Raw genomic sequence first — 72,089 nt, forward strand, 5'->3', positions numbered from 1 at the left:
ACTCAAATAACCACTCGTTACACCCAAGGTCTGCATGCGAGTATCACTGGTTGCCAGTCCTGTCAGCTCTGAGCAGGAAAGTGATGCTAAAACTCACAAACTCACCAAAACTGGACCAGAGATTAGAAAAATGTTGCGTGGTCTGATGAGTCTCAGTTTCTGCTGTGAATTTCAGATGGTAGAGTCACAATTTGGTGTAAACGTCCATCCTGCCTGCTATTAACAACTCAGGCTTCTGATGTTGGGTTACCGCTGTGGGGACTTTGGTGCGCTTGGTACCAAACATCATTTGAACACCACAGCCTGCCTCTACCAGCAAAGTGCACCTAATTATGTAGGCAGTGAATGTATGAACAGACGTACATTTAAACCTCTAGAAGTAGTTTCACAGCTTTTCGCATCATTTTTGATTTTTTCATCTTAAATCCAAATTTGTCCTGACAGAGACACTAATAAGTACTTTTGTAGTAGCCAAATTTTTACAAATTAAACTGCAAAATTGTAGTGGAAACTTAAAAGTATCTCCACATATTGTGCATTTTAAACGTTTTCTTGTCGTCCTGCAGTATGCCGTTAAGCAAGACACGGAGCTCGTTAGCCATGAATCCTTTAATGACAGAGATCACCTGGAAAATAAAGTGAAATAACTAACGTTAAACAAAAAGAAGTCGACAGCTCTGATTAGTTCAACGTGTGATTCTGAAGGGAACACGCAGCCGAGTTATATACATGCAACACATCGTCAAAACCTGAAGAACAGCCAAAACGAAACTGAACATACAACTCAACAGTGACCATCTGCACAATGTTTTGCATAATGTTATTGCACAGACATGCAATCTAAAGCACATAATACAATAATTAAGCATTTCTTGTAGTATAAATATTACACCTCTAGGCTTATTTTTCCTCAATACGTTACAGATGATGGATAAGGAAATTGGAAAAGCGTGGAGCGTGCTCACTTCACCCTTTCTTCTACTTGGCACACTGCCTGCTGAGCCATTTTGTTCTGACGATGGACCAACGAAGACAAAAAAAAAAATAAACAATAAAAAAATAACAATAAAAAAAAAAAATCATAGGATTGTTGTTCTGACTGAACCTGCGAGCTTTCCTCAAATTCAAACCAAAGCATCTGGAATCACAATACCAGAACCGGTCTGAACTCTCTTTATTGGGTCAACTGTGACTGTTCTCTTAACAAACTCCCTCTACCCACATATGACAAACAGATAAACAACTTATAATTACTTGAAAATGACAGACACCAACACAAATCTTGTATATCTGAATCAATCACGCGACGAGGAGAGAGGGAATAACGACACGTCAGCTGGTTGTGTTTCAGATGGTATCACAAAAACATTTGGATTACATCGTCACACTACTGTGTGTTTTACAAGGCCTTACACCAAGCGTCGGGAGTGAATCCAAAATGAAAAGCAATCTGAAGGAAACCAAAAAAAAGGCCAAAATATTTTTTCCATTTTGAAGATTCACTTGCATAAAACAGATGAGAAAGAAAAGTGTCATCATTCATGATCACTCAAGTAGGGGAAAAAAAAGAAGAAAAAGTCACGTTTAAAGTTTTTCATCTTAGAAAGGAGACAAGCAGCATTAGTTTATGGCTATTTTGCAGCCAGCATTTAAGTCATCGCCTGGAAATACACTCGCAACATATACAAGATGAATTTTATGTGATAAAGAAAGTAAAGAGAAACAGCTCCTCCCCGGCTGCTGCAGTGAAACCCTTCACATTCCGACTCGCCCTCGAGCTTTAAGGTCAGAATGATTACAACCTGTCCTACGCTAGTGTCATACGCTCTCTAAAGTGAGAAGTTACTCCAAGAAATGGCCAAGAGTCATTTCCCTCGCTAGAGGCCTACAGCTGACAGAGCACTCTAATTCTTATTGCCTTGGTCTTCCAGTTGCGCTTTTCAACAGGTTTACCAATATGGTCCAAACCCGCCAGAAAAAAATCCCCCACTGACAATCATGACATGGTGACAGAGTGGACAAAGAGTTAAAACACATTAAGCATGGTTCGTCTGCAGAGAACTAGCTTTAATGGCGGGACGGGGTTCGTGTAGCCGAGGCACTCACTCCCAGTTCTCCCAGTCTTCATCCAGCTGGTGAGAGGAAGAGGGGAAAAAAGTGAGCAGAATGTACACAACATGAATTATTCATATATTCCACCCATAAAAAAAAAAAAAACCCTCCACAAACCTCTCCAGATGCTTCGATTTTAGAGAGAGCCATCTGGACCTCTTCTTCCGTCATGTCCAGGTCAAAGTCTTTCTCCCAGTCCTCGCTCACATCGGTGCTCGAGCCTGGAGATGGAGGAGAGAGACACAACAAGTTGGGACTTTACGACCTTGACTCTGCGGCTTCTTCTAAGCCTATTAAGTGGAAAACTCATAAACACATCCCTGAACCTAATCCTGTTTCGATTCAACTGGAACAGTAAGACCAACTGCCTCAGGTCATCGCACCTTTCTTGCCGTTCTTGGAGGGCGTAGACTTCCCGCTGTCAGAGTTGAGCTCAAAAACTCTCAGGTCCTGTGGTCCATCTTCTTTTGAGTTTTCCGGTTTTGAGGCCGGGGCTCGCGCTGACACCCCGTCAGCTGTGACCTCGGGCTGGGTAACGGCCTCCACTTGAGCTTCAGGAGGTAAGTCACTGTTTCCGGGCCTCTGCTCGTCTTGCGTCTTGTTTACAACATCCTCCAAGCTGGCCTCTGTCAGTTTCTCTGTCAGTTTCTCTGCCAGCTCTGCGGTTACGGGCTCTGGCCGCACTTCTACCTGAGTTGGCAGACTGACGCTGTCGCTGCTGACCGAGTAGGTGGTTTCACGCTCTTCGCTCGGAGACAGGACGGGACTCGGCACAGCGGCCCCTGTAGGAACTGTTAGGTTGCTGCTGTCCAACGGAGGCGTGAGGTTGAGTTGCGATGACGACGTGGCACCAAGGAAGTCATCTGACAATAAACGCAGGAGCCAGTGTGAGTGAAATTGTTTCAAAGCAAAGCTGGCAGATAACCATTAAATCTCCCGAACATACCCTCCTCTTCTTCCTCCCAGCCCAGCGTCTCTGTGTGCGCACTTTGCTCTGCTCTCTGCTTCAGCGCCAACCTCCTCGCCTCCTCCTAGATAACACAGAAAAACAAAAGCTTCTATACTCTCAATATCTGTGAATCATAGACCCATTACAAATTCAACAAGTCTTTATATGTCTGTCCCAAGCAGCATCCATCCATCCCAAAAAACAGAGCCAGTGTCAACTGCCACCATCTACAGTTCTTCTAATCGCCATCTGAGGCTCCAAAAGTACATTGGCCCCCAAAGCGTCTCAGCTTTAGAGCATTAAAAAGCAGCATTTAGAAGCTGGCACAAAAAATGAATGTTCCCTTCATTTAAAAAAAAAAAAAGAAAAAAAAAAAAAGAGGAAAGCCTCTTTGATCGACAGCTAACCCTTAACCCTTTTCAGATCTTTTTAATGGACGTATCTGATTAATCTTACGGCTGTGCAGTTCAGACCATACAAGAAGTTTGTGCTTCAGGTGCTATTTGCTAAGTTAAATTCTAGTAATTACTTAGCGCTAATTAGCCGATATATGTCTGATGTGACCATTCAGTTTATTAATGCAGCGTAGCTAACTGATGAGCATCAGCTGAGTTTGGGGTTGTTCAGATGAGCAGATCTCATGTTTCACCATGAGTGACAAACCCCAACTCACATTGGCTCCAACATAATTAAATTTTTAATGTACTGATTGTATTTGCCTTCCTTTTGCAAATGTCTTTAAAACAGTTTGGATGTGCAATTTTTGAGAAAACTGCAATCAACAATCTGCTCTAATGTTAGCGACTCTCATAAATAAATTATTGTGTTTTATACATAAAAGTACTCTTTACTGCCGCAGCCTTTATTTCCATAATAATGTGTTGAATAACAACTTTAATGGGAAGAGGAGAACGTCTTCTCCTTTGGGGAAAAAAAAAAAAAAAGCCATCATAATAGAAATGCACACGGGGTAATTAGGCGTTAAAAGCATAATTCCTATTTCACACTGAGAGCAACGTGCAGAAAGAATACAAAGAGGCACCAACGGGAATGCTGCTGTTATTCAGCAAATCTCGTCTCCTGTGAGTTCGTGTCAGTGTGAAGAAATCATAATGACAAGAAAACACCACAAATATCCTCCCGCCCAAACACAGACCGTGTTACTGGATTAGCTTTCACATTTGGAAAAGAAAATTTCATTCAATAGTTCTTTGTGTACGTGGCTCATTTTAAGGTTGCTGTTTGAGCACGTTGGTAAACCTCCTAGAAAAGTCCAAAAACTGGCCAGCAGGTGGCACCCAAGACAAAATATTTAAGTTGCATGAAAGATGTGTATATAGAAAAAAGAAAATCATATGAAACGGCAGGTTTACCTGATCCAGCTGGAAGACTTTGTAGAAATATCTGTGCCAGAACTCAGAATGTGCTACGGCTGCTGGCACCTGCACAAAAGAGACAAAGTTCTTATCTTCTTTATTTATTCAAAAGGAGACGAGGAGCAAACGTTCGAAGAGAGCAACAAGTGATACCATTTTGGTATAAAGCGCTCGTATAGAGGGACTGTTGACCAAAAGCTCAGAGATTTCGCCTTTCTTATCTTCCAGGCTGAAGGTGGACAGCCAGCTCTCAAACTGTTCAGGGGGGCCTGACAAAGAAAAAAAAAACAACATTTCATTATTTAGATGATTTTAAGGAGGACTCCAGTAAATCTGATCAAAAGATTGCAATATATAGCCTAAAGATTTTATAGACCCCGCAAAAGGTAAATACAGGTCTCTCAGAGGTATAAGAGAAAACAAAACACACATTCAGAGTAACCAAAACACTACATCAATACGTCTGCCAACAAATAAAACACACTCAGCAGCCAATTTATTAGGCAAATCTGTTCAAATGCTTCTTACTACAAATATCTAATCAGCCAATGACGTGGATGGGGATCAAAGGGGACTTAAGTGACTTTAAATGTGGGATGTTTGTTGGTGCCAGATGGGCTGGTATAAATATTTCAGAATACGCTGATCTGCTGGGATTTTCCAATCCAACCATCTCTAAAGTTCACGGAGAATGGCCCAAAAAAAGGAGAAAATAACCAATAAGTGTAATTTCTCTGGGAGAGAACGTCCTGTTGATGCCAGGGGTCAGAGAAAAATGGTCAGACTGCTTTGAGCTGATAACTCATTACAAAAAAAAAAATATCGACAGAACAGCATCTCAGGATCACGCTGATGTGATGCTATTATGTCAATATGGACCAAAGTGTCCGAGGAATGTTTACAGCACTTGTTTGAATCTATGCTCCAAAGAGTTCTGAAGGCTAAAGAGGCTCCAACCCAATAGCAAGGTGTACCTAATGAAGTGTCGACTGTAAATGTCTGCAACAGAACACCGGTTGCAGACCTTCACAGATCAACCAGTTGATCGTGATTTTTCTTACCATCTGGCTCGTTGCAGTATGTTGCTGGGTCAGCCTGCAAACTGTAGAGACGTGCCTGCAGGAAACAACAAACGCTGAATGGAGATAGTTTCGTTTCCACATGCACATCATGTGCTCACTTTTGCAGTTTGATAACACAACAGAGACTAAAACTGGAGACAGACTCTGTACTTGATAAACGCAACGTGAAGCATTTTCCTTCAAAGATTTTCAGCAAAAAGGTTTTTGCTCTCTCTTCGTCTCACACAAAATTCTGTGCTCCAGCTTTAACAAGTTAATTTACCAGGTCTATCTGTATCATGCAACCTTAGTCTGTCTATATTCACCATATGTGGTAACTTCTATTTCCAAAACAGCCCTATGACAGTGGCCAAAACATTATCAGGAGCAAAGCTTGTTGAAAATGGGCAAAAGGCAGAGGAGAGGGTGGAGATGTAGATACATAGCAGGAATTGGAAAATGGCAAGAAAGAGGTCAATATTCAGAGGATCTCTCCCCTCCACAATCCCTTGAAGGGAACATTATCATGATAGTGTTCCAATCAATTTACGCCACTCTATGCAGCTCCAGTAATACTTGTGCCCGGAGCATTTAAGAACAGGATTTAGGGAGTCTCTCAGTGTTAATATAATTTAGTCTGAAGGAGAACAACTCAGTCTGTTAGTGATCCTCCATCCAGCTAGAGACCAAAATTAAAAATACTAAGTTCAGTCTCAGCAAAAATGATAGTGTAAACTCAACTGCACCCACTGCTTGTGGAGCTGGGCCTCCATAAGGATAATTAACAGCTGGGTGAGTCAGGTCAGGATGTTGTCCAAAGTCGTTCCTCTCATGTATCATGTCCTGTTCTCATTGTTAGATCTTCAAAACCTGTTGTTTTATTCTCAGAGCTAATGTCACAAAAAAAGTTTCCTTTGACTGTACTGTGAGCATCATATTTAGGAAACAATAATGGGGCCCTGTGAAGAACTGAAACTGCAGATTTCAACCAAAATCTCAACTGTTACCAAAACCATTAAACAGCCTTTGATGCCTAGACCTAAACAAGTGAGAAAAGGTGCAAACAGCATGATGCATTCGGACCTCATGTGTGTTTAGCCATTTTTAACTAATGAATTAATGGGCGTGCTAATACAAACACTTTAATACTCACCTTTGAACTGTCATAAACTTCTGTGGTTCCTGCTGGTGTTGCCACCAGCGTGATTACATCACAGTCAATAGTTTTATCAGGAGGTGGAGCAAGCGTGTCTGATATTACGCCTAAGAAACTAGAGAGGCTCTTCTTCACTTTTTCTGTAGTCTCAGAGGAACCTTCCACCTAAAAAGCAGAATAAATACACAATCGATCTGCATGTAAGCAGGCATTTGGGAGATATTCATAAAAGACACGACGCAGTTAAAGCCTAACACTTACTGCAAGTTTGTTTCTGACGGCAGTGGCAGTAGCAGCAATTGAGCAAGCTGTATCATGCTGCACCACAGTGGAGAACTCAGTCAGGTCTCGCTTTATGAATTCTAAGGCTTCAGATGACTGTAAAGAAAAGGACAAAGATCAAAATCCAGATTCAACCTTATCATATCTCTCAGGAAATTGCTGCTTCAGCCTATCAAAGTCATAAGCGGCGATACACCAAGACGGTGGCAAAATTCTTAAAAATATGAGTTGGTCTTTTGTTTAATTACTCTAAAGAAATCATTTATTTGGAACCATTTCATCTTTTTGTATCTGAGTTGATCTAAACTGAGTGGTGGTACAATGCTACGGAGTATGAAATCTAAAATAAAAGATCATGGTTTTTTTTCCTTCAGCTTTTACAGCAACATTTTTTATTAAGGAAAAAGGAGAAACTGTTGAAACTGTTGCAGTAAAGTGAGTTTTTAAACGTATACTGATATGACATTCAAATGCTGGCTGACACAACCCTGTTGCTTTATATAACTCATTTCTTCTATAAAACTGTGCCCGTCTTCATCTCTCCTCTCACATCCTGTCCAACAGGGAATGTTGACAACAGTTTGTTTTTTTTGTGAAGCACCATAATAAAAGTACTGCTGAGTGTCTCCTTGTCCACTTACAGTACAGGCGTTAGAAGGAGCCAAAATGGATGCTTACAGACTGAAAACATATTACATCCATTAGTGGTTCTGAAACTGTGGAGCACATAACTACAACTCGTAAAGGTGTGAACAACATCCACTCATGACAGGAATGAATGTCAAGGGTATTTGGGACTTTAATGATTTCTTTGAACTGTTCATTTTCCAGGGTGGAACGATTGTACACCATACAGCTTTAATGACTTTGAATTTATTTTGGGGCTTTCTCTAATCCACACAGGGCCAAAAGTATCCATATAGGCTAAAAGATTTAAGTGACTGTTTGTATACATTTAAATAAATGGTGCAGAAGGTTCTATAATATCTGACAAGTCCTATGCATGTTTAACTTCATTAGTCATCATTATTGTTTCTCTTTGCCTTCATAAGGAATGTTTGGCAGGTGTCACTGGAAAGGCCAATACTCAGAACAATGGGAAAGTCCAAAGAACTCAGTGAAGATCTAAGAAGAATTGTAGATTCACACAAATCAGGAAGATCTCTTGGAGACATTTCTAATCAACTGCAGACTCCAAGATCATCAGTTCAAACAACTGTACTTAAGTAAAAGTCATTCCTTTGTGTCCAGAAGACCCAAACTGTCATCTTCAGGTGAGTGAAAATTGATTAGCATATTCAAGAACAACCCAGAACCACCAAGGCTCAGATGCTCAAACCTGCCATGAACTGGGAACTGCTGGAACCTCAGTGTCACTGTCCATCGCAAAGCTAGTTTTACGTCGCCATAGACTGAGGTACCAAGAAAAGAGCCCCACCTCCAAAACCTATACCTTGAAGCGTGTCAAAACAAAGATTGAGCTGTTCGGTCACAATGACAAGAGGTACGTTTGGAGAAGTAACAATGAGGTATTCAACCGGAACAGCCTGTCAAGCGTGGTGGTAGCATTGCAGATGGAATAATGAAGACGTAGAACTAATTCCAAATTCTCCAAATCAGCAGCTTGACGGTTGAAGCTTGGACACAACTGGTTGTTCCAACAGAAAAAATGATCCAAAAACACAACAAAACAGCCTTTGAAACAGCCTAAAACAGACTAACTTTGAGCTTCCAAAATTCCTCACCATGTTGAAAATTTGTGGACTGTTATTAAAAGCCAGATCTACACCAAGAAACCAACCAATTTATACTAAATCCACCAAGAAGAGTGGTTAAATATCCACCTGCAATTATCAGAAGCTTGTCTATGTGTGCCAAAAGCATCTGGTCAAGGTGTAACTTTCTAAGTGACATTTAACCAAATATTATTGGGGGGTATACTTTTGATCCCATGTGGATTAGAGAAAATCCCAAATAAATTCAAACTTGTGCATCCAACACTTGTTTGCTGTACAATCACTCCACCCTGGGAAAAAGAACAGTTTAAAGAAGTCGTTATAAGCCTAAAATTACCAAAATATTCATGATAAATGGATGGAAATTCTGACCACAACTGTCTATTCTGCTAAAAACTCAACTTTGGTTATTTGTTATAAAAAAGGATTCAATCATTAAATTGTGAGGCATGAATTTGAATGGGTTTCTGGAGGAGAATATGCCAGAGAAAGTGCGAAAGCAACAGGTTTACATAATTCTTCTGAAAATTGCAGTAGTGCTAAGAAACCACATGCTTTGCCCAAAATCTGGTTTAGAGCAGATGCTTGTGACATGCGTATTTCTCTGCCACACAGTTCCACATTTATACCACTGAGATTTATTTTGTGGATCAGCATCCAACCTCAAAACACTTTAAGACTGTGCCCCTTGAAGGCACTAGGAAAAACTGAGAAACAGCCGGCACTATTACTCAGCAATGACTCTATGAAAATGTGTTGTCTGGTGTATTTTGGCTCTTCCTCTTTATTAAAACCTCAAAGTATTTCATAATATTCCTGAGCATTAACATAAACAAAGGCTTACTAACTGTCATAATGTGGAAGTCTTTTGGTTTGACATCATTACCTTGTCTTTGACGGCCTGGAAGCTCTGCTGCAGCCAGCCTCCCCACCAGCCTTCTCTGTGACCACGCACATAAATCCAGAAAGAGAAGAGGAAATATTAACAATCAGCACCAAAGCTTTTCATTTACAGTCTGTTCGTAGTCGATCAAAGGATCTGAGTTTGAGATTCTCAAGGATTCCAGAAACACACGCAGCTTTGACAGATAACGAGTAAGCTAACGTCAGCTCTGCTAGATTAAATATTCGAATAAGTCACGAAGTGATTTTCAACGCTAAATATGATCACTGAGCGTAAAAATGATGAGTCAACACAGCCCAGAGTTTCTCACTGCGTGATTTAAAAAGATAAACAGCAAAAGCTAACTAGCATATGCTAACGCTAGCCAGGCTGTGTTTTGGTAAACAAACGCACTTCCTGAAAAGATTCCGAGAGCTTTACACGCTAGAGTTAACGCAAAGTAAAGACACTATATCTGGTTAGATACACGACACAATGAGACATAAAACAAATGCATGACACCGTCGCTCTTTGTAAGATTAAAGTGTAAAAGTTAAAATAATTTGCGACTTCACTCTCACCCTTCAGCCATCTTCACACGATGACATCATCAGTATTTACTGAACTCTCACCCCGACAGCGTGGCTTTAAAAAAAAAAAAAAAAAAAAGAGTAGAAGAAAACACAGACTTTAATGACTTCTCATCTACAGTATACCAATGTCCACATCACATTCTCAATTAAATAAACCCATTAAAAACCAATGTTTGGTTTTATAAACAACTATTTTAGTTTCTGTGTCCTGTCTACGGTGGCTGCAGAGGACCAAACAGTTCGGGAGCGCGTATGATCAGTTTCTCTTCGCATGTATTTCGGCGTACCTGCAATAATGAGGTAAAAACAATAGCACAGAATCAAATCACAAGTTGACAGAAACTGTTTAACGTAAATGACCGTTACTATAAATGTTTTAAGCCGTGTTTTTACAGTAAAAAGCATCGTGAAATGTTAATTAAACAAAATTATTATTTTCAAAAGTGGAAAGTGCTAATATTGTTGCCAGCACCACGTTTGAAAAAAAAAAAAAAGGACTAGCACTTAAGAGTTTGGGATTTGAGTAATACAGTTATGTTTCATAAAGTTTGCTGCATTTTTTAAATTAGATTGTTTTTATTTGCTTCTATGATTTAGTGAAGAACAATCATAACAATTTCTTAAGTAACTTCTGAAATTCTTTGTGGCATCTTGGATAGCATAGTCTGGGCCAAACCCTGATTCATTGAAATCCATTCTTGCCCCATCATTTGATATCACTTCATCACGTGGGCTACTGTCATTGCTCTGGGTGTTTCCCAGCTTTTTGTGTTTAAGTTAATTTCCTGATTATTGGTTATTCATTGTTTTGTTCTCTCGATGTTATTTGTTGTTCTGGTTTCTAGTTTAAGTCACTATCTTCCTTGTGTCACATGTGTCATATTCTTTCAGTCTGTCTCTCAGTGTCTAGTCCGCATCTTTGTGAATCGTGTCTTGTTTCCTGTTTTATTTTTGATATTCCCAGTCCTACGTGCAGTGAGTTTCATTTTGCTTCCCCTTGTCTCGTTATGTATAATTTACCCCAGCTGTGTCTCCCTTGTGTTTCTCATTCCCTGATTGCTCCTGTGTGTATATAAGCCCCGTGTTTTCTCCTGCTTGTTACTGGTCCATCTGTGTTCCCCCATGCGCTGTTACGGCCCTGTATCACATCATGTTATTGCCCTGAGTTTCTCTCTCTTTGTGTCCTCCTGAGGATTCAGGTTTCAGTTTTGTTTCATTAGTTTTCCCAGTTTAGAGTCTTTCTTAGTTCTCTTTCTTGCTGCCCTCACTCTTGTTTGTATGTCACTCTCCATAATAAAGCTCATTCAGATCAGCAGTGCCTGTGTATTGGGTCCTTATCTTACCTCCACACAGCCTGCCACTGCAGCCGTGACAGCTTCTGCTTGTACACCTGCCTTTCTTTTTTGACGAAACTAAAAACATACTGAAAGATCAACTTCTTTCAGTTTGGTGACAATTTATGCATTATGAAACATGGTGGATTACCGTGGCACAGGGCAAAAGTAATAATTCGTGACAAGTACATTTTGAAACCATGGCCAGAAAACTTCCCTGATCTTAATCTGAATGGGAATCTATGCTCAGTCCTTTAAATGCAGGTGGGCAAGCAGAAGCCAATAAACTGATCAGCCAAGGCTCTTTTACCATGGGCCCACAATGCTTTGTATTGATGAAATATGCACTTTCCATTTATGGCAGCTCACTCAAACCTGTATGTAATGTTCAACGTTAATGTGAACAAATGCACCAAAACACCATCATGGATGCTGCTTTTAAACAGTCTTCAAGATTTATTATTCATGATGTACATTCCTGATTTCTGCAATTTAAGTTTGCTGAGAACACAGGACAGATTTCCACTTAATTCATCTTCACTGAGCTTTGGCTTGTACAAGTCTGCTTTGTTTCTGGATCTTTTTTTTTTTTTTTTTTTGGCCTTTTTAATATTTTTCCAGACATGGTAAAGTGTTGATGTGCTTTTTTGGATGCTGCAAAAACTTGTATGTTCTTATTGGTGTTCCTGAGCCTGTGGAGTGATTTCCAAGTCTGGCTGTCCTTAGTTCACCACCCAAAAGCCAACGCCATTCAGTAGTGGTTTTTGCCTTGCCCCTTGCATGCAGGCAAGCAAGAGTGCTTAGCTTTCCTCACCTTTACTTCTGGAAATCTCTGCTTTTCTTGGATGGTATTTTTTTTTAATAATAGCCTAATATCCTACTGACTAGTTTAAAGATGTTCCACCAGTTATTTTCCTAAGTATCACACAACCTTTCCATTTAAAAATTTCAGATTAAGGGAGGGTTTAATTGACCTACAAATAATTTTTTATTGACAGTTACACGGTCTCATCACTCATTTTTGGAAACAATAGTCTTGCTGTTGTGACCAAAAGCAGGCAACCAATCTTACAGCATAGTTTGGAGAAGTGCATCAGAGAGACAATGAGAAACTATAACCCAGATCTTTCATGGAGGAAAGTAATAATTTAAAAATATGCTGATTTTTCTCTTTTAATTAACACTAATTTAACCAATAAGCTGCTTATGAAACCCATCAAATCCAGACCGGTGCGTTCCTTCTTCAGACATTATGTTGACTAATCAGCATTAAGCAGTTCCAGCCTGAGTCCCCCCATCAATCTCCCTCCTCTGTACATCTGTGTGCATACATGTGAGCGTATGTGCACACCATACTGCATATGTGTGTTGACCCCCAGCAGCTGTGCTTTCCCCTCATCAGTATTCTGAGTGAAAAGGGGTGGTGGTGGGGAGCTTGGCTTTACTAAGCATAAAATGTAAAAAGAACAGGCATCAAGCTTCTGGAAGTGTGCTCTCCCTTAATTGAAGTTCTCTTTTATCTAGAGTCTGCACAATGTGTGCGTATGTCCTCCAATACAAGTCCCCCATCCGGCCCCTCATTCCTCTTAATTGGGTCTTTCAGTCCCCTAATTAACTCTGTCAGTGCAGGTTGGCCTGAGCCAAGTTGGGATAAGTACTCCACTATTGATCAGTATCTGAAGCGGTTAACTTATCCATCTGTCTACATTTCATCTACAAAAGGTCATGGTGTAATAACATCAGTGCATCCTTTGTGCTGTTAAAAGATATTTCTGTCTTTTTTGACTCCATATGTCTTTGCCAGATTATAAACTGTGTTTATAATCAAAATTTATATTCAGTTCAAGGCTTCCAAAATAGCTTCATGGCTAATATTATTTTTATATATATATATATATATATATATATATATATATATATATATATATATATATATATATATATAAAATCCAGGCACGAGAGTAACTGAATACAGTGACTCGTGTATTGTTCTTAAAAAGTTAATGACGTTTATAAGTCAATTTTTATTGCTCTGCCTCTCTGCATTCATCAGATACATTTAAATATTCTGTATTTTTCATATAAAATAAGGATCTTCTTAAAGCAGATGTGGAAAAAAATCACCCTATGATCACATTTTTTGCCTATAAATGAATCTTTTAAAGTACAAATAAAAAGAAAAGCTGGGTACTGACTGATTCTGTTTTTATTCACCTGTTTTCAGCGCAGTGAGTTTTCAGGGATTTACCTGCTGTGTTCATCTTAAGTGACACGTGCTGTATTTTTAACATTTTCAGTGCAGAGCAGAGTTTAAGGCTTCAATTATTGCTTGAAACATCCATTTAAACATTCATTTGGATCAACTACACCAAATAAAATGCATTAACTGGTGTAACAGTCTACAGCTACATCAAAGGATGATGTAATACTTTTGTGTGTTTATTTGTTATATATTTAACAGCTTCAAAATACAAATTAATATCAGTTAGAAGTCATTTAAGTGATGGCACTGAACTGAGAGGAAAAAGTGAAGAGAAATCATTTTATCTTTCTTTCAAAATAGATGATTATAATTTTTTCTTATCAGCAGTAATTATGAGTGTTGTTTTGCAAAATATATTATACAGTTTTGCATCCCTGGAGCAAATGACTTTCTATATCTTAACTTTTTATATTTCAGTCTACAAAAAGACAGCTGAGGTCAAATTAGTTGGGGTTGCCAGACTAACGGGGCTCTAATTAAACATTTAAAGGCTGTTGCTCTGAGCACCGTGCCTCGGTTAATTGTTGCTGTAACAGTAATGAAATTAGTGTTCTTGGGCTTATCCAGAGTGCATGAAAACAATGTTTTTAACCTGGTAGAATAAATAAATGCATGTCAAATACCTTCCTGCCAGTACCTTTTGCTTTCAGCCTCCTAAAATCGTGTCTTTTGGACATATTTGATGCAATATTTTAAGATAGCTATCTTTAAAGTTGCTTGGAATAAACCATGCCTTGGGCGATGCACATAAATCACCAAATGTATGTAAAATGAGAATTAATCTTATATTCTCAGATGTATTCTCAGAGGCATTCAGCAGAGCAGCTACTTTTGTTTAGGCGATATTTTAAATGCATAACTTTCACTCACTGTTTAGTATTATAAGTGCAGAAAATGGACACATAAAGGATTTGAATACTTGTTCCACCCTTGCTAATATAGACCAGCGTGTGTAATTTTCGGAGTTAATTGTGCACAACATTGTGACTGAAAGCAGTGCTGCCACTGCTGGTTAGCGTATGCTAAAGAGCACTGTGGTGACAGCAGCGGCTGACCATAATGGTGCACAGAGGACATGTCCATATTGTATGATTTAAGAGGTATATCCATTACGCACCGCAGTCATCACACCCACACTTGCGCGCACTCTGCAGACCGCCGATGCCGTACTGTGGGTTAACACCATCTGGTGCCAATCAGGAAACACCAGCTTTGCACAAGTCACTGTCTCTAATTATCTACCTAGAGCAAAGGGAGGCCGATCCCCACTAATCTCTACAATGTGTTCTGCTTCCCATTCCCACCTGTGTCCCAATAAAGGGGGGTCTTGTGGGAGGACCGGGGGTCTCTGTGTCAAGGGACTGGGGACCAGGTGACGCTGCAGCGCCAGTCCCCACGACAGAAGCTTCATCGCTTGGTTTGGCTGGCAGCTGCTTCCCCCCACTGAGACATCCCACAGCTGACAATCCCCCAGTACTGACAGGGGCTCTTTACAGTGTCAATAGCCTCATATATTAGAGCTAACCGCCTTTGTGGTGAGCGAGGGTGTCAGGCCTTTTGGCCCGACAGCGCTTGTTACCATGATGAAATGTAGATTGAATGGAGGGGGTCTGTGTCCCAGGCACGAGAGCTCGGACTCCCCCGGCCTTTGTGTCCCACGCATGGCTATTGTTCGAACCTATTCAGCACTTTCAAGAGCAGAAGGAGGGGTAAAAGTGAGAGGTGGGTGAGAATGATTTACATCTCTTCATCTCTCCCCTGGTCTCCAACTCATCTGTCAGCCGTGGGAGGATAAGCATGTATTTTACACGCCTGATTTGCTGCTAAGTGAAGGCTAGTCCTTGTTGAGCTGTTTGACTAAATCATGTTCATGGCAGTGTGCGTGTGTAAAGTGAACGTATGCTTGTTCAGTTTTTTATTTTTAGAAGAAAGCTGGAACTTGATTTGATGCCTTAATGTGCTGATAGAAATATTCATCCTGTATGAATTAAAATGACCTGTTTTTTTTTAATACAGACGCCATTATGTCCTTTGCTTAAAATCTGCCCTTTGTGTTCCTATATCCATGTTCTTATGAGACAGTGACAAATGGCTGGCCTAGAGCTGAGGACATGGCTATGTCCCTTGCCTGCGCCAGACAAAAGTGACGCGCCTTCCCGGCGCCTGTGTTGTCCTTTCATCTCCTACACCCTGTTGAGGTGAAGATGGATGGTCCCCAGGCTCAAGAACACCACATTCAGCTTCTGTTCTGGTGTATTGTCTCGCCCTTCTGTCCCTTTTTAGCTCTTCAGAGGTTAGGCTGTCTGAAACTGGTTAGCAACAAATGACAACCTTTTTTCCTGAATGTCAGCTTTAGCACTTCTAAGTTTGTCCTTTAAAGCACCAATAAATGCCCTTGTAGTATTGCTGTGATATTACTGTGTATTTGTCCAGAACTTTTCCAAAATAGTGACGCTGAGAAAGAAGAGACATTTTTTCACAAACTAAAAATCAACTGCACATTTAAAAGAAGACGCCCAGAAGTAGTTATTATCAAAACAACATTTTAATTTAGGAAAATAGCATTTGTGCCAGTCAGACACAACAGTTCCATTTTGACAGTGTTTCATCACCACTTATTTCACATAAGCTACTCTGATAAAAAAAATCCTCACAACATTTAGAATACTTCTGTAAAAAAAAAAGAAGAAAAGAAAAAGAGGCAATTAATAAAAAAAATAGCAGCAGTTTGTATCCCAAAAGATAGCTATATGTGAATATACAGTATGTACAAGGTTTTGCCCCAGCCATCATTTTATAATTTGTTTTTTCATCAGTCTCCTGTTTGTGGTCCAGACAGTCTATTTTAAGAGAGACCTGCTCACTTGCTCATAGACAGGCTGTGTAATGTGGAGGTAGTGGTGGGCAGAGGCTGGCAGAGTGAGCAAGGGCACGGCATGCCGGGGAAGTGTCTGTAGGAGCTGCTCAGGTGGAGAGGGTCCTTCAGGAGGCTCTGGACTGGAGCGTGAAAGCCCAGGAAGCCGGCTGATGGAGGGGAGTGTGGAGCTGGGGCTGAGGAGGCAGAAGATGAGTGATGCTGAAGAGCTGAAGGTGTGCTGCCCACCAGAGAGTGAAGGGACTGGGCCAGAGGATGCAGAGGGAGGTGGGCGGTCGTGGCCGCAGGGGTAATGGTGGGATGGGGAGCTGTGCGGCTCTGGACGGCGGCATTGCCACCATAAACGTCCCCAACCAGTTTCTTCATCTCCTCCAAAGAGCTGGAAAGCATGAGGATGTAATTGCGAGCCAAGAGCAAGGTGGAAATCTTTGACAGCTTGCGGACCGAGGGTCCATGTGCGTATGGCATGACCTCTCTGAGGCCATCCATCGCCTGGTTCAGATCATGCATCCTCTTCCTTTCTCGACTGTTAACTTTCAGCCTCTGATCTTGCATCTCTTCCTTGCTGAGCTCAGATCTGGATTTGCTCTTACCGCCCACGCTGCAGCAGTCCGTCCTGCCTTGGCCGGCCTCACTGTCTGCTCTGTTCTCGTGGCAGTACTTCTGGAACATCTTATTGGAGAAGAAGCTCCCCGCAGAGTCATCCACCACCAGGTCTGGAGACGAGGAGCGACTGCAGGTGGAGCCAGCATCGGAATCCATTTCAGCTGAGGGAGAAAATTCAGGAACAAAAACAAGGATCCAAAAAAACCCCCAAAACTCTTAAATCGTGACAGCTTGAGCTTAGGGCCTGAACTGTAGGTTTCCAAACTCTCTCAGTTCCCTGCAGTTTTTGTACAGCCTTACTTTTCCCTGAGTTTGTGCTGTTCGGCCTGATGCTCAGCCTCTCCCCAGGAGTGAGTGTGTCTAAACTGTCACCCCATGGGCCTGCTGGGGTGTATTTATACCACCGACACAACAAAGGAACAATACACCGCATAATGAGACACTTATGGCCCCAGCCAATTGCAGAGGGGACACACTTTTACCCCCCTCTCTTAACAACTCCTTCCTGCGTCCCCCAGTCCACCTCCCCACAACCACATTAATTCTCCCACTTGCTGATGAACCCCCCTGCACGTTAACCAAACAGAGGTATGATCCCATGTTGTGTAACGCTGAGTTAACCAGAGCTGTGTTAAAACTTTAATTAAAGACTGGCAGTATTTGCATATTTTTTTATGTTTCAGCACAGATTTTAAAGTAATCCTGGAACAGGGGAGAGGTAATCTAATAATAATAGAAAAAATCCAAGAAAAAAAGATGAATAAACATAAATTTATGATTTTATTATCTCAAATTTTAAAATTCTTCTCATATTAATCTACCTCTATAATCTGCAAAAGTTTCTTCCTCAGCTGTAAAAACATGTTTACTTTACTTTGAAAGTTCTCTACGCGGATGTTAAAGTGAAAGTGAGCAGGCCACCGTTTTTATTGCCCCCTTCCATAACACCAGATAGATGATGCCTTTAAGGCCTTATTTACATATGGTATCCATGAGATACTTTGGAGGAAGGTATGAGGCACCATATGAGGCTCTTAAACATGTAAAGGGCAGCGTTAATGGCAGACTAGATACAATTCAACCAGAAGCTCAAAACAAAAGGGGTCAGATAAATTTGACTTGGTTTCCCAAACAGTCTGTGAAATCACATCACTATCACTGGAAGGGGGTCTTTCAGTCCAGGGGGAGGTAGTTAAAAAGATACTAAATGAGTGGGCGCAGCATTGTTTCCCTATAATTCAACCATAAAGCTACTGGCACTTATTGTTCTTTGTTTTTTTACTTTATCTTGCTAGCTATCAGGAACACAAGGAAAACTTTCTTCCTCGTTTAAATTTATGGCATTAAAATTCCTTCCAGGCTTTGCATCCAACATATATCTGCTGCTTTAATGTTGTGGCGCTGTGACCAAGCCGAGTCCTCCACGTGGTGTTCAGAGGCTGGCTTTCACCACGCAGCTCAGGAATTTCCTGCCTCCCTTGTGCCAAGCAAAGCACCAAGTGAAGCAGTGCTGGAGGGCCGGGACTTTGAGAACATAACGCTTTTCTAAGGATGGCAAAAACCGCAGTTTTGTGAATTGATTCGTTGCATTGATTCTTGCCTGGAGCACAACAACTGAAAAGCCATCATAGAAAAGTATATTGTGTTCATTTCACAGGCATCAGGTCTGGATTTTTGTGTTCATCTGGTTGCTCGGCTAAGAAAATATTTGCCTTTCTCTGCGTTGTAAGCAGCGGGATGAATCTTTTGATGAATCTAAATCTTTTACTCGCTGTAGTATGAACCTACTGCAACATTTATGACATATATCTCATGCTCTTTGCTTTTAAATTTGTTTTTGTTCTTGCTTAATGCTCTCATGTTGAGTCTTTTGATATCCTGCTAATGCCACTGCTGATCCATATGCGTGCAAAGTTAGACTGATCTCACCAGTCCTCTGATTATCTGATGAGATGACAGACCAAAGTATGGTTTAATAAATATTTCAGCAGTCAGCAAGAGAGTGTGCGAGAGTCCCATTGAATTGTTCCAACCATTAAATTGTCTTTTGAAAGCAGTGCAAAATCACATCTCTTCTTTTACAAGAATATTTTTAAGTCAAACTAATTACAGAGTCAACCACATTGTCCTCATCAAAAACTTCTAACTGTTCTCAGATAACTAATGTGAGGGCAGTTAAAATCCAGTTGAGGTTCTCAGAAGAGTTTTGAATAATATAAATATATTTGAATTCCAAGTCAAGTCAAGTTGCTTTATTGTCATGTGCAGTGGTACAGTACACAGTGAAACGAGACAATGTGCAAGACCATGGTGATACATATAGCATATAACAGACCAGCAAACACAGGACTACATAAAGTGCAAAATGCAAAAATTGCAAAAACCCCCCAAAACTAAGACACCAGACAGAAAAGTGCAACAATGACAGCAGGTTGTGCAACAGACTGAGCATTGTGCAAAAAATAACTTGGTGTATGAAGGAGTGTTTGTGTGCGTGTGTGTGTGTAAGATTGTTTTTGCATTAGTGGGATTTTTGTATGAATAGAAAAAAGGCCCATGTAAAGGGCTGCAGCACAGCACTGCACCATCAGTATTTGATTTATTAAAGCTACATTTCCAATGTTTAATACGACTAAATACGCACGCTTTTGTGATCATGCAGCGATGCCAAGACGACCTTGTACTTTCATTTAACCTGGTTTTTCTCGTATGTTCCTCGGTGAGGGATTAGTGAGGAGGTCGTGTTCGTGTTCAAACAGATTTTCTTTGCTTTGTTTTGTGGTTGAATTGCTGCAGCATTTCAACCACAAAAAACAGTTTTCTTGATTTTTGTCTATTATTAATAATCTTAAAATTGGCCTCCCTCCGGCAGTGAACTTAACTGTGTTTGCTGCTTTTTGTGTTGGTGAGGTTTTATGGAAACTGACTGCAAAATGGTTTATTTAATTTTCTTTATTCTACTTATTATAGTGGATTTTTTCCCCAGAGTTGTGCATGACTCATATGCATCATTTAAAGTACCCCCCCATTTGAGAATAGACCACACAAAAATGTTTGAAAGGTTTAAGCCCATCAGGCTTGAGGTAATCAGGTTAGAAATTCAGACTGTTTCTCTCTGACGATGCGGTTCTTCTGATCATCTTCCTTTATCTGATAAAGTCAGGTCCCTTATAGTAAACGGACAACGTGGAATCAGTCATTTCCAGGTAAGTGTGCTTATTAGCTTCTAATAATCTGTGCCTAAATTCTCCTTCTTCCTACAGGGGCACACGGAGGAAACACAACTTCACTTGAGCTTGAATCTAAAGAACCACTAATTTTAAAATATGTGCAGATTTTGGTAAATCTATTGCTGGTCTCCATGTCAGTGGGCTTGTGATCCCTTACACTCACAAACCCACACAAAGTTAGAACCGAGAATCAAGAGGGCTCTCGATACCCCCCCACCACAGCTCCGTCGGGGGGCCCTGCAGGGTGCTTTGGCTCGGCCACCATTCAGTGATATTATAATTGGGGAACTTTGAGAGCCAGCATGGGCCAGATATTTGGAGCATATGGATTTTCCCATCGTTAGGCTTGGAGCCAACATGGCTGCTGGACTCTCCTTTGCTAATTGGGTCAGTTCCTAATTAACTGAGTTGAACACAATGCTCCAGATTTCATTCATTTTTTCCAGTCTTTCAGGCCCTTTAATGGCTGGTTCTGTGCCACAGTTTTCATTGTGTTTTACACACAAGGAAAGGAGAAAGGGATTTATAGTGGGTCATCAATAGTCTTAATAAATTATCTATAAATACAGGAAAATGTGCCAAGCTACTTATTAACCATACATGAAGTTAGATTAGCGAGAATGTCACTTATATGAAACGAATGAGGAACAGCACATCAGTGGAATAGAGCTGAAACCAGGAGCTGTGTATTAGTAAAAGTACAGAATGTATATCGGGATCACCGACAGGAACTTTATCCAAGTAACGAGTGTAATCAGTCCTCCTTTTACTCCATTATTTTATGCATGAGCCCGATAAATCCCATTCTTGGCCTCAATCTTATTCTTATTCATGTGTTTACAGAGGCAACGGGCCACACAGAGAGACTTAAGGATCTCTGCATTTTACAAATGAAAGCGTAGCCACCCTTCATGTGTCCACATAATCCTTCAATTTTTAACCCTGCACTAGAGTGTTTGACTTTCTTCTCTGGGTGCCACCTTTCAGGGCCCTTTATCCAATTCTGAGCTCTGCGACAGACTTTTTTTAGGCTTTAGAGACCCCCTCACTGCTGCCCTTTCTGGTGCACTCCAGTGAAAGTGCTCAGGTGACCAGAAAATGAGGGCATTATCACAGGCATATGCTTGTAGTGACAGAGGATCAGGCAAGATTAGGGCCTATCATGGCTCAATAAAGCGCTAAGCTGGAGAGCAAACCTGCGCTGTGTACCATAAGGCTTCCTTCACTCTCTGCTGGTCATTGTTCAACAGGATCAGTGGCTCGATCTTCTGTACACACACACACACACACTGGGGTTTAATCTGCCGCTTGAGAGCCTGTAGAGGACATACAGCTGCCTTTAGTTTCCACCGTTTGTCTCAGTGTTGCTTCCACATCAGGACTCTGAGATCACAGCGGGGCGAGTGTTCAGCAGAAGCTGATACGAGGAATCGGGTTGTTTTGATTCATCTGTGGATCTAAACATTTCCCTCTCAGTACCGGTGTCTGTGCAGAGAGATATAAAGTTGTTTCATGAAGTAACTGAACAGGCAGACAAGTGTTTCTGAGAACGGGGAGTGCTGCCCTTTGTTATCTCTCACCGCTGGGACAAACTGCTCGGTGATTTATTCATTTACACTGCCTGAAACAATTGCATTATCTCGGCCGCAACACAAAGACACAAAGGCACTATGAAAATCCCCTAGGATGTTTATGAGTCACTAAAGAGTCCAATAACTTTCCCCTTCATCTTTAAGCGGCCATGAAGGATTGCATGCTGAGGAGGGCTGCAGGGCGAGAGGAGTGAGGATGGGGATTCGGGCTGAGGGAGAGGTGCTGATTATGAGCAGGATGAAAGGAGTGCAGGCCCTCTCCTCTGGAGCTGAATGGAGCTCGGTCAGCAGGCTGTCCCATACACCGACCTGCTCCATGCTGCTAGAACTTCATAAATTACCCCACTATTACCCTGGGGGGACACCGAGGGAGGACAGACAGGCGAGAGGGGGAGAGAGTGAAAGGGGACAGAGCAGAACCGGTTGCTGAGCAGACCATCGTCAGGAGTTGTAGGCATCGGGTCCAGATGTTGGCCTTCAGGTTGCTGGGACTCAAATGATGGGGACCTCCTTTGACTTTTCAGAGTAGAAACCACAAATTATTCCTTTAAATTGAAAAAAGCTGTTGTTTTTTTTTAGTTAACAGGAGTTTGATGGCTCACAGTAGTTTTATTTTTACATTCTAGGTTATATTGCTGCCTTTATTGCTCTTTTCTACTAATGTACCTGTATATTTGTGTTTAACATGATCCTAGGGTTCCTCTTGGTGCTTCCTTCTCCACAGCGGTATTTTGGTAGGTGACGTCTGGTGAAAGAGGAAAATAGTGAAACACATTAAAAATGCTCATAACAGTATTTGTGGAGCATGTTGATAAACCGAGCAATGAAAGGAGAGACTGCTGCTGAGTCTTTTAAATTAAATTTTTGGTGTGTCGAGCACCTCAAGGCGCATGCCATCTGGTTCCGTTCTCTTAAAGAGAAGGCTGAATTTCTGTATTGATGTTGATATCTCCAAAACTGTGAAACTTGCAGTCGGGGTGTAAACACACTAGAGGAACTGCACTGTGCAAGAGCACTTTTGATCACAAAATTTCTGTTGGTTTAACTCCTATGATCACTGCATGCTGTGTGTTATTAGTTTATTTCATTTTGGGATTATAGAGTTATGAATCACCCACTCTTCTTCTAATTTTGAATATTCAGTTTCTGTTATATTCAGCCTATTTTTGCTGTATTCCCATCTTACCCAGTGACTCTTTCCTCCTGTTTGTCCTGAAATTTCATGCTGAATTTGGAAAAACTGTGCAGCCCTCGACTCGGGGAATCAGCTGTTAAATCTTAAGCAGCCGGTCTCACTGAATTAATTTAAGGTGATTTTTGGTTGTATTTTTTGTATTTTACACTTTATCTGATATACATAGTATACTTGTTCTGTGTATTTGTACTAATCTGTGCAGCTAGTAGTGATTGTACTGTTGTCTGTCTTGGCCTAAAAACTCTTGCAAACAACATTTTATATATTTTAAGAATCATGAATAAAAAATAAAGTAATTGCACTGGGTTTAATGTTTTGTCTCTTCTTTATTACTAAGGCTGACAGGTCTCAGGATTCGCAGTGAAGGACTTGGACATGTGTCATTAGGATTTTCTGCAAGCGTTTACATTCTATGTAATATGTGAATGTAAATATTTATGATAAATATGCTGATGTTTCAGGTCTCTGCTGCAGAAATCAGGTCAAATGTGTATTTCTCTATTTAATAATACATTTTATTACCTGGCCAGGTGGTGCAGCAAATATAGGTGAGGCTTAATAGGCAGAAGGTATTCTTTAAGAGGGGGTGACAGCTTTCTGCAAGTCTTCCTTTTTGCACCCATTTTCACTTTAACATACATACATACATACATACATACATACATACATACATACATACATACATACATACATAAAAATTTCTGGTTCCCAAAGAAATGGTCCTTTACAAGGTAACTAAACAACAGATTTAACAAATAAATAAATAAATAAACTTTTTATTGTTTAAAGCAGAAGGCACCTCTACGTTCCCTCTGCTTTAAAGGGTTGATCCAAAAATTATATTTATTAATTCAAATTATGATTTAATGTCTCAGAAAACTTTTCTGCAGCAAGCCCCACAAGTGAAACTGAACCTGGGTAGCTTAATTATGTTTTTTCCTTTCTGTTCCTCTAAGCTTTGATAACATGTCATGGCTCAAAAGGACATAAAATTAAGTAAACGTGAAAATTGGCTTCAAGTAGTCCGAATGAGCTTAAAACATTTAAATACATTCCAATCAGTCAAAAAAGTCACACGCATGCTTACAAGCCTATACAGATGCTCACAAAGTGTATCTGTTTGCCATTGTGTTGGTCACACTTTCGAACAGTTGGCCGCTCACTGATGCATGGGGGTGGCTTTGTGTCAGCGGTCTGCGCCCCCCCCCCCCTCCCGTCCTGTCTCCTCCATCCCCCTCATCTCTGCGTTATCCATCTTGATAAAACTGGGGACCTGCTTTCCCAATAATCTCCCTCCCCGAAGCCCAGGCACGACTCCTGCCTTTCATCAGCACCATTGTTTTAGTGCGTTACCGCCGCTTGTGCTCCCTCACCACGGTAACACACTCACGCACCCCCTCTTCATCGTCATCCCATCTGTGGATAGGCCTGCCATGTGTCTATTCATAAGGCTGCCGGCGGCAACGCCACTGTATGCGGAGAGTACATGATGCCGTCCTTTTGTGTGGGTCTCAGTCCTCAGCTACTTACCGCTGACCTCAGGGTCACTGCACACAATAACCTGAGTGTTGGTGGCCACTGGCTATCCTCATTGGCCAGTGATTGACGAGCCAATCAATGGGGTGTGAGTGTGCGTTGTGTGTCTGCGCGTGCACATGTGTGTAGTTGCTATACAGCCTCTGTAGGTCAGCTGAATGAAGCGTGTCTGTTTTGTAAGTATTGCTCTGTTGAAGGCATCAGACTAGTTAGTGACACGCAATTGACTTCTTTTGGCTTTTAGCTTGATGTGGTGACATGAATAACTGCAATTTAACTCAATGAGCACACGCCTCGTCTGGACATTAAAAACTGTGAGCCCAGTGGAGTTGTGCTGCTATAACATTAAACATCCTTGGGTCCAGGTTTATGTGTAGAAATTGTATCTTAGACCGCTTAATATTCTGGCATATGCTCCCAGGCTATCATTTTGATCTCATCAGTCACTCTTTTTACCCCCTGCCTCTTCCCTCCTTTCACAGCACACACAGACACATTCCCTCCAGAACCCACTCAAGGGGCTCAGGTGGGCGATTAGGAGCAGACATTAAACCTCAATTCACATATGGCTGGTTGTGAATGCTGATGAGGAGATCTGCTGCCGTTTCCAAAGTGGCTGAAACATGGACAGTTTCCACTCCACTGTCTGATGTGTAACTGTGTCCACACGCTGACTGGCAGACACATGATATGAAGGACTTGCGCTGCTTGGCGATGATGATCTGTGCTCTGCTGATTAAAAACCAGGCCGTGACCCTGCAGTTTATGGACCTCCTGTTGTTTAACCAGTAGCGGGATGAAAAGATATGGCGTTGTTGACCTGTCTCGATGATCTGAGAACCGTGTCGTGCTGCTGTCGCTGAATAGAGATGTTTCATATTCTGGCGTGGATGTCATTGTCCTCGTGAAATCATGTAAATGGGTCTCAACGGTTTTTTTTCACCTATTGAAGACACAACAGGTTTTCTTTGATAAGGACTGAACAGGAGTCAGTATTAAATGAGATGCCATGAGAACCTTATTACTTTACTGCCCATCGTGAGCTATAAGATCAGGAATCTAAATAACAACATGGCTGATGAATAAACAGAGAATTGAATGAGAGGCATACAGTGAAAGTAGACGCTGGATGGTGAGAGGCTGATTACACCCCATGATTCAATAGTTTAAAGAATCACCTTTAGCAGTAAAGTTACTCTTACTTTGCTTTTTTATGCTTTAATATACAGAGCAGTACAATGTTAACTCAATGACTGCAAGGTGCTCAGGTCCTGAGTCTAAATCATCAGCCCTCCACCACCATGTTGACAGCTGTGTGCCGATGTGCTGTGTTTCGTTTTCTTCACATGTGGCAAACGATGACCAAACACCTCCTCATGGTCTCATCTGTCCAAATGACATTTTGCAGCCTAAGCCATGCTGCCATGTTCTTTTTAGAGAGAGCAGGCTTCCTTCTGCCAATCCTTTTAAATAAGCCATATTTGTTCAGTCTTTTTCTGTTTTTTGCAGTTTGTCTGAGCAATGCACAATCTGACTTTGAGGTCCATTAGCTGGGATGCATTGTGTTAACACTCACCTGAATGCTCCAGACCAGCAAACTGCCAAAACCTCTGCTTTTATAGAGCTGCTCGGGCTGATGGATCAAGTTCATTTCATAGCAAGCAGCAAATGGCTGCTAATTACTTTTTGAATTCCTCTGGAAACATGTGTCTTCATGTTTTGGCTTATTTTTAGGACATTTTCTCATGTGGACAGTGGACACAAATGCAGACTTTAAGATGGAGTGGCATTTTTTTTTTTTAAACTAACCTTTATTTAGTGAAGGTTGAATCCAACAGCAGACAAAAATAAAGTTCTTAAAGAAAGCAGGGAACAGACGGTGTGACACAAAAAGGGAAAAAAAACAGTGAGCAGTTTGGTTTAACTTCACTTTTTTTATATATCAGTGCAACATGTCGGTGTACTATACCAGTTCCTCACAGAAAAGACACCTTGCAGCTTTAGGGCCCTATATTTATTTGAAAGGGAAAGTACACGCTCTGATTTCTCCCTCACCGCTAACAGCAACACGTCTGTTTCTCAGCTGTCACGCCAGCTCGCTGTCATATGGCCGCGTCGCCTCTCAGCAGCATGAGGGTGAGTGTAGGTTTACAGCATCTTTGTTATTGATATCATTCTTTGTCTCGCTTTTCCTGTCTCAGAGAGGAACAGGCCTCTAAGTTTGGCCCTGCTGAGGGCAGCATTAAATATCAATACATGTTTACGAGGGCCCGTAAATACTCGATACAGAGAAGAAGCGGTTAAAGAGGGAGAACCGAGAACAGCATTTCTCCCATGTGGATGAAGATGGGGAACAGGGGTGGAGAAGGAAAGAAGAAGAAATGGAAATGAGACATAAATGTAAAGGAATGTAAAAAGAGCCCTACAGGGTGTCAGATAACTACCCACCTGCTGCAGCAGCTGCTGGTTGTTCCTGTCAGCTCTCGCCATGTTCAGTTTCATAATCTTTTATGCAGTCTTTGATTTTTAGCAGTCATTAATTAATGATTTTATTTATGTTTACCAAAAAAGAGCACTGAGGAGTACAAAGTAGCCTTTTAAGTCTTCACTCTGCACCACTTTCCAAGTAATCTATTATTCATGATGTGTTAATTTCTAAAATGATTTAAGGATTAGAGCGCTTGAATTGCTGTAGACTTAAAGGCAGAGTACGTAGCAAGCAAACAAAAGGTCCCATAAAAGTACAGCTCTAGTGACTGCGTGGCAGTATATTTGAAGGACAGTGGGCAGGAGGGGGTGCGCCCCAGCTCCAGCCTTTAAAAGATTAACCCTGAGCCCACAAAGGCGCAGGGGGCTGTGGGGCCAGGCAGGGCATGAGTGGGCTGCTCACTGGTTAAATATTGGCCCTCTTGGATCCCCAATCATTGTCTAGTTTGGAGCTTTACCCAAGCCCCTGTTAGCAGTGCAGACACATATCTTGGCAGCCGGAGTGAGCCGATACAAAGGCCGTCGGTGCCCAAAAGGCAGAAATGGAGATGTATGGGTCCGGGGTGGGGTACTCGCCACGTGGGGCCCGTGGTCGTAAAGCCCAAAGCAGGACAGATTGGACAGCAGAGCCCCCCTCGATCCTCCTCTTTCTGTGTGTTTCTGTGATGTGACAGTGATAAACGGGACACGCAGCCTTCCAGAACAACAAACAGACACTGCCTCATTTCCCCAATGTGGGCGAGGGCAGGCATAAAGGAGGTGCCATCCCATTAGAGCCTGGACTCAATGCTGCTGAGGCTGAGGCAGCGAGGAGGGGTTTTACTAGTGCACCGGACCACTCGACCACGGGCCTCCAGCTGAGAGGAGACAGCTCTGCTTTTTTGTTTTCTCAGAAAAGTGTCATAAAAAACTCGCCTTAATTGGTGCTCTATAAAATTTGCATCTCCAAGCTGATTAGATTTCCTCTCTCCTCAGTCGCTATTGTGCCTCTGAGTGACCCCATCCTTGCCATTCACTTTTAGTCCTTTTCACAATTTTATTGGGCATCGGAGAAAAAGGAAACCCTTGTAAGTTTGTGCCCTTTGCCCTCCACTTCTCCCCTGCCTTTTGAGTTGACCGAGTCCCTTTGGAAACAGCTGCCTTCTGCTCGGCCGCCGAAAAGTAAACTCGTAGTTATACATTAAATTTTGTTAAACTGACCGGGAAGAATGGAACCGGTGTCAGTTTGTAACTATGTATCATTTTTGGTTCAAACTGCAGGTTTTTTGCCCTCTTAGAGCCAAAGTGAGTGGCTGAAAAAGCCTCTGAATAGATTAACCACACTTCCTGAATGTAGCACCATTGTGTCTTGCAAAATTTAGAGTGCAAAAAAGTTTCCCCTTCAGCAAAAACCCTGTTTATAGACATGTCAGAGCAGCACAGACTGAAATATAATCCCATTAGCTTTGAATGGCAAGTCTATTACTCTGTTGCATAATGTGTCTGGCTCGGCATGGATAATCGCCATCTCAGTGGAAATGGCGGCGAGATAAAGGGATTTGAGATGCTTTGACGTCTTTATAGATGGAGTAATACGGCTGCTGGGATCATCAGCTTGCCCAGAAAAAGTTTGGGCTGTCTTCATTTTTCCATCTAAAATATCATCCTGTGCGAGTGATTCTTGACAAAAGAGCATCGCTGTGGGCCCTAATCACTTTACGTCATTTTATTGGTTGAATATGCATTGTTTGTTGGGTTTGAAAAAAGGGCTACATTTTAAATTGCTAAACAGCAAGCAGTGCCCTTCTTATTAAAGCTTTAAAGATGTACTGAAATAAGCTTGTAGCCACAGGAAGATTAGGATAGATTATTTAATGCGTGCACACTCACAGCAAAGTGGACTTATTTCTGCCATAACTAAGTGCTTTAAAGGGGAATTAATAGTAGTTTAGTTAGTTTTCCCCCCATTTTCTTTTAACCAAGGTCGGATATCCAAGCCAATATATAACCTGAGCAGTGGGTGGGGCACATGAAATAGTTAAAGGGTTACAATCTTATATGCATATCACGGAGAAAGTGCGGGTTAGAGAGTGGGAATGTATCCAGACATTGTGATGCAAAGGGCACAGGGGGGTTAAACCAGGTTCTACTCGGCCCCCTGACCCGACACCTCTTTGATGCTGCAGCCCTCAGGACGTGGGCCCCTGAGGGGGCTCAGCGTGGCGCAGCCCTGGGACCGGGCCGCTGCCACTGAGCCAGCGGGGTCCGGGGACAAGCTTTTGTCCCCAAAGAAAATGTACGTGGCTTTGGGTGGGGCTGGGGGAAAGGTCACATACTGGGAACACGGGGAGAGAGAGGTGAGATCAAAACAAACAGACTGGGGAAACGCATCAGATCACTTTCTCAGCCGCTGGGTGGATGATACACGAACATTAACCTGCCAAAGGAGTTTGCTAGTTTATCATTAAATCCGCCTGCGTGAGACTGCAGTATGTCTACTGGCACCAGCTGACATACTTAATAACATTTCTTTTTAAAGGTGGAAACACATAAAAAGGAGAAATCACCTCCTGAAGAATATTATGTTTAATACAATATTCACTGAACTGCATCTGCAGCTCAAAGTCACTCGCTTCATCATCTCCTTCAGCACAATTCAGGGCAAATCCTGCACTGAGTAAATATCACACGCTCAACACTTGAAATTGATCAGAACCATTCAGATCAATACTGGCAGCTGCATGGAAGTGGTTACTCACAGGAGGAGAGTTCTGGGGAAAAAAAGAAACTGCCAGACCTCCATCTTATTTAGTTACTTAAAAATCTTCCTTTTTTCTTGCTTTTCTCTTTATTTGTCAGGAAATCTCCTAAAAAATTATACATGGTAGATCTTTTATAACTTGTGGGATTTTTGTGACCTGATCATTTCAGCCCCTCAGTAGAAACACTGGTCTGTTAATGAACTGGTAAACTGTTGTTTCTGAGATGTTACAGCCTGCTACAGCACCACTTTCTCTTTGCTGCACAAAGATTTCAAAAGTAAAGTTGTAAAGTAAGAAGGAAGACTGCATTTTTTCCTCTCATTTAAACAATAAAGTAAATAAGTCATCAGGAGCACGTTATCTTGTTGAAAGAAGCCCTCAGAACATAGGCACCCTGTGGGATCAATACTCAGGAAGAGTGTGATATTTAAACGATGCTCAGGTGGCACAAGGAGCCCAAAGTGTGCCGGGAAAATCCCCCACACCATTTCACTGCCAACAGTTTAAACCATTGTTACCAGGCAGGTTAGTTTCATGCTTTCATGAATCATGATGCCAAATTCTGACATCTGAACATCACCATCATCAGATATTGGGTTGCCTGTGTGAATTATAACTTCATTTTCTTACTCTTACCTCACATGAGTGGCACTCAGTGTGGTCTTCTGCTGCTGCAGCCCATTTGCTTCAAGGCTCAGAGATGCTCTTCTGCAGACCTTGGTAGTAACGTGGTTATCTGAGTATCTGTTGCATCCCCTCAGCTCAAAGCAGTCTGGATATTTTCTCCTTTTCACATCATTCTCTGTAAACCAAAGAGATGGTTGTGCAGGAAAAATCACAACCTTCCATTTAAAAGTTACTTTAAGCAACTCCTGTTATGACAGATGTCTGCTGTTCCATTTCTCCAGTGAGTCTTTTCCAATCAAAGCTACCTTATTTGATATTACAGTGAATTAGAATGCACCTTACTAACCAAACCAGCTTCCAGCAGTCCTCTGGTCTGCATTTTACTCATGCACAAAGCAAAATAGCGGTAGTCCACAACCCAATGTGAGCGGTCACAGGGGTTTTATTTACAGTCTGTGGTTGAGGTGGACATAGAAATAATTTATAGTCACGTTTAGTAGGTGATAATCAAATGTGTCCATGACCCATCTTTCAAAGAACATATCTAAACGTTTGGTGCTTTGCTGTATTTGGATATCTTTGCAACAAGTTTCACAGTTAGAAGTAAAAGTCACATTAAAAATAAGAACTAACATGCAAAACAAAAGAAATTATGAAACAATAAGGTTTTTTTGGCCAAAACCAGTTAATTAATACATTTTTCAGTTGTTGGAATTTAATTGCTGAGTACTTTCATAATTCTTTAAGTTGTTTTCCACATAATGAGGATAAATATGTAATTCCATGTAATAATTCCTTGTAATTTAAATAATTAACATTTATGGTTTTGTTTGTTGAATAGTTTCAGTTATAACTATCGAGGGCATTTTATCATGTCTGCACAATAGCACAGATAAATAATAAAACAATAATCATACACTCTAATATTCCTTCAAGCTTGTACCACACTTGGATTTTCAGCGCTTACAGTGGTTATTCTGAATCCTCTGTTACATCTCTTTTGCATTTTGAATCAGCACTTTTTTTTTTTACCAACAGACACAAAGCACAGACTGTAGAATTTATTGGAAGCACACATCACCTATATTCTGGGCCTTCCACTGTGAATGCTGATCTCTGCATCCTGGCTGCTACACTGCTGCCTGCAGCAGGAAATTAGCATTTAGTTTAGCCATAAATTTTACGGTCATTGCTGTGTTTTGAGAACTCATAAATCTTTAACTTCATAATTAAAGATTTACAGCTTCTAAGAAAACAAAACTTTAATAAATTTGAAGATATTTGTATCGGTTTGGGCAACTATTTCATTTGCTTGCAGATAAAGTCCTCAAGAAGTTTCTGATTGCTGTGATCAGTTGCAGGAGAGGAATCAGTTGACAGATAAATGAAAAAGCTACAGCCGGTATATTCTGTAATCCTTTAATAAATCAGCACACTGTGATTGTGCGATAAAGAAATCTCTGCTTTGGATGATTTTCATCCCCCATAATCTTTCTAATTATCATCACTGTCAGTATACTTATCTCAACTTTAAGGGAACAAACTCAACATAAGCTGTTAAATTTTTATCTGATTCAGATTCTCTGTACACTAGAACTGTGCCTGTTTGGCACATTTCAGAGGCAGCGAGCGCCTTCAGGGGCAGAATTTTAAGGAATTTATGCGCCCTCTAGTGTTAATACTCAAACTGCTTGAAGCACCCTTAAGTGCTCCATACTGACATGTCATCATATGGGGCTTAAATAAGACAAGGCTCAAATATAAAGGTGTTATATCATAATGCAATGCAATATTCTTTTTCTTCATTTTACAAACAGGCCATTTTACAATAATAATAGTAACACTCAATTTAAGGTTTATCAGATTCATGATTTGAACCACACACACACTCATGCGCACACTCCCATCTCAGACGTCTCAGTGCTCCGCTGAAGGCTAAAGCAGTCATGTAGGATAGATTGAGTGCATTCACGTCACTCATTTCCACTCGCTCCATGAATATTGCAGTGGTGGAGACAGCTGATGAGGCACATTTGGTTGTCAAACTGAGAGGCAGGCACATGGTTACATAAGAGCGCTGTGGATGAGGATGTCTGACAAGCCTGCCTTTGAAGAAAGTACTCTATCCCCAACGGCAGCTTCACCCACTGCTCGAGTTAATTGACGTCCTCAGGGGAACCTGAATTTATCACCTTGGCAGAGCCCCGCTATAAAGATGATGTGCAGGTATAATGGAAAAAATAGCACGTTAAAGATCATTCTGGGGCCCCAAGGTTTAATATTGTAAGTGTTGTAACCTGCATGCATTTTACATGTTTATTTTTTATGTAAAGTTTGTGCAGCTTTGCAACAGTTTCAGCCAACTAAAAGATCACATGGTTATTTGCAGCAGTGATTTCCAACCATGGGAGGTCCAAAGGGCTTGGGTAGCTTAGCTCAACTAATCTGAAAATAATAATAATAATAAAAATAAAGAACAGAATTTTGTTTTTCTATTTTGCTCTTTATTCTGATCTTTTCTCCTATTTTCTCTGCCTTTCTCTTTTCCCCCTGCCTGTCAGCTCTGTTATCGCTAAATTGTACATGTGCTCACGTAAATAATAATAGAAATGAATAAAGAAAGAACATTAAAGAAAAAACACTAATATAAGGAGCTACAGAGAGTTTATACGGCTCCTTGTGGAAAAGCAAAGACAGTTGGCACAACAGTGGTTGCATTCAGATGGACAAAAGAGTCTAAAAATAAAAAACAACTAAATTAACCTCTGTAAGTTTCAGTAAAACGTTATTGTTAAACACATGAAGATGTATAAAATGATAAAAACATAATGGATTGATGTGTGATGATACAAGGGTGGATGAAAATGTTCATAACCACTGATTTATGCGAAGATAAAAGTTAACATTGTTGAGATACTGGCTCTTTCTTTTAATTTCTGTTTTTGCATTTACATGTCACCCTCTTTTTTCTGATATTTCTACAGCTAATATATGTGCCTTTTCTATATTTAATAGGATTGGTGTGCCCCGAGAAGTGGTCCTGGCCGAGGCCGACATGTGCCTCCTTAATCATTTATGAGAGTTAATGCAGAGAGTGAGCGCGAGCAGAAAAAGCTGCTCCCCCAGGAGACCTGCGGGCACAAGGAAATTACAAATCAGCCGTACTATAAACCACACTGCCAGCAGGGACGAGCGGTGGACTGCGCCGGCGTGCCTGCCTGCCTGCTTCCTCTTGTGCGTGCATTAAAGAAATGCTGTTAAACCTTGATAGGCTGAACCTCCTGTGTGTGCGCTAACAGGCCCAAAGCGGGCTTTCCAGGTGCTAATGACTTGCATTTCTGATTACAGAACACCGGCTGAAAGTTCTCTGTAAACAACCCGACTTCCCCTCGGAGTTGTTTTTTTATTCCACGTCTCTCAGTGTTACTTTTATTTATGTAAGACGAGTTAAAACAGCAAATAAGTTTCAAGAAGTCCTTCAACATCATTCAGCCAAGTTCATTTTTCTTCCATATCAGATCACAGTCACACGTCCATAACATCCACCTTCACAGTGAGAGTACATCCCTGACAAAACCTGAGCCGCTCTTCCTGCTGAGAGCAGTAGTGGATAATAGGCTCACACTCATATTTAGGTGGTAAATTGTCATATTATCACCCACCATTTTCCTAAAAATCCTTAACTTTGGGGAAAACAGAGGAAGCCCCTTATTCTCCTTTCCCACCTCACATACCTCGCCTCCTCCTCTCGCTCTCTGAGAAGTAATTTAATGCTGCTGCCAGTTTATTCTGCGAATAAAAGAGACGAGGAGGAGGACAGGAAGAGCTCGAGGGGGGCTCATGATTGTGTTAACTTTGTCCTTCCTTTTTATTTTTTAAGCATCTTTTGTGCTACATTACAAAAGCCCAGAGCTATTGAGGACATCGTGATCACAGCTCCAGGTGCTGCCAAACAACAAATCCACATTACTCTTGACCTTCAGCGGCCAAAATGGAACTCATCTCAGAAACCCTTAAAAGATCCTTAAAATTACACCGAATAAAATGGACAGACAAGGACAGAGGATGTAAAACGCTCTGTATCAGTCATCACTCCCTGACCTTAGCCTGAGTCTGTCTGGGGCTGTCTGAACACAGCCTGACAGAAAAGGTAAGTTACTGATTAATGATATTTCTCAGCCTCAGTGGAATATTCATCTGTGTACAATCTTGTGCTTCCATCAGCACTCTCGCCCTGGCTCAGCAATGTCCCCATGACTTTGCAGAACCCTTCCAGACTTCAGGATCATCTATTTTATGGTGCGTTTTGGCTGAGCAAACATTACACACAGTTTCATTGACCTCAAGGAAGAAGGACCAGAGGGAGGTGGAGATATTTTACTGGAGCAGCCGTAGCTTGTGTGCGTTTTTGGTGCATTTGTTTTGCACATGTGCATGCTCATGCTCAACACTCATTCCAGGCTTTTGCAGTGCAATAAAACACACGGCTCCTGTGAAATGTCTCCCCTGTATTATCCACAGTTACTGCCAGGGGGAGCTGTGGCTCTCCAATCCAAGACAGTATGAGCAGCATGTGGTACTGTGAGCAGATCAAGCATCAGCATCAACCCTACAGAGTTACATCCTTTTCTATGTACTTTACATTCAAGCAACAATCAAGTATTTGATTACAGCATGGATAATTCTCATTTCTTACTGCGTTAATTGGTAGGATGACAGAGAAGTGCATGGAGAGCGAGAGAGAGGAAGCTTCCAAATCAAGTATGTCTCTGTGGGAGAGTTAAATGCCTGAAAAACACCCAGTGGTGCAGCAAAGCCACGGGGCGTCCCTAGAGACCGTTTAACCTGCAGTGTGTGTAGAAGGAAGTTGTCAACATACCTATGAGAACAAAATAAAGTGTTTCACAAATTCATCACAACATCTGTCAGAAAGTTGTTAAAAACTAACATATATATATACACATGTGTGTGTGTGCGTGCGTGCGTGTGTTTATTTGTAAGGCAAATAACAAGCTGGATATGTGTTTTTATACCCACATTTGGTCGGCACACTGGACTTCTCTGAGTAGTCAGAAATGAATCAGGCATAACATTCGACCACGTCTTTACCAAGAAAAAAACACAATGTGCTTTAATTTTTTCTGTTTTTCTGTAAAGCAGTACATTTGAATATTTATGGACAACAAAATGATATTTTAGCATTAAAAATATAATTTTAATTTTAAAAAAACATAAACATATTGATGGATTAACAATTACAGAAACAGAAAAAATCATCTTGGAAATTTATTTAGAGCAGCTGTGGCATAAACCTCACACCGCATGGGTCGGGACTATAAAACCTTTGTAGTTTTACAAAACGATTATGAAAGAAAAAAGAAATGGGAAAATGTTACAAGGTATAATTAATTCCTTGGGGAAATTAAATTTGGGGAAAATTACCAAATAAAAGAGACAACAGATTTTGCTTTTTATTTATTTATTTAATATTTTTCCCTCTCTTTTTTTTTCACTACAGTATTTTCTGTACACTAACACAGGGTTGGATATGTTACCATAAAGACTTTTTCCAAATCATCTCCACTCACTCGCTCACTCACTAATTAACATATGTTTTTTAGACGTCTGCATGTGTAAAGGAGATAAGTCCAGCTTTGATTGACAGCGATGTCATCTGCATGGTGGAGGCTTTTATAGCCAGACGTCTTCTGTATGGACAGCTTGTGCACAGCAAAAGACACCAGGGCTGGCTAAAGAAACGCTCCAAAGACTCGGTCAATGCCGACGTCCACTGGTGCATTATCCATCCAAAGCAGTTAGAGAAGTATCCCAGGGATAGACCATGCTGGGAGCTGCAGTTCAACAAGCTACCACCCACTGTGAGAAGAACCTGTGCCAAACACACCACAGTGCAGCACAGGCAGCAACACAATCACAACCACTGACTTCCAATGGTCTTACTCTTCCAGACTACGTGCTGCGAGACTGAAGCTGCAGAGCCACGTCACAGCTCACAGACAAACCATATAAATGACCGAAAGGAGAACTGCATCCATATGAATGAATAATATTGCATGGTTTTATAGGAGTCAACAGTTTTTCTACACACCCAGTGGATTTCATCAATAATGAATGAGGATATATTTTGCTCCCTTTCTATAATTTCTTCTACTTCTTGGTTATTATTTCAGATCCTCCACTTCCTGCTCTTTTTTGTTTCCCATCAGTGTCGTTTCTTGCTTAAGGGGCCTCACCATGAAAACATTTATACTGGATCTAATAGCATAGCAAGTCATCAAAGATGGCCAGTACCAGAGCTAGCCATGAGCGTCCCTTCGCCCCTCAGGGATGAGTTTGCCACTTGTAATAAGTTTGCCACAGTTACTGTAATCTGAGATTGTGTGTAAGATGAAGCTGCCTTGATTCTTTTTCTTCTTCTTTTACACCAGCAGACCAAAAATGCACAAAAACACAATGAACCAGAAACATGTGATCCTGTGCAGCTAAGAAATCATCCTACTACTGTGTGTATTTAGTGCCAGAGCATTTTTGTATCACAAATCGAATGTTCCAGCATCTTTTCCCTTCCTGTGCGCATGACCCTGACTTTTGACTCTGCTGCCTGATGAGCAGTTCACTGAAACCTTTTGCTGCAAGCACACTTTGGATTTCTGAATTTGCACCTTGTCTCTGAAATTGTGCATTTGAGTTCTCTGGGTGCAGGTTGATGCCCATCTGCTGTATGGTTTTCCAGACATCAGCACATGTAGTCCGTGACCACAGGTGGTTGTTACAAAGGGCAGGTGTTCCTACAGTTTTTTCACGACTAAGAACATCCAACATATTTAATATGAGTCTGGAAGTACTGCTTGGGATATTAGCTCATTTACCCATTACCCCAGATTCCTGTCTTTGTGTAATGAGTCTGTTTTCGACAGTTTGGGGTTACAGGCTTAAAAAGATTTGCAGTCCCCAAAGTAGAAACGTATTCATATGAATGAGCGTAGATAAATTATTTATAACTGTATGACACTAAAAGAAGAGTCTTATAGTTATGGGAAGAAGATAAATAAGGCCCCCTGTACACAACTTTTCCACTTTTATACAAGTTTAATGTGTCACACGGTGAGCTTTACAGGAGCCGGCAGGCAGATCAGATCTGTGTGTTTATATTTAGACAGCAACAGAGTGAATAAGCCTATTTCCCAAAATGTAAAATGAGTTTAAAACTGTACTCTCATACAGCAGAAGGTCAGATGTATTGCACAGCTGTTGTGTTAGATCACATTACTTGTAGGCAGGAGATTTTCTAGCCCGCACAGCTTTTGGTCAAAGCAGTGTATACGTTTATTAAAGTTTCTGTGGCTCTGAAGCGCAGCACAGATATCTCTTTGAGGATTAAACCGATTCAGCTCCCTTGGCGTGAGCTGCTCTCAGTGCCTGCAGTGGCTCTTGGCATTGTTCTGTATGTTCCCCGGCTTTACACTGGGCCGCTCGCGCCTCATAAAAATCCTCCTCACGCTCTTGTAATGTAACCAGCCCACTACGCTGTAGCTCTGTTTTTATGAGCCTGTTAAAAAGAGGGCTTTTACACCTTCCCTGCACCAGCTCTTCACATTCACTGAAAGACAACAAAGAGCAGATTTTGGAGGGTAAATTGAATCACAGTTTAATGGAAGCATTTTTATTTAAGGTTGAAAACAGCAGGGCAGGAGCTGAGGGAATCAAGAGAGGGTTTGTAGATTGTCCAAAGATTAATGTATTCAAAGCCTGTTTAACATTTCATGTATCACAGATATCTAGTCAAAAATTCAATTTCATATATTCGTAAAAGCATTCTTCCGACAACAGGCATGCATGGCATTTCTGATTACAGATGTCCACAGTTATGTTGGAGATATCGGCAATGTGAGTTGTGCCTTGTTTCAATTCCACTTCCAGATATAATTATTTCCTCACTGCTCAAAATTCCAATTCACAGTGTCTTCATTCACCCCAGTTCAAGATTGCATTGCCTATCTGAGACATCTTAAATGAGCTTTAAATAGTCTGAATGTTTTCGATAGCAGCTTATGGCAATTTGTTTTTGCATTTTCACCGATTGGAACATTTCTGTTACATCTGTGTATTAATGTTCAACATTACATCATATTCACAAAGCAAAACAAACTCAGTTGTAACATTTTTGTAGGTTCCCATGCGGAGAAGAAGTCAAAAACTAAGCTCTCCTTCACCCCAAATTCCTTGATGATGAGCTTTTTCTCAATATTTTGAGGTGAAATTGGGCTATGGAGCCGTCTGCGCACAAAAGAGGGGATCCTGTCGATAACTGGATTACTCACATGTGTTCCTCTTGGTATCAGCTCTATAGTGCAGTGTGAGCAGTGGTTTCAGCAAAGACAGAAGTATACTGGGCATCTGATCTTATCGGGATTCTTTCTTTTTAGGCACCCCTTCAGCAGGCGTTGATCAACAGCTCCAAAAACTTGCCAACAATGCCAGAACTTCTACCAGATGTCAGGGTGACTGCGGCTCAGGATGTAGAGCAGGTCCGCTATTAATCCTCGGCATGCAGAATGGGTTTGAGCGTGATACTAAACTTTGAGTTGCTCCTGATGTGTTCAGTGGAGTGGGAATGTGTGACTGTGATATACAAAGCACTTAGACATAAAAAAGTGCTTCTATGTATGAACGGGTGAATGATGTATAAAGCACGAGTGTTTAAGCAGAAAAGCGCTATATAAGGCCCAGTCCATTTACCTCGTTATTACTGTGCTCAGTTGGCCAACCAACTCCTCCAACCTGAACATTGCAGATAATAAACATCCACCCCAAAATACACATGAGCTGAAGGCCTCTATCAGTAACACCTCTGTGCCGCATTGATGCAGTGATTCATGTCAAACAAGCCCCAACAAACTACCGAGTATATAAGTAATCTGTTTTTAGAAGGGCATCTTTTTTTGAGTGATCTTAAATACTCTAATAATTTATTGAATTTCTGGTTTTCATGAACTATCATAATCAAAATTAAAGCAAAACAAAGTCTTGAAAAATTTCACTTCACATACACTAAAAAAAACAAACCAACTGTTCGCCCTTAAAAACAGGAAGTAATCATTTTAAAATGCAACTGGAAAAAAAAATTAAAGGTTTATTTATTAAATTATTCATTATTCAAGGAAATGCTGGAAAGAAACTGATCAAATTCAATTAAATATCAAGTTTTACATTGTACTTTTGTAATAAAATTACAGGGAAAATTGACATCAAATTACTTAGATGTAAATAGTTATTGAGTGTAGAGTAAATACAGAATATACAAATGTTTCCCTTTTGAATTATATATTTTTTTTAAAAAAAAAAAACCAATTCTTCATCATATTTTATGTTTTTGAGATGCACTAACAGATGCACCAGAACTTTATGGATTTTAGGACTCATTCCTTCAACTGTGTCAGGGCTCTGTGTGCGGGCAGGCGGAGAGGAGGATCCAAACACAGGACTCGAACACTGAATTGTAACTCAAATAACCTCAGCTTTATTTGTTGGCAGAAAACAAACATAAACTGAGCAATGATACTGAACACAAAAACACACAGGGATAATCCGAAGGGACGACACGACACCGAGCACAGGAAAACACAGGGCTAATATACACAGGGTGGTAATCAGGGAATGGGCAACAGGAGGGAGACACAGCTGGGAGAAATTGGACTAACGAGACAGGGGAGCAGTAGGACTGAACACACTCACATGAGACACAGACCTTCACAATAAAACAGGAAACAAGAAACCACTAAACAAAGACGCAGACAGAGAGGCAGACAGACTATAACACATGCAACTCAAACAATTCATGAAACAACAAATCGTTAAACACGGATAAACAGAAACATGAAACTCATCATCATCATCATCATCATCATCATCATCACCACCACAAGCACTACAAGAGAATAAGAAAACAATCCATAATGCAAAAACACACCAAAATAACTGAAACACAGATTCATCATAAAACCCAACAAAGCACCAGAGAAACAGAAAGAACAATCCATCATTCAAAAATAAACCAAAACATAACAACTCAAATACTGGGTCAAACTGACACATGCTGTGCTAAGCTAGTATCAATTATGATATTCATGAGAAATAATTAAAAACCAATCAAGATGTTGTTTATCTGATTTTATCTGATTATACAAACTGTTTTGACTGGTCAAAACTAGATTACAGATATATATAGATATTTAAACAGTCAGTTTAAATAGTCAAAATGATGTTATTATAAATATCCTGAATACAATCTGCGACTGGGCAGAACGTAATTACAGCTGGTGAAAAGGACATTGTTGATATCTGTAATGTAAATTACAGATTGACTCATAAACGACTTGCATAAGACAGAGGAGCTGAGCCATTGTAATATTAGGTGGCGAGTTAGTGCAGCCGTGTGTGTCTTGCAGTGGCCTCGTGCCAGCCGGCCAGAAAAAGAAACAGTGAGCTCTGCTCTCATCTTCTGTTGTTATGGTTCAGTAATTCTCTGTCATGCTCCATATGTGCTCGCAGAAGCCTTAAACTATAAATCATGGATGCCTGTACTGCAACCGTTAAAAGGAAAGTGTCTTATGCAATCCATTACAATACAGAAAAACATTTCTCTGCATTAATGTTTTCATGATAAACAGGCATGTGCTCAGATCAGACACCAGCAAATGGGCCCCAGGCTTTGAATACACTTCAGCTTCTGCGGCTCATATCACAGTCACACTCTGGGCACCTGGGCGGAGTGTAACGTATGAGCTCATCATGGCAGCTTCGGAAAAGTGTCATTTATATCAGAGTGCATGGAAAGCAGACATTAACAGCAAGATTTCTGACTTTGTTTGTCCAAAGTAGATACAGAGGGATTACTCGTGTCATTGTTAAGGAATGAGCGATTTGATGAACTGGGAAATATGATAATCCCTTTGCCACCCCAAAGATAGGATAAAATGATTTCCAGCATATTTTTGTCCTCAACATGGTTACATCTATAGAAAAATACAATATGTAGATGGGATGCAGTGTAACTGTTTCAATGTGAACCGAATGAACGGTACTCAAACTGGCGTGAAATCATGAAATGAAAACTTCAGTCCTCCACCAAGGTTAATGCCTAGTCTTTGAATTTTTAAGCCAGTGACCCATGACAATTTCAAGGGGTTCTGCCTTTGACCATGCTTCATTTTTCCACCATGTTTCATAAAATTCATGAAACTAGGCATGGCAGACGGACTGCACTGAACACAAACTTGAAGGGAAGGATTTTTCCTCTGCGATTATTAATTGGAGCTATAAAACATCAGAATCCACTTTAAAACCATTTTATTTATATAACATAGTAGCTATTTCTGATGTTTAAGGGGACCTAATCCACACGAGCCACAAGCTCAGGCTTCAAAGTATTTCTCTTGGATATTTGTATAGTTATACAGAATATAGCCCTAATGTGGTCATTGAAGCCCCACCCACATGCTGTTCAAACAGTCTGTTTATAAGAGAGCAAATCAGAAAAAAGCTAAAACATTTAAAAGTTGAGTCCATAATTAAAAATTTGCAGCAGGAACTTCACCAGTTTTCCTTTAGAGACCCTATGAGGGGCATTTACCCCAGACAACATACCCCAGGTTCACTAGAGCACACAAACACCCACGACAGTAAGGTGGTGATTCATGGTGATTCTAAAGTGAGGGGTTTCAGGCATGACCAACTGGGAGCAGACCTCAGGGCAGACTCGGGACATGCTGGTGTCTCTCTGCTTGCTTGGGAACACCTCAGGGTCCCACCAGAAGAGCTGGAGGAGGTGGACGGGGAGGGCAAGGTCTAGACACTTCAGCGTACGTTGTTGTACACACAGGCAGCTCCAGTGCAGAGAACTGTGGCATCTTCAGCTCTGTTTGTGTGAGAGCGAGAGAAGAAGGACAGCAGCACTTGGGGGAAGAGCTCTCGAGCTTATGAGCAAAGTGTCCCAGGAGAAAATTGCTTGTATGTGTAGACATGAGTAGCCCATACAAAATGTTGAAGTTTTGTGGGGTTAAATATTCCTCAGTAGAAGATTACTGAGGCTTAAGGAGAAATACAAGGATTTTGTAGTACAACCATGACTTTGTGTCTTTGCTAAACGAACTGTTAAAACAGGACTTAATCATTTCAGGGTTTATTTAGAGCAGCTAGCATGCAGGAAAACCCACTTTTTATTTGTACATTACATACGTTTCCAATAAATATGAAGCCCACGGTGATGCTACAGATTTATAAGGCTGTAGTGGGTGGAGGTGAGAAAACCAATGGAAAATCAGACACAACAGAATGTCCCACAGGTGAGTGGGTTAATTGAACAAATCTTTTGCAGGCAGCACTGCCTACCAGGATGAGAAAGAAACCTCTAAGTTCTGTTTCAGCAAAGGAGGCAACAAATCCCAGCAAGCCTCAGAGAAAGGTGGCCTTTTTCTTGTAACATTGAACAGTTTGGTTGCTGCGAATATAACAGAAACAAGCATCAAAGCTGAATATATGATCAAACAATACAACCTGCCGCTTTTAAGTTACCAGTAATAGTGGGGAGATTTCAAATGGGATGCTAATTAGGAGGTCGGTAACACTGCAAACCCATGCTCAATAATGATATAAGGCACTAATAAGGTGTGACTAAAAACACTGAACCTGGGAGCCATTCAAGGCTTTTGTCAGTGCAGGGACATAATAGGCGTTCAAAGGAATGTGAAGCAGCTAAATTACTCTATTAGGCAAAGTGATAACAGAGTGTTGTTGGTGGATTCGCTCACTGGACCAATGCCTGCGGGGAGTGAACGCCTTGCTGGGTCTCCACGGTGATGAGAGGAAGAGTTGAGGTATCCATGGGAGACGGTGGGTGTGAAGGGATCCCCGGGGAGTGCGGAGGAGGAGGAGGTGAAGGAGACCTTAATATCTATACTGCTACATTTTCAAAAACCCAAAGGAGAAAACAAAACCACGGGAAGAAAAAAAAACGTCACACCGTTTCTGTTTCACATTTTAATGGAAAGAATACAAATGAGAAATGAATGCGTTGGAGTTCTTCGCAGGCACTGAAAGTCATTAAAACTGTTGAACTTCATTATAATACGTCATGTAAGGTGGCCGTGTCGAGACCTCTGTTGCTTCCCTGAAGCTAAACTTAGACATTTGTCTTTTCTGTCAAGCTGAGAGCAACAAATTCAGCGCAAGCATTGGAATTAATTTTGGTCCACCTGTAGGAGGTTCAATGAATTGTTAGATCACTCCAATAGCTTACATCATACTATGAAGTTGATATGACCTGAGACCTTGTACAGATAGCCTGGTCACTTCCATTTATTCCACAGGGTCCTCCTCCCCACTAACCTCCTGTGATCAGTGAGATGACTTTGAATGTCCCTCGCAACCAATGTTTCCAAATATTTAATCTGGGAAAATGCCTTGCATGCTCAGAAGTTAGCAACTTGTCAGTCACCCTAAAGCTTAACATCATTTTAATTCCTATCAGGACCACAGTTTACAAAATGAACTTCATGTTCATGATGCATGTAATCCATTTTCTTCTGCTTATCCAATTCAGGATCACCACAGGATTACAGAACTGTCACAGGCTGAGAGGTGAGGTACTTCCTTGGCAGGTCACCAGCCTGTTACAGGGCTAATGCTGAGAGACAGACAACCATTCAAACTAACATTTCACGTATGGACAGTTTAGAATCACCAATTAACTTAACATGCATGGATTTGGACAGTTTTAACCCCAAGTACCTGGAGACGACCCACACAGCCACAGGGAGAAAATGCAAACTCTACAAGGCTCCAGCTGGTGGACTCATACCCAGGGCCTTCTTGCTGTGAGGTGGCATTGCTAGTCACCACATGTCTATGCTACCCAACCTCATGCTGTACTCAATAAAAATTGAAACTACCAATTGAGACCATGAACTCATGGTCATAACTCAAAGGAGCCAAGGGCAATTTCCCCTTACTTTCTTTCCCGTTCTTTTACAAACAAAGCACTTCTATCAAACCCAAACCTGCAGTTCCTTGAGTGGCCACCTGAGGCTAGTTCCACAAGCAGATCATTTCCCATAGACTCCCATGTTAACTGGCCACATTTACAGCATTAAAAAACATATTTACAGGTTTGTACAAAAGTGGTTTTAGCATCAGTGCATGGTTTACATGTTCGTAAAAACTTTGAGGGGGGTGAATTTTTTAACAACTCATCTATATCCACAGTATCACCAATGATAAATGAGTTAGGGGTGTGGCTCAACGATCAACAGGTATCTGGACGCAGGAAGCTGGAACTTCTGCTCATCCACATCTTCAAGTCATTAAACTGTCTCAGCTGTCCCATGTCATGCTGACTATGCCCATGTTCTATACAGTCTATGTTTGAAACCAGGGGAATTGCCCCCTGCTGGCCATTAGAAAGAATCACTTCACTTTTCAGACCAGGATGTAACATCAGTGTTTTATACAGAATCTGTTGCATTAGTAAACTGTTAAAACATTGTCAACATTTTTTGTAATTTCTCAAATTGGATTTCATTATTTAAGCCTCATTTTTTTCATATCTGCTGTTTAGCACAGGATATGCATTGTGCAGTTTAACAAAGAGTTGTGTTTTGTTTCTAAAAATCGCTGTCTACAACCTCTTGATGGGAGCAAAGAGAGTAAACGGTAAGGTTTTAGTTAGCTTAATAGACTGAGAGCACTGCAGAGCTTTAAATACTGTCTGTGTTTATTTACATGTTCACATTAAGCTTTATTTATTCTCTGACTCATCACAATACCATCCCTTCTTATAGCACACACACTCATCAGCGGTTTTGTCCCTCTCTCCCTTGTAGTCTTGTGTGTGTTGGTAGTGGTTTGGGTATAATTGGCTGCACTGTGTGTTTGTGTGGTTTCTAATGCTCTCCGGAGCACTGAGAGGTCAGCTAAGTCAGGGTTCATTAGTGAAGCAGTGGATCCACCATATTCCCTCAAGCATCTGCAACTTCTTCTACTTTGCTCTGTTTCTGTCTTTCCCAGAGTTATTATAGCGTTGTGTTTTTCTTCCACTTTAGTTTTTATTTTGTTGCATTATTTTCATTAGTTTTTTTGATTTTGTAGTTTTGCTTTCAATTGAGTTTGGTTTCATTTGAATATGTTGCCAGAAGTGGGGCTTACTTCAGCTTAGAAGTAATTAACCTTTGAATTCAATCCAGGTCTGGATCCGGGAAGCTTTGTAAGGATTCTTTATCACTGAAAGATACTATAGCACAAAATTCAATTTGAGTCATATCTTCACAAATACAATACTGTGCAAAAAGCCTTGAGCCAACTCTCAATTCTTTATATTTTCTAGGAAAATGGGAAATAGGTGGAGCTATTCATTGAAATGTGCACATGGAAAAACAGGAAATAAGGCAACAACGGAGGTTTTGCGGTTGTAACAAGCTTGAAAGTCAATATTTGGTATGACCTTTATTGTTCAACACAGCCTGAACTCTGTTGGGCACTTTCTTGTAAAGTCGTCTTTAGGAATAGTTCTCCAGACTCCCTAAAAGATATTCAAAGCTCTTCTTGGGATGTTTCTGCTTTTTGCTTTGTTCCCTGTCAAAATGATCTGATATGAGCTAATCTATGACTGATTGTGTTTTGTTGTGTGCATTTTTATCCAGGTTTGCTTGTAATGTATTGACAGTGTGTTTGGAAAATCAGTTCTCATGTAATTTGGCAAAGTTCAGCAAATTCTCACATTTCCCTTTGTTATTCCCTTTTTTACGACAGCTTATTGACAGTCATCCTTCCATTAAGAACATTTCAGATGAGTCTTCAGCGAACAGTAGATGGATCATCTGAGTTTCCTCACACTCCATGAGGTGTGGATCGAGCCTTGTTTACAGTATTGTAGATTACACACATTCAGATCCAACTGTTTGTGTCCACATTATTCTGACTGGATTCTAAAAACAGTTTCAGTTCGATGTGTGGATTCTGACCTTTTATTAAACCACTTCTGATCCCTTAAACACACCATATCTTGCTCCAGCAGGGCCAAATCAGGGTCATTGCAATTTTTTTCCCCCATCCTACTAAAAGCAGTAAATACTGCTTTCTGTGGTAATGCCCACCTATGTCCTATTACTACTTTCTCATTTTCAGAGATAAGGATGAGATGGAGAGAGTCCCAGAGGCTCCGCTCTTTTCCCACCACCTCTCTGTGATGTGCTCCGGGTGATGGATGAAGTGAGCCTCATCCAAAATCAGAGAAAATGAAGCTTTCATTAGACAACATAACCAAGCAGTTGTGAGCCCTCTCCTGAGTCCTTCTCTCCCAGCCAGCACTCAGACACATTACCTGCACCCAGACAACACAGCCTTTTAGATGAAATCAATGTGTTGTTCTCTCGCAGCCACCTCTGCACTTTCACACACTGAACCTCGACTCAATTTCCAGGACTGTCTGCAAGTGAGAAGGAAGTGACTGTTAAAGTAGCTGCTCACTGGTTTCTCCTGTGAGAGGGGCTTTGATGTCCTTCCGCTGCCTATTTTAGGAAAGAAAAAGATGGAGAGGAGAAAAGACACCAGGGAAATGAAACCTAACTGCATATATGGTCAATGATTATTGATTTATCTCTTGACATCACTTGAATCAAGAGAAGAATGGGTTGGAGTTTACGTAGAAAACAGACACAGCTGGCTGTAAATCTGAAGAGCACAAAAGGCTCAGCTTCTGTGGCTAAAATCTTCTCTCCATGCAGCAATTATGTAACCTGATTTGGAGCATTGACACAGAAATTTCTGGGGAATCCATCCCCCTGGGCCATTTCTGTAGCTCTGTTTTAGGCACAGACGGTTCCTCTCTTTGTGTCTGAGCAGTTTGGGGTCATGTTGTACCGCCTCCTAACACGTTATAAATGAAATTTTAATGTAATTTTCTTCTGACAGACAGCCACATTGAGCCCTAGTGCGTACATGCCTGCAATCTGTAAGAGCACGGCGAGTTCAAGGTGAATGAAGGGTTGGACTGCATTCCCTAAGAAGTTGGAGGAAAGACCTACCTCTAAATATTGAGTTTACCTCTTTGACGAAGAGAAGAGAAGAGAAGAGAAGAAAAGAGGACCCTGAATTGCAGCAGAAGGAAAATTATAGCAGCTTAATTGCTACAGCTGTGATAAAATATTCAACGTATTATAAAAAGATTGAAACTACATTTAGAGAATCTCGGTACTATTCTGTCTCGCTCGCTCCTCACTCTATCTTCTCACTGCCAGACAGCCAATAAGCCGTGCTTAAATATTGATGGAAATTTTCAGTGATGTTTCCCAGTTTAAAAAACACCTTTGATCTTCATTCATCCGCCCTTTCTTGTGTTTTTCTCTAATTTATTTTTCCTCTAGAGCCCGACATTTCCCAAGCACTCCATCGAAGATGAAGGGTATATCTCGCTCATGCATGAAAAGCAAAGCATCTGTAGGTCATGATGACATTTTTCACACTTTCCTGTGGGCTATTCTTGTAAAATACTGCTTTGTGTACAGTAGATGTGTGTCTGCATGTGTGTGTGTGTGTGTGTGTGTGTGTTGGGTTACGTGTTAAATTACGGTGGCTGCTGCAGAAGCAATAAGGCAGTGTGGCCCTCCTGGTTCTTTATGGGTCAAGCCCATTTCAGTCAGCCATTTAATTAGTGGAGACTCACAAGCAAAAACAAATGGAGGAAAGATATCTCACAGCACACTCACTCCACGCACAACCGTGGTTTACAACAGCAGGCATGCACAACTGACTCCACAGTCATAAACTTTAGTAGACGCACAGAGAGCAATGCATGCTCCAGTGTAAGGCATCACACTTAGCAGTAATGAAATTTAAAAAAAAACAGCCGTAATCCGTGTTTCCATAATAACGTGTATTTTATGTTGAATTTAGGTCACCTTGTACATGTGCATATAAATGCATCCATTTCAGTAATTGCCTGAGAGAAGATGAAAAACTGGAGGCGGTAAGAAAACAAGCATAAGGACACAGACACAGGTGCACTGTTCAAAAAGTGGGTTTGACTGTACCAACATTTATATCAAAAAAAGGAATGAAAAAAAGATATTTTAAGAGGTAAGTAGGACAATAAAACATGCCAAGAAATATTAAGAAATACTGCTCAACAGATGGGAGATGGAAAACTTAATAAACTGACCCACACAACAAGGATAACTCAGAGCAGACCATTATAAACACAAAGGCAGGGAAACCACAAGACAGAAAACATTCCCCCTCCTGCTGTCAGTAGATGGTTTGGTCCACCTGTTTAGTCAGGAGTTTTTTACCCTGCTCCACCCTCTGCATCCTCTTCAGTTCAACCAGGAAGGAGCATAGCAGCAAATAGGTAAGCAAAAAAGCCACAGGCATCATCATTTAGAATACATCACAGACAACAACAACAACGACAACAACACTTTCAAAATACATGAAAAGCACAGTAATTTCATAATCATTAAAATGTGTTTAAAATGTGCAAATTGATGAGGAGTCATTTCAGAAATCATGACACACTGCTCTCCCTAATATAAGCTGCGTTTATGAGCTAGAAGTGTCGGTATCAGGGCGATAACGCTGCAATAACAACACAGAAGTGTTGCACAGGCTGATTCTGACCAGTCACCAAAGTCCATTTCACATTGATCAATACCATTTTAAATGTGAGCAAACGCATGGTTCAGAGGTTGCTCATGGAAAGATGAAGAAACTTTCCTTAACTTTATTTGCAACATACTGCTGTGGATGCAATATGTTGTGACACGGGGATGATGTGTCATTCAGTCCAAGTCTGAGGTTTTGATTATAGTGGACACCTGTGCCTTTCTCCTGCTGTTCATGAGACATTTACACCAGAAGTGTCATTATAAGTATAAGAAAAAAGAGGGAGAACTCCATTTATCGTGAGAATTGTTAACAAATGGGTCACCTGTAATTAACAGATGTTTTTTCTTGCATTTTTATTTAGGCTTTTAACAGGTTAGTGTGAGGATGAAGTCACTTAATGCAGTCAACAGCATTTTCTGTTGAAAGCAGAAAAAAGCGAAAAGATGGGAGTCAGAGCTGCCTGGTTTATTTTTCTATTTGAAAGCACATAGTTTGTCCTGACATAATTTAATTAATCTAAAGCACCGTGCCTCTCGCTCTGCTGGTATGAGTCAATGGACTCACCCCACAGTCTTTCTTTCTCTCATGCCTATAATAGTCTTTGAATAAAATGGTATTTATTTAATTAAACTTTGGATCTTTGTGTTAAATCAGATGGACAGCCTACATTGGTCTTCACATTCCACAGCAAAATAATACTGTGACACTGGGTTTTTGTTTTATACAAAGCCTGTTCTTGTTTGTAACAAATAACAAATGATGGTATCAAAAATTAAAGTTCCACTGGTCCAGCCAAACTGGAAATGCTGGCTCTTCGCCTGCTAAGAAACAGCAGGTAAGCCACTGCTTGCACTTGGGGTGAAGCGCAGCAAAACCTCAGTTCATGTGATGTGGGTGTTTTAAGGCACACGGAACTGCCTTCCTATAAGCGTAGACTGTAAAAGATGGTGAAAGTTGCCATGAGATCACCTACTGGTTTCTAAAATCTCATCTTGAAGCCTTGAGCTGACAATTTCTATTGTTAATTGAAGTTTTCCATTTACCTTTTCTTTTCTTAGAAGTGTCTTGAAAACCACAGCTAACTTAATTTTTCTCACACAGAAGCTATGTCCATGATGTATACTGTCTCTTGTGGCTGTAGTTGGCTATTGTCTCTGGAGGCAGGATTGATTCTGCTTGACAATGGGCCTCTGGAAATGTGCATTGTTCTTGCTGACATGTCTGTGTCCAAAACCAACTGTGTTCTTTTTTTATTAGTATTTCGAGTACCCCAGTAGACATTGGCAGTTTACCATGTCACACAGTGCTCAAGTCTTTTAAATCAGCTGTGAACTGAACTCCCATAAGATTAAAAAAACTAAACCTGGCAAAAAAGTTTTTAATTAACAAATAAAGTTTTATTATTGGTTTTGTTAAAAACCTCCAAGGATGAAAAATGATACGACAGAGGACCACAATAGGAGCAACTGTGCCTGTAATGGTTACTTGAGGGTGCTTCCTTAAGAAACCATTAGAGCAGCGGTCCCCAACCCCCGGGCCTCGGACCGGTACCGGTCCATGAGTCGTTTGGTACCGGGCCGCGAAAGTTGAGGCTCAGGTGTGAAATGCATGGTTTTCAGGGTTTTTATCGGTTTTCAGCGTTATTTTGTTATCGTTTTTATCGTTAACTCGGTTTTCCTGGGTCTTTTCACGTATGTTATGAATAAATCTTCTTTTTTTTGGTACCAGTACTAGTTTTATTTTGTTGTATTTATCCGCGACACCTTAAAGGCCGGTCCGTGAAAATATTGTCGGGCATAAACCGGTCCGTGGCGCAAAAACGGTTGGGGACCGCTGATTTAGAGGAACTGAGTTTGAACACAGAATCCTGTGACATTAATAAGAGAGCACTTTAATCACGCTTCAGATCTGGATGAACAAAATGAAAATCTTTATTGACGTGCATGTAACGTGTTCAAAACAAAATGGCGCAACACTGTTCATCAGCAATTTCAAAACTGGATTCTCTTAGGGTGATCCATTTTTGTATGGCTCAGTAGTATGTATGGCCACCTTATTGCCTGCATGCACACCCAACAAATTTCATTTTGTGGAGGGGCTGTTCCTGCCCCCGTTTTCATCGCTGACAGGGATCTGGTATATGAAGTCTTTGGGACAGTCCATCAAGTTTTGGATGGTGCTCTGAGTTTTGAATGTCTTCCTACTTTCATAGACTGACAGGCTGTCCCCGAAGGCCTTCATCACACATATCTGAGAGAGAGAGACTGTTAACTCAGACCGTCATGCCCCTAGGTCTTACTTTCAACGGTGTAGATTCAGACATTCATTAGAGTCTTTGCAGTCAATTGTACCATATCAAGTTTTTGTTTCTGTTTTGTTTTTTTAATGAGCTTGAATATTTTCCATAATGATCAATGATGATGCTGCAGGACCATTAGATCTTCACTATATTTGATGCTGTCTAAAAGAAAATTGCCCTCTGAGGACATAAAAGTCACCTTTTCAGTTCTGACTGTGGACCGAAAAAAGCCCAAACTTAAAGGCCCCCATCACTCACCTAAAATCTGAGGCTAAGGTTTGGACCATATATAATATTTAAGACATCCTCACTCTGGATAATAATCCCTGTCCAAAAGGCAACTTGTACCAGTGTAGAAACTTAAAGCTTTGTAAAGTATTCTTAACGAGCTTGTTGAGGGAATTATATTTGAAAAACACGATCGCACACAGATTCATCTTGAAGTCTGAAACTAAACCTGCACGCTGACATGTCTGATGCCATGGTACCAGAGCACCTTGCCTGTCTTTGGATCGAGGTCTCCGTGGTCGAGCACACTGTCACTGTCGTCACCCTTGTAAGCAAACTTCAGCCATCTAGTGGGGACAGTTGAAACCACCTGATAAAAAGGACAAAATTACAGCTATCAGACAACAGCAACACATCGTGTACCTCCACACATCCTTAACATGAAGGTGTACTGCGACCACCTGAAGGTTTGTTGTCTTTTGATGATCAGCTGTAAAGAGACCCGTGTCATTATTCTTATTTTTCTCATTAATCAAGTATTTTGGTAAGAAGCATTTTCTGATCTGCTGTTTACAGTGTTCTTTATGACTTGCCTGGTTGACTAATAAACCACCTTCTAGCGGAAAGCACAACAAAAGCTAGATTTTAGTTTCATAATTTCATATCTCACCTGTGCCCACAGGAGGGTCCCAAAGCCCAAGAGGGTGCGGTTTTCTCTTCAACATTTAAGAGGTTACACTGATCATAAGTCATCTGTCATCTTGCCTGTCTTGAAAAAGATAAAGACTGGAGTCATTTGGCCACTGTTTTCCACTTTACATTAATGATATTGCTTATATTGATATATTCTTTAGCCCCATTAATGTATTTTAACATTAGATCGATATCAGTGTAAATGGAGAAATTTGGTAATTTACGATCATGTAATTTGTTTTCTTTTGTTGGCAAATCCTTTGAATCTACAATCGAACTCATTGCCAGACAGCAGTAATGGCAGAAACAGTTTCAGTCTTGGAAAAAACTATGGATCTTGCGTTCTACTGCTTAGAAACTGTTATCCACACAGCCATAGTGCAGTACAAGACAGCCAATAGCCATAAAGTATTTGTATTAATTTGTCATTCAGAATAAAGCAATCCGTACAAAATTCAGAGTGGATAATGAACTTTACTCTGTTAAAATCCACCGCCATTTTTTGTATTTTATTAAATCCACAAGGAGAGAACTTGATAAATACAAACAGTAACACTTGTTTGTGTAATGCGTTACATATGGCAGTGTTTCCCAACCACGCAGCACATAGGTGTGCCGTGGAAGATTATCCGGTTCCACCTGATTAGGTTTTGGGACCGCTGGCTAAGAGTACTTTCTTTCTTTTTACATGAAAACTGCACTTTAGTATGTAGCTGGTTAAATGTACAGCAGCTGTGATTTAAATTTCAAACAGACCGTAGAGGCGGCTCTCACCTGGGTGATGCAGGCTCCAGTGAAGGCCACAATCACAGCGACCACGTTGACGGCGAGCTGGATCTGCAAGAATTTAGAGATGCTATCGTACACGTTTCTGCCCCACATAACAGCCTTGACTATGCTGCTGAAATTGTCATCTGTTAGGATGATGTCAGATGCCTCTTTGGCTACATCTGTGCCTGCGATGTCCTGTACACCATCACGTGTAGGTTAGCTTATGAACCTGCCATTATTCTCAGAACTTCTGATGTGCTTAAAATGTTGTAACAAAGTATAAATAATTCCTAATATGCATTTACATCTACTGCAGTTACCATAGCAAAGCCAACATCTGCTTTTTTGAGGGCAGGACCATCGTTTGTACCGCGACAACCTGCCTCCACTCAAAAACTGTGCTGTCAGTGATTCCTGGAAAGACACGCGATACGTGAGGACCACTGGAAGCTCTAAAATGTCTCCTAAAAGGTAAAATTTTAACACCTGAATTTCCGGTGAACCTAATGTTTGGGATGCGTTCAATGTAGGGAGAACTTCCATACAAGAAGGAAGGATTAGTTCAACTTTTGATGAGTTCAAAGACCTTTTATAGAACACGTCTTACTCATCCAACGATACCTTGACATCAGACCAGAGCAGCAAGGGATTAAACCACCAAACTACTGATTAGTAGATATCCTGATAATCCTGTTTCCACTCATGTCAAATTAGTCACCGATATATTTGAATTTCCATTGTTGCCTTACAGCAAGAAAGTCCTAAGCAGAGAGAAAAATGCGGAAAAGTATTTACTGGTGCTTTTTAGCTCTTATATCTGAACCTGTCTGTGCTCTACTTTACCAGTGGATCCAGGAGGCAGTGATCAGATAAGTTCTGACCTGCTCTGGCAGTTCTCCAAACTAACCTACAAATGTTAACCAAGGTCTTTGAATGAATGGCTATTTTTACAGCTCTCCATAATCTTAGAGGTGTAGGCACAGTTGACCCCGATGCCCCGGACCAGCAGGTCCAGGATGTTGGCAGGGATATGGTCTGGCTCTGGCACTGCTTTGTAGTGTCTGTTTGCAATGAAGGCTTGCACCACTGTCATACGGTTCATAGTTAGTGTGCCCGTCTTATCGGAGCAGATGGTGGTGGCGCTGCCCATCGTCTCACAGGCATCCAGATGGCGGACCAAGTTGTTGTCCTTCATCATTTTCTGATCTAAGTGAGAGCGGTGTTACCCAAGTCTTAAGATTTTATTTCATTAACCAAAAACATCAGAGCAGAAATTATGGTTGATCTAATTTTGTTTAACGAGCATCAAAATAGTCTTAGTAGTACTATTTTAGTGGGGGTCATAGTTCCAGCTTAGCAGGAACACAATAAATAAAACTGTAAAAAGCACACCCACACACACTCATGCAGTTTTAAAAATACTAAATAGTGAAAACATTCATCTGGGAGCTTTCAAACATTACACTGCCGTGTAAGTTTCATGTGAAATAAAACATTTAGTCTAACAGACTGAAGAGTTCCTGTTGTCAGACTGTAATGCCACATACAAATACACCTTGACTGAATACGCTAGGGAGATGGTGACTGCCAGAGGGAGACCTTCAGGTACAGCCACCACGAGCATCGTCACACCAATGATGAAGAAGTTGACCAGGAACTGCACGTAGATGGGCACACAAGCGTAGGACCAGACAACAGCCTGGATCCAGAAGGTATCAATCAGGAAGCGAATGATGAGGATGAAGACGGTGAGAGCCAACATGATCAGACCTGAAGGCAGAGACAGAGTAGGAAGTTCGTCTGTGAACCTGACTGAGGGTACAAAAGGTGTTGTGGGTTTGCTGTGATCTGCACTGGACAAGGTTTAAAACAAACTTATACAGAAGCTATAAAATCCTTCTTACTGAGTCCTATACAGTCATATCTTTTCTATTGCAGATACAGTAGGCAAGTCGAATCCGTGTGTTTGATCAGTTGGTTGGTTAGCGGCTAGTCTTTTTGACCAGTGACTGTGTTTTCCCGCCAACAGTTAGGAGTTCACCTCCTAAGGGCAAAACATTTTGTCATCTTAAATAAAAAGTTTAAGAGACAAAAAGGATGAGTTGTTTAGAGAGTCCTCATCCTGCTGTGGTTTGTATATCCCAACTGTGCATCCTTGATTACAGCTCCTCCTGGAGCCTTTTTACTCTCCTCGGTCCTCCACATGAATTTCAGGAATTAAGGCAGACTTCAGCATAGCGTATTAGGTTTGAGTTTTCTCATAGGTAGGAGACAAATCAGACAAAATTACTTGTCTTGTTGTCATCACAGTCATGGTTCGACAGTTCTCTAGTTAGTGTTGCTTATGACTCTGCTGTTCCTGTTTATTTTTCTTCTTGGCCATATTAGTCTTTTTTGTGTGCAACCTTTTTTTGTCTTACCTTGTTTTTCTGGTTGAATTAATTATTTAGATTTATTCTGTCCACTGCGTCTGTGTTGCCTCCTGAGTTGTTAGAGTAAGAAGCAAACACAAGAACAAGGGAAGACTCTCCCAATTTGTCCCTCATGTGTATCAGATGTAGACTTTGTGGCTGTTTCAGTTCTATAAAATTTTTAGTTTGGGGTTTTTGTGTGTTTTAAATATTCACAAGCATGATGATGTATAGATGTGTGGTCTATTTCTTAGCAGAGAGGTGGGCCCATGCTCTCATATGCTGTTGACATGTCTGACTCTCAGTCTCCATCATTTATCAAACTCTGTTTGTACCTGCTTGGCCGATGTGCACCAGCCAGCCTGGTGAGCTTCCCTTGCAGGATAGATTTCTCTTTTCTCTGTACGGGTTTTTTCTTCTCTGGTTCACTCTCAGTTTCGAGTGGTTGCATCTCCACAGCGGGGCCGTCCTTGTTTTCTGCTACAGTCGACAAAAGAAATGTCAATAAGACATTCAGCTTGTTTGTTTTGTTGTTTTTGTTTTTCCACGTTTCCTCTTATAAAGGCTCTCCCTTAATTTTTTTTTTTATCCTTGTGTGCCTAAATATACACTGATTCTTGACTTTAAAACCCTACCAGGAAGAGAGATAGGTTGTTACTCTCAGACCCTGAGTTTAACAGAAGTGTTCACTATGATGTGTGTTGACTGACTGCAAACTAAAGATTTTTTTTAATCACTGTTAAAGTTTAAATAACTGGTGAGTGAGAACAGCTTGGATGTTAAAGTACTGCTCAGGCATTTTAAGCAAACGAGAATTAAATGACTCATGCTGTGCTTAAAAAAAAAAAATGTGTACATATATATTGCATCATAAAAAACACAAAGCTGTTTTTGGAGGGTGGTGTTTTTGGCTGCTGAATTTTTTTGATGTTGTGTTTTTGCTAAAGTTTCAAACATGTGTCTGTTTATCTGAACCAATCATGCTTACATGTGCAATCACTCACTTCTAAGGTCTTATGAGCCAGCCAACTGATATCATGGTTATGTTAAGTTGAGCAACTACATAAATGTTATTAATGCATAATAACATAATCTTAATGTTATTATGCATTTTCTGCATTTTCATGAAATGCCTTGTCAGCGTTGCTTAAATGAGACCCACATGATTATTAATAAGTAAAAAACGAGCAAAAAGTCAAATATAAAATGAATGTCAGTCACTTTTTCACTGGATTGGTGGATTGTCATGAGTTGGATTGATTCTGCAGATATACCAGCTAATACAATTATTACGTACCAGTTTATTGCAAAAACAACCCATGTGTGGGTTCTAAGTCAGAGAGGACTGGTATGAATAAAATGCACACTGTCAGTGCCGCTCTTGTACACTTCCTTTCTGGAGTGAAATATGATCTTTCTGCTGCTGAACTTACCTTCTGGGAACCTTGAGTCTTCTATCCCCCAGTTTTTCTGATCCACATTGCCTTCCTCACCGGTACCAACCAGTGTGAAGACTGAAGACTCTGAGATTGATCTTGGCTGTATTTTGGTGTGAACAAGAGCAGAGTGACTCACCTGACAGCAACATAATAATAATAATGGATTGGATTTATATAGCACTTTTCAAGGCACCCAAAGCGCTTTACAATGCCACTATTCATTCACTCTCGCATTCACACACTGGTGGAGGGAAGCTACGGTTGTAGCCACAGCTGCCCTGGGGCAGACTGACAGAAGCGAGGCTGCCATATCGCACCATCGGCCCCTCTGGCCATCACCAGTAGGCGGTAGGGTAAAGTGTCTTGCCCAAGGACACAACGACCAGGACCGACGGATCAGGAGGATTGAACCGGCGACCTTCCAGTTACAGATGCGCTTCCCAACCCCCTGAGCCACGGTCGCCCCAACATGATGTCTTTGTCAGGTTTCTTCTTGACATGATCCGACTCTCCAGTTATGGAACTCTCGTCGACCTTAAGATCATTGCCCTGAATCAGGACACCGTCAGCAGGGAGGAGGTCACCTGGAATGCCAACACCTAGAGGTAATAACTGTTTGGCCACGTGATTAACTTTTTGTTTGTTTGTGTTTTGGGTTTTTTTCGTTGGTGTCTTTGGCTTGTTTTTTGCCTAAAAAGTTAAAAGGTCCCCATTTGGATCCTGGAAGGAGATATAAATCCCTTCAGGGTTGCATCAGGCACTCGCAGTAAATCAAGCATGAGTTACCCAGGTGAAAACCTCTTGTGAATAAGAAAGCAGCCGAAAGTAGTTTTCTTTGCTGTCTTGGACTTTCTTACATGACATTCTGCACCAACCTAGTCTTTATGATAATGTGTAACCTTTTAGCTGTTGTTAATTCAGGCATGAGCAGAATCACTCAGATTGGAGAAATTTAATATAAAGAGATAATTAAATTGCTCAACTAGCTAAGAATCAACCTTCGTCTACAGATGGATGTTAAAACTATCTTGCTGGTACAGACTGACATGTGTTCAAGTAAATAACCTGTAAAAGAGATTTTTATTCTTTCATGTCATATTTTCTGATTGGGTTTGGGGAAATCAAAGTTAATATATATTCTTTAAAGTGAAGCATTAAATAAATAACATCTCTGGTATCATTACTGATGGTCTGATAAGAGAGTGTTGGAGTGAGTGACTCGTAGAAATCATGCTTCGACAACACCAGCTGTGTGAAATCAAATTTCTTACCATATTTGACTTGTGCGATATCACCAACCATGATCTCAGACACTTTGATCTGGATCATCTGCCCCCACCCCCCGGATCACTGTGAACTTCTACGCCTATTCAATGCACTTCTGGAGGCCACGGAACTGCTTTTCCTTACTCCACTCATTGAAGGCCGTCACTAGTGCCACAACCATTACAGACAGGAGAATGGCAGCGCCTTCGATCCATTCAGCCTCTGCTTCACCTTCATTCTCCACAACGGTAGCTCGATGCCGCCGTCTGCAGGGATATACACAGGCTGAAAGTTTACTTTGATGAACAGGCACTTCTGAACACCACACACACACACATACACCATGAGTGCAGTGTCACACGCCTCTTGCTAAGCCTGCTGGAAAAAACTGCTTTGTGCTTTTCTGTTCGAGACTCTGGCTTACAAAAATCTAAACTCCTTCCTTATTTTGAGTAAATTAAATATACTCACTGTGTCTTTCAGCACTGGGTGGATGGTAAAAAGAAAGGCCAAGAGAAATGATGGCTGCCATAACCAGGATAATGAGGGTGATGTCCTGCAGGGCTGCCCACACCAACTCCAAAAAGTTTTTTTGGCTTCTTAGGGGGGATAACATTTGCTCCAAACATCTCCATCCTCCTTTGTTAGTCTTCTGGGTTTCCATCCAAACCTGCAGCAGGAGTTACAAAAACATTACAACTTCTATTCACTTCTATTCCATTTTCTATCCAGCTATGCTTTTACTGCGTTGGCAGCGTGTTTGGGATCAAACATGCAGCCTGTTTTATTCTTGTCACCATGGGGTATGTTAGTATATCTGAATCAAACTTGTGCAATCTGCATACCTGCCCCCATTTCTCTATTGAAGGAAACCCATTTACCTCCTGGTGACGTGTAGATGCATCTATGGCATCAGTTTCACAATCCTAGATGACTGCCTTATTATCGCATTCACAAACCACACTGCCCACTCGCTCAGCAGGGAATAACAATACCGGAGAGGGATTAAAAAGGTCAAAGCCTCCTTTCTATTCTCATTTAGTATTTTAGTATTTCTTCATCTATTTTTTTTTGTTTTATTGTAATTCTAAGCATTCTGTTGTTCGTATTTATTGTTGTTATACTACTCACATGTCCTGATGTGTAAGTTAAGGAGCAAAGTGCCACATATTTCAGCAACATTTAAAATATGATTGGACTGCTGAAGAATGTAACTCATGGTTTCAAACAGCCTTTAAATACACACAGTATTTGTAAGGACCTAGTCTCTTAGACTGAGACTGTTTTAAGACAGTGACCTCACATTTTTTTTAATCCCTATTAAACAATGATTAAATTAGTCATCAGGAACATCCTGAGAAGTAGACTATTATTTAGAATAAAAATATTTTACTTTCACTAGATTTAAAGAAGTGATCAGACAGATCTGTTGCTTTGTGGGGTTGAGAAATACTTTCTGTTGGTATAAAATATAAGATTACAATATTAATTTGTCTAATAAAAAATAGCAGCAACATGGCAGCAGCTAAAAACTACGGTTTCATCTGAAAACAAGTGAGTGATGGATCTGAGGCTATGCTCATCTTTTGTATGCAGCCCATAGTGGAAGTAACATACCTCTGTTAGGTGACGACTTCAGCCTGGCACACAGTACTTTACTACACTCCTGTGTAGTAAAGCCCGCACTTATGTTGTGCTGACTCTACAATACAAAAACTTAGCTGAGTGAAAATACAGCCAATGGCAGAATAAAAACTCTTAAAGCACTTCAGAAGGTCTGGAGAACTGTGGCTTAAAACCACCTGAAAAGAGTTAGGGGGGGAAAACAGGTGGCTCCTTGGAACCAAAATATTTTTTAAGGAGTGGTGACTCATTTATTTTCAACCAAATCATGGTCTTTTTCAAAGCCTTTTCCAATATAGCTTTTATACTTATAACTTGTATGTATTAAAGTACATCACCAAAGACAAACTCAGAAATTAAATGTTATGAGTTCGTTTACATTTTAGGACTAATTTGGTTAACATCAGTTGCCAGTGGTAGTTTGTTTAGCTAGCTAGACAGCCTTCAAAGGTCGCTATTGGGTTGTTTTAACTGCACATTTACACTTAAGTCATGTATATTAAACCTATACTTCTGTGTGACAGCTATGTTCTCACTCACCTTAAAATGAATATAATTGCTGTAAAATGAAATAATATGATTATTTCTCTGCCTCTACAAAAAAAACTGTGCATTTACAAACTATGGCAGCAACTGATAAAAGCGAAATGAGAAGCCGTTAGGGTCAATAGATGTGTTTCGGACACAAATTGTCCTTTTTTTTTCATTTGTTAAAGAAAGGCATTTTTATTAAAAAAAAAAAAAAGTCTTAATAAAGTCAGCAAACATAAAATCCCTCATGACACCTTTTTACGCCTGGGAGCGTTAAGGGTCTCGAAAAATGCCATAAAATTTGAACATGCTGTGGAAAAATACTACACTCTTTGTGGTCATTGAACGCTGCTTTTCCTGCCTTTCGAAGAAAACTACCATGGGTAAAAACTGTAATTTTATTACATTTATTTGGTTTATATGATGTCATTTTTGTAAAATGCTCTTCAGAATCTTCCCTAATTTGACTGGACCTCTGCAGTTATCAAGCAACTAAAGATCTCTAGACTAGAACTATGTGTTGAATGACCCTTTTTTATTTAGTGATGTATACCCAGGTGATATAGGTGAGCGTTTCACTCTCCTATGGTGTGGACATCATTTAACTGCAACATAAAATATTTATTTGCAGTTGTCGTAGTGCAATATGTTGCACAGCTCTTGCCTTCTTTCCCTCTGTGAACTTTTGTGTCTGTTAGACGTGCAGCAGCTGGTACAGTGTTAGACTGATGAAAGAAGGGTGACAGCAGGATGGAGGGATGGGAGATGTTACTGGAGTGGAGCGCAAGAGGGTAGGGGGGGAGGTTGTATCAAACACTAGTCTAATGAGCCATCTGTAGTGGCAGCACTGTGGAGGTTACACCTGACCTGCTAACGTCAAACAATGTCACACAAGAAGACAGCCATAGGCAGTGTACCATGTTGGATGAGTACATTAAAAACAGCAGAATCAGCTAATGCGAATGCGAATACAGCTCACACATTTGTTTCTAAACAAGAAGTCCAAGCACTTTTACAGTACATTCATACAGCACACACCCCAAAGGAAGCTTGAGGCAGTTTGAGGTTCTTTATTGATATCTTTGATATTCAGCAAAACAATAGACTGATGAGATGTCCACGTGTACGCCAACTTTTGTTCTTTGGCAGCTGGGAGAAGCTTCAGCGCTGCAGAAGAGGATAAATGAATGATCAGGTGTACAGATGCTTGTATGTTACTTAAAATAATGAGGTTCATCTAAACGAACTGATCTTCTTAAGGGAATTCCTCTCTTGATTATGTTTTTCCAAAAAGAAAATTATGTTCTGCATCTTTAAAACACAAGCAAAAATAAATAAATAAATAAATAAATAAGGTGGCAGTAATGCCTAAAACAACCCCGTCACCTGTAGATAAAATGACCTCCTGTCACTGAGTAATCGTTGTCTGTTATCATTATCACTGAGTGCTCGTTTGGCGAGTGTAACCAATGTTATTTTTAGTACCTATAACTTACAAATGTCCCCTGAACGCATCACATACAGGCAAAGTTACTGTTACATAAGGCAGACAGCTGTACAGCGCAGCAGGGATGACATTTTTTCTAAGCATCCCCTGGCCCCCAAGGAATGGAGAAGTAAAAGCCTCGGGCTACAAACAAAACAGAAGTGTTTTTGAGGCATTTAATGGCTTTAAAATTCACAGGACAGGTATTGCGCATTTAAAGCAGCCAAATAAAACTTTGACAAACAAACTGAAATGAGCAAAACCAGCCAGGAAACTAATTGAAGCTTTGATTTGTTTTAAGTATTTTTTTTAATCTGTAGAACAACAAATATGACCTTGACATTAAGCAGTTTGTGTTTGTGACCTATTAGGTCATCACTGTGTGCAAGTTTCACTAGATTGTTACCTTACTGCAGGAGCATTCTTCTGCAGCACTTTATAAGGAAGCACTCCTTGAATAACGGCGGTTGCACACAGTTTGTTTGTCTACTTAAAATGTAGCTGTGCAGATTGTGCAGAGATCTTCTCATCCAAACAACACGACTGAGTAACATTTGGCTCACCAAACCAAAAACAGCTAATAACTTGAAAATAAGACGATAAAGGATAGGCTAAAGGTTTGGTGATTAGTTGTGAGAATAACATTTAGGGTTAAGCATGGGAATGCATTAGTGTGGATGGAGACTCCCATTGCGATGGCCAAGAAAACATGCTTGCATATATGTTTGATTTTCCCCACACACACAGTGAAGCAGCCAGCAGTCCCTCTTGAGGAAATGTTGGCAATGGAGGCCAAAAACACAAGAACCGCTCATCCAATAACTCCAAATTTGGCACTGCACTTATTTGGGTCTTGAGGAATGCACGTGCCAAGTCTGAAATAGATTGAAGAGCTGGTTTTGGAGATGGGTAGAGAACAGACGGAGGGAAATTCAGAGATTTGTTGATCTGCTAGTTGGATTAATTAGGATAATGCACTGATTTCTGTGAGTGTGGTCTCGAATGTTACAATTCTTTTGTTTCTTTGTTAAAGCAAAGCGATACATTGCATTTTGCAGTCAACAGAAAAGTAATTTTCTGTCTAAATTACTTTCATTATTTATCATCATCTCTTCTCCATCTTCTCACTTGGGTCTTCCTACATTATATCCATTATTGTAAACGAAGCTGGGCTGTAAATCACAGCCAAAGCATCACCCCTCCATTAAGGTCCTGCTCATAATCACGCTCCAGAGCATAAACTAACAGAACATGATATAGACGAGTAAGCAATTGATTCCCAATACACTTCAGGGACTCTCAGAGGTTTCTGATCACCCATAGCAGCATGATCTGCATGATGTGCATCTACATCATTAGTCCATGTGGATGAGGACAATGGGTTAATTCGAAATGGTCCAGTTTGGGCATGAATGATAGAAATACTCTAATGAATGTCCAGAGAATTGGGGAAAGGGAGAAAACCACATAACTGCATTGTTTTAGCATTTCACCTCGCATTTCCCAACAAACAAAAGAGGAATCACTGGTGCATCTCCTGAAGTATCCTCTCTGTCGGCTCCACTTTCATGGAAGCATGGTTATCATCCATCCCTGCTGTGCATGTCCACGCAGGCAGAAATAAGCATCTTCTCACGGGGAGATGCAGTGAATTCTGGTAAATTGACGCTGAGGAAGCAAACGCTGGCCTCTGTGCTGATGTGGAGCTAAACACTTAATGGAATTATTGTGCTCGGTGTCCTCAAAGAGCAGCCATCTGCCACATTATCAATGCCTAGGTTAAACAATCCGGTGCTATTTTCTATCCAAAGGCTGAATGCCCCAAAGCCATGGAAATGGGGACATAATGCGGCACCAAAGGCAGCCGAGTGTTTTCAGCTTTCATGTCGGGCCAGTAACAGAAAGAGAGGGATGAATGGGTGAGCTACGGGCTAAGGAGTCGATTTGTGAACTGGAGCACTGAATAGACGCCTCATCGATTGAAGAATTGTGATGATTACAGGGTTCGCTGCTGTGTAGTAATGCAATAGGCAAAGCCATCACAGCCTGTAGTGTTATCTGGCCAAATGATTTAGACCCTGCCTCGTTAATAGCGGCCATCCATTCTGGGCAAATGGCTGTGAATTTATCTAACGTGGCCCTGCGACGCGTGAATAAACAGGAAGAAGCACGCGTACACACATCCGTAGGGAAAATACACATGACGGGGGGGGGTGTACTCTTTTCCTGAACATCCACTGCAGAGCAGTTCAGCCTCTGGGAACATATGAGGGTGAGGACAGAGATAAACAAACCTCTCACACTGTAACTCCATGATTAAGCGCACATCCATTTTTAACAGCCGTCTACAAATGAATTACGCTGGTCGTCAAACACAGTAAGTGCTCCCTGAGGAAAGATGAAGGAGAGAAAAGGGTGGAGGGTGCTCAGAAAATGCCATATTTGTCACATTACTATTCATGTTTTTTTTTTTTATCCCCCACCCATTAATTATCCTCTAGAGCGGTCCTCAAAAAATGAGCTTGTGTGAAGAGCTTCTTCATGTTTGACAAAAAAGAAAAAAAGTCCTTCTCAGGATAAAAGCATCGACTTACCATGGTCCACAAAGTAATTAAGAGTCAGACGGTAATAACTCTGGTGAGAGAGAGGAATTAATAGAAACACAGAGGATTTCTTTCCCAACTTTTAGAGTGATTATTTAAATTGTTTCATCCCAACTTCTACTTTCAATTCATCTCCCTTTCTTTGTTACTCACTTCCTCCATCATTCTGTAGAACCTTTGAGGAAAGGCCCCAGAACATGCCTGATCAATAATGTGCCAGCAGAAAAAAATAATTTATTCTGTTTTTTCTGTTTTTCGCTTTCAGTTGCTGTTTCTTTCCTCAGATCGATGGATTTCAATTCCAGCAGCAAGGCGTTGTCGTCTGGGCCTTTAACACTCCCGTGAATGGGTGGAAACATGGTGCATGGCTTCAAACGCACTGAACTGTCCAGCATTACTGTAGAATAAAAGATTAGCTTATAGTTTTGGCGTGAGGGTTAATGACCTAAACTCGGCATCAACACAAATGCCCCCTCATCATTACTAAAGCACCTTTATTGCTGCTGCTGTGATGAGTTTATTTCTGTAATAATGCCGGTGGCAGTGCTCTGTTGTTGCTCCCAGAGAACGTGGGAGTCGGTTATTATTTTGGGGAACAGTCAGCTCAGAGTTGTCCCATAACAGGTGCCATTAGCATTCCTGTGCTGATGTTGGCAGTGATTAGAGGCAGGGCGAGAGGGTGGCCGGGGAAAGTGGAAGGGTGGCTCAAAGAGGTAATGGGTGCTGACTTACAGCCAGTGATGAAGGAACGACAACATTAGCTGACAGAAGGTCTGGGACAGAGGCCAGCTCGATCGGATCGGGAACACACATCCCGGTTTTTGCACCAAACACATTTCTGATTCAGATGAATCAGGCTACGTTTTAAAGAGAGAACTAATTTGACATTATTCTCATTTTAGAATTATAAAATGTATATCCACGTGACCCATACAGAGCCAGAGGGAAAGAAATGGTGTATATGTTGGGATGATGAGTAAGTGGGTCGTTCTCACTATAAAATCTTGCTACTTTATGAACGCTAACGGCATCTCACAAAAATTTATAACGTGTCTTTTGGCTTGATTGCAGTGATGGACTGTCCCGCAAAATTGAGTAGACATGGACCTTCATCATGAAGATTATATCATTGCTGCAGTTTGTTTGAATTATTACTTAAAAGTACATTTTCTAAATGATCCCTCACAGATATTGGTAGGTGCACCTTACTAGTATTGGGTTGGACCCCTTTTGTCTACAGAACTGTCCAATTTCTTTATTGCACATATTCAAACAAGGTGCTGGAGACATTCCTCTGAGACTCTGGTCCATGTTGACATGATAGCATCATACAGGTGCTGCAGATTTCTCAGCTTCAGATCCATGATGTGAATCTCCTGTTGCGTGCTCTTTTGGATTCAGATCTGCTTACTGTGGAGGCCATTTGAGCACAGGGAACTCACTGACATGTCCAAGAAACCAGTTTGAAGTGAAATAAATTTTGTGAATGAGGAGATGAGTACACTGGGATCATAACGGCATGGAAATGGCCAGCAACAATAGGTTAGGTAGGCCTTAGTGTTTAAACAATGCTCAGTAGGTACTAAGAGGATCAAAGAGTGCCAAGAAAATATATCCCAGAAAGCTGGAGTTTCAGTTTGTTGTTCTTAGCTGACACTGAGTGTCAACCAGTGTGGTCTTCGGCTGCTCCACCACATCTACTTCAAGGTTCAGTGTGTTGTGCATTCAGAGGTGCTCTTCTGCATACTTTGGTAGAAATGAGTGCTTATTTGAGTTACTAATGTCTAATAATTAATCAGATTAAAGCAGACAGCTGCTGCTCATCAGATATGTTCTCTTTGTAAGGTCATTCTCTGTTAATAATAATGGATTGGATTTATATAGTGCTTTTCAAGGCACCAAAGCACTTTACAATGCCACTATTCATTCACTCTCACATTCATACACTGGTGGAGGAAAGCTACGGTTGTAGCCACAGCTGCCCTGGGGCAGACTGACAGAAGCTAGGCTGCCATATCGCGCCATCGGCCCCTGTGGCCAACACCAGTAGGCGGTAGGGTAAAGTGTCTTGCCCAAGGACACAACGACCAGGACAGAGAGCCCGGGGATCGAACCGGCGACCTTCCGATTACAAGGCAAACTCCCAACTCTTGAGCCACGATCGCAGTGTCCTCTTATTGTTTGGGGTGGTTGCTGAGTGGCTGGAACAGCTCTCTGTCATATCCCTGTAACATGTTCCCTGGAAGATCCACTTTATGAAGTGCTACTGAGTAAAATAGGTACTAGGTTGATTCATTATAATAACTTCAGTGTTATACAAGGATTACCATGCAAAAAGTATTAATTTGCGCTTCCCAACCCCCTGAGCCACGGTCGCCCTTAATCCTAGAAATGGTTGTGTGTGAAGATCCCAGGATACTCTGAAATACTCAGACCAGCCAGTCTGGCACCAAGTTCCGGTTCTGATGCTTGGTTTGAACTTTAGGAGGTCGTTTTTGACCATTTCAAAATGTGTAAATATAATAAAGGTTGCTGCCATTTGGTCGGCTGATTAAATATCTGCACTATCCAGCAGTTAAAGGTGTACATAATGAAGTGGACGGATAAACAAGTGCATGAATACTGAAAGCATGATTTTTAGAGCTGATTGGAAAACATTAAAAAATAAAACGGCGCTAAGTCACACATCAGGGAAGAGTGGAATGAACAAAAACAGATTTTCCTTTAGGAGAATCTCTGCGGGGTCTTTTCTGTTTAGTTTTAACATTTCAACAACAACTAAAGACTGCATATTGTTCAGTCAATTTAATGACTGCTGCTTGAACATCAATACTGTTTGTGGCTGATAAAGCGCTAAAGCTCCTATAATGCACATTTTAAAATGGATCAGATGACTGAAGGAGATCTTTATCCTGACAACCCTACAGAGAATTCTACTTTTCCACTGACCTTTTGTTTTATAATTCAACAGGAAGCTCATTTCAGCCATCATTAAACAACGTACTGACAAAACTAGCAGCTATGGGGTGAACATACTGCAGCATTAGCTACTAAAAGGCCAGCTACATCCCTCAGGAGTTGGAAATGCAAAACAGCCCTATGAGAACGTCGATTATGATCATTTCACTCATTAGGTCACCAGAAACATATTTCATATTTAATGATAACATTGTTCTGTGTATGCTGCGCAAATAGCCTGCTTTAAAAAGGACATCATTTGTAAGATCATTGTTTGTTTTCCATGAGTGTGAGTCACTAAAAGAATCTGTTAGTACATTAATCAGTACATTTTCAGCTCCCCTACACTTTCGAATTGGATTCATCTTCCTATTTCAAGATGATACAGTAAGTTCATCTCTGTGTTAAGAGCATAATTCAGTGAGTGGGATGACTTGCTAATAATCCCCAGCCTCTTTCCCAGGAAATCTTGCTGTGTGGGTAAACAGCTGTTCAGCTGGAAAATTGTTTTAAAATCCGTCCTTTTGGCTTGTGAGAAATGAGATTCCTGGTAGCAAAAACAGCAAAAACAAACGGTAAAAAATAGCATGAACGCTTGAGCTGAGCAACATTCCTGGTTCAGTGTATGAAAGCCTTCACAGTTCAGTCAGCCCACATGTGTTAAGCTGCTTTTATTCTAGACATTAAATTCTCTCAAACAAAATTAAAGCAAACATTATCTAAGAAGGTGGTGCAGTGTTCAACAGTATGCCCTCAAAGAACGTCCTGAGTTTGACTCCACCAGCCAGCTGGGACCTTTCTGTGTAGAATTTGCATATTCTCCCCATGCATGTATGGATTCACTCCATGCAGTGGATTTTCTATAGCGTGGTATCTACAACTGTAGTGAGACCGTAACCCTTTAAACCTTTGATAACACTGGCCAAGCAGTCCCTAAAGTGGCAGCCTCCTTTACATTCCAGCAACCCGTCACACAGGCATGGAGATCGATTGATAACCACCTGGCAAACCACCAGTAAAGAGTAAAAAATGAGTATTCACCACCTGGTTGTGAGTGGTTGCTCCAGTCATGCAGGCCTGGAAACCATGACCCCATGATAATGACCAGCTGCTAAGGGGAAAAGTGTGTAACTGTGTGGTAGTGAGAGGTTGGTGAAATTAGTTGCAAAGTGGTGTACGGTGCTGCACTGAAAACCTCGTGATTGTTTTAGCTGCTAGACTATTGCTGTGTAGTTTGCAGAAAAGGCACCAACTCATCTACAAACACTCGCCTACTAAGCAACAACACAAACCAGAAAGAAGTTTGACTTTGAAAGAGAGAAGTCACCTGGTTTGGTTTACATCGCTCTTTTTCAAGTTTCATTACCGCTTTGTGGTTAATTATCAAGTGTTTGCAGACAAATCTGCATCTTCCATGCAAGCTGCAGGCAACCATCAAGCCTGTACAGATTACTCTGATAGTGAACAGTAATTAAGAGATTACAAACAGGTTTTTGATGCAGCATCCTTTTTGCAACCACCTTTACCCAGCAAACCCACACAACCAGGTCAGAGAATACACTTGTTTTTTTCCAGGGTCAGCAACCAGTCCCTTTTCCTCGGAGGTTGAAATAACGAGATACCAAAAAGACATGTCCGTGACGTTAAAGCTCAGGCTTTTTAATGCTCTAAACTCTGTTTTGACAGCTTTTTGTTTGTCTTAGATCTGTATGATGTCAGCAAGAGCTGATTAAAAACAATACCCCGCCCACCAGCTCTCCATAACTTAAACTTGTGAAGGATAGCTGATCAAGAAAAAGTGGCTTTAAGCCCTATTAGCTTAAAGCTTCACTATGTCCCATTATAAGAATTACTTATAGCTTTGTGTGATACTGTAAAACAAACAAAGCTACTCTGGTAAAGTCTGAGAAAGACTATCTGGAGGTTGAAATGATCCATGGCTGAGTTCTAAGAAAAAGGACATGCCTTTGCATTTTTTTAAACAGACATGGTTCATTACATCCAATTTGTCCAGTGCTTCACTGGTTCACAAAATTGCACCGATGATCAATTACTGCTGATTAAATCATGTAAAAATCACTGGAGACACCAAGAATACAGAAGAGTTTAAAGAATAACAGAAACATTTTAAGCATTTTAAACACTTTCCTTGAAAACAGAAGCAGTAGAGTGTTTGGTTACTGGTGAGTAAAGAGGCTTTTTTCTTCCTGTTTCAACTGAAATCTCACATCAACCCATCATCTAAATGTGTACCGAGAATGACAGCATTACTATTTCCACTCAGTTCCCAAAATAACGTAGCCTGCAGTATATTATGGAGGCTAAAATGCAAAAGGCTTCTGGTGACTCCATCATATATGAAAGTAGAGATCAGGTGGTACTGAGTACTAAAGGAGGTTGAGTGGATAGCTTAGTGTGTATTGTAGTTACTTTGGGAGACGGCTCTTAAAATCACAACTTGATTAAACACACAAAATAAATATCAAAATAATAGAAATCATAGAAAAGCAACTTAATTCTTCATGTTGCACATGTATATGTATAAGACGACTCATACCACGTTATACCGAGAACTCAGCCCACAAATAAACAACATCAAAACCCCAACGTTTTTTTGAACACATTTACATGTTGTAAAAGAAATTGGAAATTATAATACCTCATCGTTAAAAATGTGACACCCACTTCAATCTTAAATTTAATCTGACACAACAGAAATGATGCAAAATGCCAACTTTTTATTTTTAATTCAAAAGTTTTCATTACTGTTGTTTTCAAAGTGTAAATATATCTGCTAAAACAGAACAATGTAAAAAGGGGAAAGCTATAAACATTGAGGCCAGTGGAAAAAATTAAATTACTTGCTTTGTTTCTCTCCTCTTCCTCTTTTTTCTTCTTTCCTTTTTCACTCCCAGAAGGATTACTCTTCTTCATGTTCGCTGACTTGCCTTCGTTGTTGTCATTTGGTTTGTTTAAACAGAGGCATGAACAGCACGAGGAGGCGTGAGTGAAGTCAGACGGGAAGTCGGGTCTCTCTGTCACTGCAAACTTCGCTCATTACCGCTGCTGTAGTTTCAGATTTGTCAGCCCCTGAGGGGGTCTCACACTGGCCTGGGGCCCAAAGCAGTTGCCTGCCTTTCCTATAATATGCCCAAATGCTGAACTTGTTCTTTAAAATGAGTAAAAAACTATATCATTGTTTTGCATTCAAAAAATTAACAGTGGCAGAGACATTACAATAGCCCCACGGACAAGTTTATTACAGTGCCATTGTTCACTGTAATTAATGTCAGTTTCAGACTTATTCAGACTTTCTGATGTAGAGGAGAAGGAGAAAGTTTTACAGTCATTATCTCTTTACAACAGAAGTGAAATAAGGTGCACCTGGATTCAGAATAATGGGATTATAAAGTACCACCACTTGTTTGGTTGCTCATCGATTGTTACTGAACAAATGCAGTTGAATTATTTCTCACAGTAGCACCTTTGTTTATGACTTCCATCAGCAGCATTTTTTTCCTTCAGGCAGTGGCATATTGGCATTGTGTCACCACACCACAGCTTTACTCTGGACTAGGGATGGGTACCGGTATCCGGTGCCATAATGGTAGTAACCAGACCGAAAAGCAGCGCACATTTCATTGCTTTATTTACCCTGAGATGTCATACACTTTGAATTCTAGCCAATCATTTTACCTTTCCAAAGATAGTAGGCGGGCCCAGGTACGTACGTTCTTTTAGAGCAGAGCTACAGATTAAAAATGCCCAAGGCGAAGCGGTCAAAAGTCTGGCTGTACTTCACAGCAAAAGATGCAAACTCAGCAGCCTGCAACAAGTGCTTTAAGGTGATACTGTGATACTGTGCAAAGGAGGTAACACCTCGAATCTGATGAAACACCTGGCGACGCATAGCATTTTTTTTAAAAGCTGAGAAATTCACCGTATTTGATAGCTTGCTGCGAGACCTCACACCGAGCACATCTACTGCGGGTGTGGTGCCTGTTATCAGACCCGGAGTTAGCAACATCCCCCAAAAACCCGAAGAGGAGAGTCCTGGCCTCTAGCCCTGCCAAGGTAGCAGAAATGATGACTGCGTGAGTAGCTTAATGTTGTTCGTGTGTAATTTACGTTGAGTAGGCTAACTGTTGCTGTTCTGTGAGTCTATTGTGCAAGTGGTGTGATATGCCCATGTAGAAAGGACGGCACTGCAACGCTGGACTTGCCCTTACTCTGGGCTCCCTCTTTATTCTGGCAACTGGTACAAAGAAAACAGCACACAGTCTTCATTAACAGTGTGCAAAGCAACTGCAACATTCAGTTCACCAGCTTGGGAGTTTTTTTTCCTTTTTCTTTCCAAACATAACACTTAACAAATGACTAAGATATATTTATACAACACAACATCAACAAAGTCTTTCTTTTAAAAGTTCTAGCTGAAACCAAACCTGTGATCGTATAGTAGCAGTATT

At 40.9% G+C, this 72,089-nt stretch overlaps 2 protein-coding genes across 2 annotated transcripts; both read right to left on the reverse strand.

Moving 5' to 3' along the window:
• Positions 1-591: 591 nt before the first annotated feature.
• Positions 592-10,194, reverse strand: bsdc1 (BSD domain containing 1). Its single transcript, XM_040048985.1, has 11 exons — positions 10,137-10,194; positions 9,559-9,613; positions 6,916-7,032; positions 6,652-6,819; positions 5,499-5,553; positions 4,591-4,706; positions 4,435-4,503; positions 3,059-3,143; positions 2,496-2,975; positions 2,230-2,333; positions 592-2,132 (listed from the first exon to the last, which is right to left on the reverse strand). Exons 1-11 carry the CDS (start codon positions 10,145-10,147, stop codon positions 2,103-2,105), a joined length of 1,290 nt encoding a protein of 429 aa, XP_039904919.1. The 5' UTR covers positions 10,148-10,194; the 3' UTR covers positions 592-2,102.
• Positions 10,195-16,605: 6,411 nt separating this feature from the next.
• Positions 16,606-17,781, reverse strand: olig4 (oligodendrocyte transcription factor 4). Its single transcript, XM_040048986.1, has one exon. It carries the CDS (start codon positions 17,380-17,382, stop codon positions 16,606-16,608), a length of 777 nt encoding a protein of 258 aa, XP_039904920.1. The 5' UTR covers positions 17,383-17,781.
• Positions 17,782-72,089: the final 54,308 nt, after the last annotated feature.

Source organism: Simochromis diagramma, unplaced genomic scaffold (genome assembly GCF_900408965.1).
Source record: "Simochromis diagramma unplaced genomic scaffold, fSimDia1.1 OVJJ01000305.1, whole genome shotgun sequence".
Classification (NCBI taxonomy): domain Eukaryota; kingdom Metazoa; phylum Chordata; class Actinopteri; order Cichliformes; family Cichlidae; genus Simochromis; species Simochromis diagramma.

Excerpts from the sequence above, each read along its gene's own strand:
- bsdc1 (XM_040048985.1), bottom strand. Across the intron at positions 5,554-6,651 it reads AAGTTTATGACAGTTCAAAG|GCACGTCTCTACAGTTTGCA; the intron begins GTGAGTATTAAA and ends TGTTTCCTGCAG. Across the intron at positions 4,707-5,498 it reads ATACTGCAACGAGCCAGATG|GCCCCCCTGAACAGTTTGAG; the intron begins GTAAGAAAAATC and ends TTTCTTTGTCAG.
- olig4 (XM_040048986.1), bottom strand. The coding sequence starts at position 17,382 with ATGGATTCCGATGCTGGCTCCACCTGCAGTCGCTCCTCGTCTCCAGAC.